Source organism: Schistocerca nitens, chromosome 6 (genome assembly GCF_023898315.1).
Source record: "Schistocerca nitens isolate TAMUIC-IGC-003100 chromosome 6, iqSchNite1.1, whole genome shotgun sequence".
In the NCBI taxonomy this organism is placed as follows: Eukaryota; Metazoa; Arthropoda; class Insecta; order Orthoptera; family Acrididae; genus Schistocerca; species Schistocerca nitens.
Window position 1 is genome coordinate 252,962,619 of NC_064619.1, and position 72,089 is coordinate 253,034,707.

A 72,089-nucleotide genomic window follows, 5' to 3' on the forward strand; every position below is an offset into this window, starting at 1 on the left:
ATTGTGCTGTACTCGCCCTATCCATTTGTATCTATAATGGTCAAACAACCTGCTTAACCCCGAATCACGTACAACTAGAGTTTCGCTACCGAAACTACCGTTAAGCTGTTTACAGCACACTGCACAAATGACGTAGTAAATGATAGGATTAGTGGTGAATTGGTAGAAGTGGTAGAGAAAGGAACATAAATGAATGTGTAAGACCCGGCAGGAGTGGCCGAGCGGTTCTATGCGCTACAGTCTGGAACCGCTCGACCGCTACGGTCTTAGGTTCGAATCCTGCCTCGGGCATGAATGTGTGTGATGCCCTTATGTTAGTTAGGTTTACGTAGTTCTAAGTTCTAGGGGACTGATGACCACAGCAGTTAAGTCCCATAGTGCTCAGAGCCATTTCAACCATTTGAATATATAAGAGAGTCGGCGGCTCCTGTTTGATTTTTTCCTTGGTCTGGTTGTTTGTTTTGCACACAATTGGAACCTCGCATCATTCAGTGTTAGTCCACTGTATATTTTGTGTCCTCACAGAATATACATAGCGTTTTATACGTAACACGAATTTTTTGATTGCGTAACTTCTGCTCTTTTATGTAACGAAAGCAATTACTTTTGATGCAATACAGTTTACATGCACAAACATAAAAAATTATGTACAATGATTGTTGTTATTTTGTGCTCAATATTGCGCTTTTCGTCACGATCAAAGGAAAGAATTTTCTGCCTTATTATTGATTAATGCGAAATTTGTTTATGAATGACAGAAACATGTTTTATATAAGTTCGACGAAATATTGATGCGATGTTTGATGAATTTTTCATTTGCGTCTTTCTTTTTTTGCTTTTTTGTTGATGAAATTCCCTTTTCTAGCGCTAAAACGTACAGGTAACCCGGGTACGACCTTAACTGACCAAAGCTACGAGGAAAATTACTGTAGTCTACTCTTAATTATGGTAGCCTATGGTAGTTTTATAGCTCTCACTACAACATTAATCACGTATTCTTCCTGCAATAAGTAAAATTTACTATTTGCTGTCCTTCTCGGAGTTGCAATTTTAATGGTAGTAGTGTACTAGAAGAAAGACGAATAAGTAGATCAATGAAGAGACTGGAGTGAAAGACCTAATAATGTGATGAAGATATACAGAAAGCGGGTAGGACGTGTAATGAGGTGAATGGATGGCAGACTGACCGTGATTTTCTTTGCTGGATCCCGAGACCCGGACGACGCCCTTATGAAAAATGAGTAAACGGCTTTAGAAAACATGCAGGGGCAATAATAACATGCACAACTGAATAGCATAATGTCTGGTAATGTCAATGACTGATGACGATGGTACCGTAAACAGGCAACTGTTTACATACTGTTTCATCTAATATCCTAGATTTGTGTATGCAGTTGCCCTTGAGGATCTGTCAATAGTATCACCATGCGACCACCGCACAAACTCACGAAAGGGTCGTACTGAGGTGAACAATCGATGTCCGTACAACCACTCAGCCAAGAACGAACTAAAGTAGTTGTTACAAGTGATGCAGTCGCGTTAATTTCCTCCACGTCTGTGTACTCACAAAGATTCCGGTGGGACGGTGCAAGCTGCTGGCAGAGTTACGGACCCAAGCGGCACACCGATACTCCACCTGCTCCAGTGCGCGCCACGGCGCGGTCTCCGGTCGGAGGGCGAAGCACGGAGGAGCGAGGCTCGTGACCTGTGTTGTGAAACGTCACGCCGCACCGTGTGTGTGTGTGTGTGTGTGTGTGTGTGTGTGTGTGTGTGTGTGTGTATGTGTCTGCACCCACAGCAAGCTGAAGAAATACAGTACAGAACTACGTACACCATTCGCAGTTATGATGTCAGCGTCACCCAGACAGCATAGTTTCTGATGACTGATGGTCACGGAATGTTTCATGCAATGTTTCAGTTCCTATGTACTTCAGAAACTAAAGTCGTTAAGATCGCAGTATTTCATCACCAAATCCTTACAGGCCATGATTATCTTACACCGTATTAGTTTGATATCACACATTACACGTTCTGATGCCCATGAGATCGTTAAAGTTCGAGGCACCAAACTATCACAGCGCACGTGGTAGACTGCCTGGTCTTCTTGTCACGGTAACGCTCTCCCGCGAACAAAGGTAGGTCACCAAATAAGTAACAAGCATCAGGCATCATGAAAGTTAATCTCCATGGTCAGCTAGTCTGATGGGGCTAGTAATAATAAAATTTATCAAACTAAAAAATTTTGGAATAAAATACTGAATTGGAAATTTAAGATAAATTATAGCTTCGAAACGACGAATTCATTTTATGTGGCGTACCAGCATGCTTGCGAAGCACGTTTATGGTATGAATACTCTAGGCACTGCAACTCCAAAATGACGGTCGCAGCTCAGCGCAGGCCCTTACATTTTCTGTGTTTTTCTATAAAAGAAAAACTCCACAAATTCCAATCGATGTGTTTGGATCTGACTGCCTCTTTCCGTATCTCCACTTAATATTTCAACAGCTCTTCAAGAAATGATATTTGTAGAAACTATAATTTCTCACTCTCGATTATGGTATTCGTTGCAGTTTACGGATGTGCTATATGTAGTTCACTAAATTTTGTTGTTTCTTTTGATAAGTTCTGCGTAGAGTCAAAACACTGTGGAATGAATAGCGATGGCGAGACGTATCGCCAACAACAGATCAGTAAATTGTGGCTATGATATCATTACAGTCGCTTGCAATTTCCCTTTCTTATTGATTATTGGTGTCATAACGTAGATTAGGTTCCTATAGTCACAAATTTATCCATTTCATTACAGTTTATCGTATTCCGTACTGGTTTACATATTTTCCAAGGTAATTCATTCTTACTCAAGTATAGTGAGGAAGGATCTAACGAGTCCTTAGCAGATGCCTATGATACACACGAGTATTGAACGCTGAGATATACTGCATTTTGGTATAGGGTATTTCTAACATTAGATTGAATCTAGGCTCAGTGGATTGACCGAGTGCTATTATTAGATTCCGCAAACGTGATTCTTGATTTAAGGAGTTGAAAGTTAAAAATGAATCTTTCAATAAAAAATTGTTAATAGATCTACATAAACAAAAGAAATAACCAGACAATAACAAATATGGCATTACTGATAAGTTTCTGCAGTGAGACACATTGTTTAAATACTTCGTGATAATGCTACGAGTGTTGGAACTTAAATAGTGGCAACTATTTATTGACAACAGATACAAAAGAGTTACCTGTTTGCACCTGTTGCTGTCCTTCAAAATAGTCACCAGAGTTGTGTGGGACCCGTAGCCAGCGATGTGGAAGGCGTAGTATAGCGTTAGCAGAGCCTGTTCTGTTGATGGTGCGAATGTAGCTGTCTACTGCCTCTCGAATCTCTGGAACAGTTCTGAAGCGAATGTCACGAAGTGGTTCCTTCATCTTCGGAATCAAATCAAAGTGACAATGACTTAAGTGCGGGGAGGGGAGTATAGTGGATGCTACAGTACTTTCCAGTCCCATCGACCGAACAGAGCAGCCACAGCTTGCGCTGTATGCACCCGCGCATTGTCGTGTAAAAGATGGGTGGGTCGCGCAGAAAGCGTTGCCGCTTCTTTTGCAAAGCTGATCGTTTTTGGAGCATCACCTGCGACCAGCTTTCCGAAAGAAGTGTAAAATGGCATCCAACCCGCCAATATTACCCAAGGTGGAAATGTCGAACAGAGTATATACCTTAACCTCCAAGATCACCTGATCTCAGTTGTCTAGAACTAACTATCTGGGGTCATCTCAAAACTGATATGCACAACACCCACGTTAATACAGAAGAAGAACAGGAGCAGTGAACCGTGCACTCTCGTGAAGTTCACGAGATTATACTGGAGCGTTTGAAAGAATTTATAACTCGCTGTAGAGACGACACATAAACACGCCCATTAACAGATGGGAGCGTGCAGTATGTTGTAATATATAACGTGCATTTCTTGTTAAGGTTGGTCATGCACGAAATTCGAACCCAGTTACATGGAGGCTTAATAGAAAGATTTACATTTAAAATGCATTTGTACAAACTAGGATAATATCTGATACTGATGTTAGTGGCTGATCGTAACCACACATTCGCGATCAGTTTACTGGAAAGTTTCAGCTTCTATAACTGCAGGTTTTCAACCCCAGATTTTGCGCTATTAATAGTGGAAGTAAGATAACAGTGATTAAGGCACGTGCAGACAGTCGTAGTTCTGTTGTTCCATACATGGGTAAATGAAACAGGAAGCACCTAACGATGGTATGAAGCCCCTGCACCGCTAAATGTGAATTATTTTGAGGAGAATGAGTGCACAGGTACAATAAGTCACATTTTAGGCTATACAAGTCTTCTCGATACCATTGATTGGTTATCTGTACGACATTACTATTTTCGTTGGATTCTTCATGTCTTGAACTGCATACTCTCTCCAAAGATTTTGACTAAATTTATTTTCGTTTAATTTATTACTTTGTTGCGCCGTTCGCTGCGAAACAAAGGATCACGTAAAATGTCGACAGACAGGCGCGTCTGGAAGAGTGGATTCGTGTCGCACACGTGTCCCGAGGAAGGGCCAAGGTGAGTCCGAGGCTCCATTCCGGACATTCCAGTAGGAAGGGGTGCAGGAGGGGGTGCGTAAGCTGAGCCGCGGGCAGTGTCGCAACGCGCCTGCCGCCCCCGCCGTCGCCCTCTTCGTGACCTATCGCCCCCACCTTTCCGCCGGCGTGTGAGCAGATCACATCGCCGCCGCAGTCGTGAAGGGCCGGCACAAAAAATGCGTAACCTACAGGGCGACGTAATCCACTTGCGGCGGGCGCATCCTCGCCCACATCTCTCCACACTCCGGTCCCCCCTCCCCATCCCCCCGGCCAGCGGTGAAGACGCTCAGACACAGGAAGCGATTCGGTATAAAAGGGGTCCCCATCGAAGAGTCGGTCACCAGTTCACTCGGCCTCAGCACACAGGGTAGCAGGTGCAGTGGACTTGGAGCAGAACACCTCAAAGGAAAGGAAACGACATGGCTTCTATCAAGGTAAGCTCCAGCATATAATATCCTTCAGTCATGCTGTATAAGTACTGATCCATCTGAGATCAACTACGCCCATGATTTTAGCCGCATACCAACACTTACATTTCCGATGGAATGCCTGTGATTCTTATTTCAACCTTTGTTGAGGAACAATGCACCTTTAAGTTCTCCATCGAATCTTACTGATTCGTCAGTTTTCTGCAGCAAACACTTTTTTAGTAGTTTCATTCCTTTTTTTCTCCAGCTTTTACATTTCTGGTTGAAGATGTGCTAGAATTTTTATACTTCATGCCCTGCCTTTCTCCAACAATATCACAGTTGTAAACGGTTGATAATACAACATTACTTCGAATTATCGTCATCTTCATTATGGAAATGTAAATGTCGTGTGGCTAGGGCCTCCCGTCGGGTAGACCGTTCGCCTGGTGCAGGTCTTTCGATTTGACGCCACTTCGTCGACCGGCGTGTCGATGGGGATGAAATGATGATGATGAATAGGACAACACAACACCCAGTCCCTGAGCGGAGAAAATTTCCAACCCAGCCGGGAATCGAACCCGGGCCCTTAGGATTGACAGTCTGTCACGCTGACCACTCAGCTACCGGGGCGGACATCTTCATTATAATTATCATTATCACTTTTTTCGAGCATTGCACACTTTCACCTGCTGGGATCGTCATTACTGCTAGTCCTTTTATAGAGTCTTTTGTCTGCCGCCTCTGCAAATGTTCCTCACCTGATAAATACATCCCACTGTGTATCTGTTTTGATGCAGATAACATATATATATATATATATATATATATATATATATATATATATATATATATATAATTTAAAGGCGAAAGTAGAGATGTTAGTTTTTGCTAGGTCTTCCGAGGTAAACGAGGTAGACACTGCAAGAAGTACGCTCAGTCCCACCTTCGAAAAGCACAGACTCAACAATGAGACCTTATCTGTAGTGATTAGTGTTACTCCTTCCGTGGAAAATAATCAGAAATTCAGCTCTAGTGACACTTTAAAATCAGACCGACCGCAACTTCTCTTCCATGTTACTGGTTGCTGCAATGCTTATCATTTCCATTTCTACTGGGGAAGCTGTGAGCACCACAGGTTTCCGACTGAACACTCGTATACTCTGGCTGTACACGACACACAGGCTCGTGCATTGCATTTGGGAGACCTCATATATTTGATAATAATTTGCCTGGTTGTAAATCATTTCTTCCCTCAGACACATGAACACCTTACCCCTTTATTTAGTTTTAATGTGTTTCATTCTCCAGTCCGATGGGCAGAGAACGCAGATTGAAGTTCGGACATTGCTTCGATCAGCAAATCCCAGCGAAGTAGGAGATGGAGGAAGGGTTCCCTATACGGTATTTAGGAGGCAGTTTCAAGGTCAGGCATTTGGCTCGAAGATGCGAGAAACTCCTGAAAACTTTGGTGGAAGCCGGGAGATTAGAGCTATTCCTAATCTACATTTGGGATAGTTTATCCCAGACAAAAATATGGCGCATTGTTCTGTGCATTCTTTTCCTGTATAGAAGAAGGTAACGCCGGTGACTTGCTCGTCATTTTATGCAGTTTATCTCTCTTTATTTTATTTATTTTCATAACATCTTTCGGGAGGCTGGGAGTGGTCCAAAGATGTTCTAAACTGGGAAAATATGGCGTTGTATTTTAAGGGCACATTTGTAGTATAAATGAGAGGCGTAGATTAAGACAAAGGAACAAACCACCATTGAAAGATAGTGCTCCATGTTACCCAGAGAAGTTGTATGTACAGATCGTCTATGTTTCATTAGTTGAAATAAATCTAACGGATTACAGAGGTATGATCTTCCAAGATTCGCAGTCGCAAGATTAATTAGACTGACTGATTACAGCTAACCATGAATTTAATTTCATAACGAGACATGTGTCGTCTGTTAGAAACAGTGAACGGGAAGAAATGAGCTCGAATTGCGTGTGATTCTAACAAGGGAACCTCCCCATCACACGCCCCTCACATTTAGTTATAAGTTGGCACAGTGGATAGGCCTTGAAAAACTGAACACAGATCAATCGAGAAAACAGGAAGAAGTTGTGTGGAACTATGAAAAAAAAAGCAAAATATACGAACTGAGTAGTCCATGTGGAAAATAGGCAACATCAAGGATTTCTTGAGCACAGCAGTGCCGTGGTCCCGTGGTTAGCGTGAGCAGCTGCGGAACGAGAGGTCCTTGGTTCAAGTCTTCCCTCAAGCGAAAAGTTTAATTTTTTATTTTCGGACAATTATCAAAGTTCAGGCACTCACACATAATCAACTTCGCTCTCCAAAATTCCAGGACATGTTCAGATTTGCTTGGACATATGCAGGATTTGACGATCTACACACGGAAAAATTTGAAAACGTTAAAAACATATGTTTTGACAGAGCACAGGGAAAACTGTGCGACTGTGAAACTATTGCATTCATTTGTTGCAGTTTATGTGACAAACTCTTATGCTTTCATCACTTTTTTGGGAGCGATTATTTCATCCACAAGAAAACCTAAATCGGGCAAGGTAGAAGAATCTTTTCACCCATTCGCCAAGTGTACAAGATAGGTGGGTCTATAATATATTCCTGTCATGTGACGCACATGCCGTCACCAGTGTCGTATAGAATATATCAGACGTGTTTTCCTGTGGACGAATCGGTTGACCTACGACCATGCGACCAAATGTTTTCGGTTCCCATTGGAGAGGCACGTCCTTTCGTCTACTAATCGCACGGTTTTGCGGTGCGGTTGCAAAACACAGACACTAAACTTATTACAGTGAACAGAGACGTCAATGAAGAACGGACAGATCATAACTTTGCGAAAATAAAGACAATAAATTTATCACTCGCGGGAAGATTTGAACGAAGGACCTCTCGCTCCGCACTTGCTCACGCTAACCACGTGACCACGGCGCTCTTCAGCTTGCACTCTCCTTGTTGTTGCCTATGTTGCGCATGGACTACTCAGTTTGTATATTTTGGTTATTTTTTTCATAGTTCCACACAACTTCTTCCTGTTTTCTCGATTGATCTGTGTTCAGTTTTTCAAGGCCTATTCACTGTGCTAAATTATAACTAAATCTGAGAGGGGTGCGATGGGGAGGTTCCCTTGTAAGTGATCCGTGTTCGGCCATTCAGCCACAGGTACTTCTCAGCAGTCTTGCCTGCTGTCAGTGACGAAAGAATAAAATGTCAGGGAGGCACCGAACCCAACCGCAAGAAGATGTAAGGTAGATGTAAGGAATCAATTGTTCAGTTATGGATGTTGACTCAAAATGAAACTATCTCTGTTACTTACTCAGAAAGATATGTATTACAACTCAGTTACGAAAGTTAGAACGATCCTTTACCGGGCAACGAAACTTACATTCGTGATTACGTCCATGCCCCTAATTCAGCCCAGAGAGACGAATGCGTGACATTGAAAGTGCCGCAAACGACTCATTAGTTGGGCTATGGAGCTATAGATTGAGTGAGGAATCGCAGCGGTTAATATGGCACTCAGACGGGTGAAAGTGAAAATTAAAGATGAATGTCTAGTGACCAGTATTTACCCAATTGTGTTGTGAAAATTCAGTGGAAGTTACGTCGAGGTTGATTTGTTTTTTATGTTTTGGACGACGGCTGAACCAAATGTTTACGAACACATTTTACTACCACAATGTTTGGAGACATCCATCCGCTTTCTCTGTTGTCATTATACACTGCTGGCCACCGTAAATGCAACAACAAGAAAGACAAGAGGTAGCACAACAAGATTTATTTTGTAGATAACATGTTGACCAAGTATCAAATGATTACGTTTACAGACGTCTGTTACATGTGGTTCCTGCCAGAATCAGTAGCCAGAGTAGCCCCCATTGTTGGAGATCACCGCTGCCACACGTCTCGGCATTGAGTCAAAGAGACGTTGGATGTGTTCCTGGGGTACAGCAGCCCAAGCAGCTTCCACACGTTGCCAAAGATCATCTGGTGTGGCAGCTGGGGATGTAATCTGGGTCACTCGTTGAGCAACCATGGACCACATGTTTTCTATCGGCGAAAGATCCGGAGAGCGAGCCGGCCAGGGAAGCAATTCAAACTGGTTTTTGACGAAGAACCTTTGGACAATGCGTGCCACGTATGGTCACGCATTATCCTGTTGAAATATGGCTGTGGCCGAGCCCTGAAGGTAAGGAAGGACAACTGGCTCCAGCACCTCGGATATGTAGCGCCGGCTATTTAAAGTACCGGCAATGCGTACTAGAGGCGTGAGAGAATAATATCCAATACCGCCCCATACCATAATACCCGGTGTAAGACCAGTGTGGCGGTGCATAATGCAGCTGTCCAGCATCCTCTCTCCACGGTGTCTCCACACTCGAATCCGACCATCGTGGTGCTGCAGACAGAAGCGTGCCTCGTCAGTAAAGACAACGTCATTCCATTCTGCCGTCCACATCCGTCTGTCATCATACCATTGGCGACGGAGACGTCTGTGGTTCTGCGTCAATGGTAGACGAAGCAATGGACGTCTTGCGGACAGACCACTCTGCTGTAAACGGCGTCGAATGGCACGCGCAGACACTGGATGATGCGTTACAGACGCAATGTGCTGTGCTATGGTTCGGGATGTCACTGAGCGATCCGTCACTGCCATGCACACAATTTGCCTATCAGCACGTGCAGTGGTGCACCGAGGTGAATGCGATCGACCACGTCGATCCGTCGTACCCTCCTGCATCCAACGGTCACATATCCGCATTACAGTTGTTTTGTTTCGTCCAACACGACTAGTGATTTCTCTGTATGATAATCCACAATCTCGGTAAGCCACTATCCTTCCTCTGTCGAACTCGGATACTTGATCAAACGATGTTCGCTGTTGTCTACGAGGCATAACTGATCGTCTTGTGAAACAACGACAAGGTAAACACACGTGCCGAACGTACACTCGTCGAAATCGCCAAGCCTTAAATGGCGCTATGAGGTGGCGCCACAGGCGCGCGTGATGTGCGTCTGCGCTGAAATTCTAATCAGTTGCATATCTCATCGCTGCAAACCCATGGTGTAAATTTCACTTGATTCGGATGCTTCCTTCAGGGTGTTGCATTTACGGTGGCCAGCAGTGTATGTCTGCTCTTTCTAGAATGGCCATTGTATAGCGGTTGGATGTAAGTTAACTGTGCTTGCGAGAGTGATCTGCTGAAAGTGTTGACCTGAATAGTAAGCAACCAAATTTTGAACTGGAACGTCAGTTAAGTGGCCAATTAATTCGTTCATAGACTTGTCAAATACTGCACATGATGGTAGAGGGTAAAGAGGTGAAATCGTGCTTCCAGTTAATGATAATAAACGATGTAACTATTGCACGATGAGGTCTTACAAGCTGTCAGTTCGTGACACATCTTTACATAGAGCTGCAAACGTTGTTAGAGATTTCCGACCACGTATTTCATATGTTAATGTCCCATACAAGCCCGGTTTATCTGTCAGGTATGGCTGTATAGGCTTACACTGCAAACCCACACGCTGTGTTAAACCGTAGAGGTTCGCATTTTCAGTTGTGACAAAGAATTAGATTGACAGGTTGTTGCTTACTTTAAAAATCCGGAGAAAACTAGTAGAAGAAACATGAGTAGTGGTGTGGGGAATGGCACCAGAAAGGAGGTAGAAAGGCGACAGCCATCCGTTAAATAAGCTGAGAATTGAACCAAATATTTGTAATAATTTTTTCCTTTCATGTGATACTGTGTCTGAAGCTACTCCCAGTTACCGCACCAATTATTGAAAGAAAAAAGATATCCTTTCTTTCAGGAGTGCTAGTTCTGCAAGATTCGCAAGAGAGCTATTGTAAAGTTTGAAAGGTATGAGACGAGCTACTGGCAGAAGTGAAGCTGTGAAGACGGGTCTTGAGTCGTGCTTGGGTGTCTCAGATGGTAGAACACTTGCCCACGAAAGGCAAAGGTCCCAAGTTCGAGTCTCTACCCGGCGCACGGTTTTAATCTGCCAAGAAGTTTCAAATATATGAAGATGAAAACAATCATATCCGCTCAGGAGAAAATGAGAGCAAACCTCAGGCTCTTCCCAACTGACTACTTGCTACGGGTGTATATAGTTCCTCGCCCGGGAGAAGTGCTTTGATCCTGCAGAAAATCAGATCAACAGTACTGTAGTACCAGATCGACGGCTCGCGAACGTAGTCTGGAGATATTTCAGTTTTCAGTGAGCCTTCCTAAATCGTTTATATTGTAACGACAGCATCCTCTTCGCCGTCTGCCTCGACTTTTAGTTTTTCCACCGATTTTGTATGGGCAGCTCCTTGCTTTCCTCCACTGTGATACAACTTTTTACATTCACAAAGCAGGTTCCGATTTACACAGTTCAAAGAATTCGTCAGCAGCGTTCCTTTTGCGACTCTACAAGTTGGTGAACGAACACACTGTTTCAGAAATAAACTCCATTACAACTAGCAACATTAGTCCTCTGTCCGCCCTGGTAACTGAGTGGTCAATTTACGGCTCGGGTTCGATTCCCGGCTGGGTCGGAGATTTTCTCCGCTCAGGGACTAGATGTTGTGTTGTCCTTATCATCATTTCATCCCAGTCTCCGACGTGGCGTCAATTCGAAAGACTTGCAGCAGGCGAACGGCCTACCGACGGGAGGCCCTAGCCACACGGCATTTCCATTAGTACGCTGTTTTGAATTTGTAACATATTGCTGCAACAAAATAGGGCGATCTGCGAGCTCTAGACCTCAAACCTGTGCAGGTGGCACGCCCACACTCTTCGATTCCCACAACTGAACACGCAAAAGGATGTCAATTGGATTATTTTGTCTGTTTGTTTCTTTTGTTTTATTTTAGGGCGCAAAAAATTCGATTATTATACGGTCTTCTAAACAGGGCAAATACCGCAACTGTTGACAAAGTACCACAGTGGGGTATGTGAAGTCGTGACGAACGAAATTATACTTGACTTTTCTGTTATTTTTACCTCAAAAAAACTGCAAATTGTTACAGTATAAGGTTAAAAAAACCTTTCTGTTTTCCTGTTTTTCTTACTACGAGCTGCTATGCTTGTAAGGGTTAAGCTTCGATGTAATTGTAAACTTAATTGGTTTTTTCATAACGCTTACAAAATTATTTACCCTAACGGGAAAATTTCATTTAATAATGTTAACGAAATAGTCAACTAAGTCGGTAGCGTAAGATAGAGAACAGTGAAAATCTCTCAGGGCGCACATGCGCCGCAGCTTAGACCGTTTTGTAGGCGAATTTGAGATTGTTTCCCGACTTGATTGCCGCAAATGTTCCAAATCGCCAGTGTGATATGATCCACATAGTTACCGTTTACTCTCTATAGAGGCGTGTTCGCCCTTGAAAATTCTGTTGACACTCACATTCCGCTTCAAACACTAAGGGTACAGCTGAGAAATTTCGAAACGTAAACTTTACTTTCAGAAGTGAAGATCGTCACGCACTATACGGTGACTTCTTTACCAAATAAATGTAAGTGTAGGTGTAGATCACGATCGATCGTGGGGTTATAGATGAAGGTCGCTCTAGCATTCACTGTCAACTGTTACCTTTTCACACAGTAAGCTGCCTGCCAGACCCTGAGAAGCACCTGCAGCGATTAGCTTCTTCAGCGGCGCGAGTGCTCCCTAGTCATGAGGAAGCTGTCGTGAGTACAAACACGTGCTGTAAAGTGCCTGCTTGCCGAGCGCTGAGCCACGAGAGGTCTCCCTCCTCTGCGGCGACAGTGACGAATAATTCGACACGGGCGACGACTCTACTGGGCCGGCGTGTAATGCAATGCGCTGATAGGCGCGAGGCGTGGGGCGCGGATACCGGCTTTCTCTGGCACAAGAGCGGAAGGCGCGCCCAAGGTCGCCTCCCGTCTCGTGTTCATGGGAGCTGCTCACGACGCAGGCCGCTAAGAGCAGCGACACATCTCTCTCTTAATGCTCCCAGCAGATAGAGCCAGCCGCGGGAGAAGTAAACAAAGGCAAGGGGCCATTTCGAAATAAACCGGCCTCAGAAAACAGCGCGTGTTTACTTTGAGTGTGCGACTTAAAACGTGTGGCGGGTGGAATCCATAGGGGAACAAACAGAGCTGTTGCTTATCGGAGTCATTTAGCTTGGAGCTAAAATTGTGACGAGCAAACAGAAAAACTGCATGCGCTCCTTAACTGATAGAACAGTCAGGCAAGCAGCTTCAAGGTACGCCAAGACACTTATACGACGGCTGTTCGGAAAGTAAGTTCCGATCTATCGCGGAGTGGAAACCGCAGAGAAAATCCAATGAAGCTTTCCATAGACGTGTTGGACGGTGTTACTAGTATGCCCCTGCATTGCGTCACGTCGCTCTTTTCAGTTCTGAGCGCACAGTGAGCACGTAAAGATGCCTAGAAAGAATACCCTCTCCCGCCATGTATGGGTGTCTGTGAGAGATTTCGCCTCATTTCATGTGCAGCCCACACAACGTAGCTCACGTGCTTCTCCTTCTTCATGACAATTCTCGGCCGTACACTGCAGGGGCAACGAAGACGCTCCTGCAGCGTTTTCAATGGGAAGTGTTTGATCACCGACCGTAAAGCCGAACTTGGTTCGAAAATGGTTCAAATGGTTCTAAGCACTATGGGACCTAACATCTGAGGTCATCAGTCCCCTAGACTAAGAACTACTTAAATCTAGTTAACCTAAGGACATCACACACATCCATGCCCGAGGAAGAATTCGAACCTGCGACCGTAGAAGCAGCGCGGTTTCGGACTTAAGCTCCTAGAACCACTCGACCACAGCGGCCGTCCCGAACGTGGCTCCCTGTGATTTTCATCTCTGCTCACATGAACCACTGGCTATGAAGACAATATTTTGACGCAGACAACGAGCTGCCGATCGGCGCAGAGAATTTGCGGAAAGCACAGGAGGATGTATTCTGTGACGGGGGTATTGAAAAGGTGATACAATCCTACGACAAATGTCTTTGATAATCTGAAGCTAGCAGGAATAAAATACAGGAGCGAATGATTATTTACAACTTTTACAGAAACGAGACAGCAGTTAAAAGAGTCGAATGACACGATAGGGAAGGCGTTGTTGCCAACAAATTAGACAGGGTTGTGGCGTATACACGATGTTAATCAATCTGTACATTGAGCAAAACGAAAAGGAAAACGAGGAGTAAATTGTAAAGGAAAGTAAAGTTCAAGGAGAAGAAATAAAAATTTAAAGATTTGCCCGTGGCTTTTTAATTCTGTGAGAGACGGCAGAGAAGTTGGAAGAACAGTTGAACAGAAAGGGGTAGAGTCTTGAAAAGCGATTATAAAGTGAATATTAACAAAATTAAACAAGGGTAACTGAGTGTAAACAAATTACCACAAGCGACGCAGTGGGAATTAGATTAGGATTTGAGAAACTAGAAGTTTTATGAGTTTTGGTATTTGGGGCAAATAATAACTAATGAACAATAATAAGGAAATTATTTCTGGAAAAGAGGAATTTATAATGTTTCAAATAAATTTATGCCTCAGGAAATATTTTCTGAAAGTATTTGTCTGTAGTATAGCCTTGTACGGAAGTGAATCGTGGACCATAAGCAATTCAGAAAAGAAAAGAACAGAGGTTGTGGAATGTGGCTCGACAGAAGAATGCTGAAGATTGGATGGGTAGATCGAATAACAAATGAGGAAGTACCGAGCAGACACGGAAAAAAAGTAATTTATAGCACAACTTGACTAAATGATGGCCGGCCGCTGTGGGCAAGCGGTTCTAGGTGCTTCAGTCTGGAACGGCGCTGTTGCTGCGGTCGCAGGTTCGAATCCTGCCTCGGACATGGCTGTGTATGATGTCCTTAGGTTAGTTAGGTTTGAGTAGTTCAAGTCTAGGGGACGTCCCATGGTGCTTCTAGCCATTTGAAGTAAATGAAGGAATCGGTTGATAAAACACATCCTGAGGTATCAACGAATTGGGAATGTGAAAAGGGAAGGAAGTGTGCGGAGCAAAAACTGTAGAGGGAGACCAAGAGATGAACTCAGTAGGCGGTCTCAGATGAACGTAGATTACGGTAGTTATCCAGAGATGAAGAGGCTCACAGAAGACAGGTTATCAAGGACAATTTTCAAACCAGTCTTCGCACTAAGGACCACAGCAATGCTGAGTGTAACTATAAGCTGATGACGCTTTTATCTGTATCGAAGCCGTAGAGCAAAAAAAACTGTAGCGAAATGCACAAAGACTCGCAAAGGGTTCGTGCATGCTGTAGGTATTTGCATTGACCTCCCAACAGAAACAAATGTAACGTACTGCACATACATACATTATGAACAACAGCGGAAGATTTACCTTACGTACACAAAGGGCTCACGATAAATGGTACAGGAGAATAATTTCCTTTAGCAACTATTTCCTTTTCGGATTACATGTTTGATATCGGTAGCTAAAACCGAGGCAGTAAAAACAATTTACTTCTCACTTTCCGTTTGGTGATTTAAAGGTATCTAAAACATTTTTGGCTTCTTTTAAATGTTATTTCATTCCGATAAGAATTTCACTCCTCTGACGTAAATACGCTTAGGTGACGAAAGTCGTGGGATACTTCCTAATAGAGTATCGGACCTCCATTTGCCCGGCGTAGTGCGTCAACTCGACGTGGCAGGGACTCAATAAGTCGTTTGAAGTCCCCTGCAGAAATATTTAGCCATGCTGCCTCTATTGCTGTCCATAACTGCGAAAGTGTCGCCGGTGCACGATTTTGTGGGATTCATGTCGGGCGATGTGGGTGGCCGTATCGTTCGTTCGCATTGCCCACATTGTCAACAATTGTCCAACAATTGCGAAGAAATGTGGCCCGATGATATGGCACATTGTCATCCATAATAATTCCTTCTATGAATGACTGCAGATGGTCTCCAAGTACCCGAACATAAGAATTTGCAGTCAATTATCGCTTCCACAGCCCACACCATTATGGAGCCACAACCAGCTTGCGCAGTGTCTTATTGACAACTTTCACGATTTCGCTGGGTCTGCGCTACACTCGAATCCTACCATCAGCTTTTACCAACTGAAAGCGGGACTCACCTGACCATGGTCTAGGTTCTAACCTACATGATCACGATGCCAGGAGTGGCGCTGCAGGTGATGTCATGCTGTTAACAGGGACACTCGAGCCGCTCGTCGGTTCCATGCCCCATTAACGTCAAATGCGGATATGTTCATCGCAGGACAAACATTTACCTCTGCGGTTATTTCAAGCCGTGTTGCTTGTCTGTTAGCACTGACAACGCTAAAAACGTTACTCTCGGTCGTTAAGTGAAGGCCGTCGGTCACTGCGTTGTCCATTGTGAGAGGTAATGCCTGAAATTTGGTATTCTCTGGACGCTCTTGACACTGTGGCTCTCGGACGATTTCCGAAATGGAATGTCCCATGCATCTAGCGGCAACTGACATTCAAAGTCTGTTAACACACGTCGTGCGGCTATAATCACGCCGGAAACCGTTTCGCATTCGTCATCTGACAAGGGAACCTCCCAATCGCACCCCCCTCAGACTTAGTTATAAGTTGGCACAGTGGATAGGCCTTGATAAACTGAACACAGATCAATTGAGAAAACAGGAAGAAGTTGTGTGGAACTGTGAAAAAATAAGCAAAATATACAAACTGAGTAGTCCATGGGGCACATAGGCAACATCATGGACAAAGTGAGCTAAGGAGCGCCGTGGTCCCGTGGTAGGGTGAGCAGCTACGGAACGAGAGGTCCTTGGTTCAACTATTCCCTCGAGTGAAAATTTTACTTTCTTTATTTTTGGATAGTTATTATCTGTCCGTTCGTTCATTGACGTCTCTGTTCACTGTAATAAGTTTAGTGTCTGTGTTTTGCGACCGCATCGCAAAACCGTGCGATTAGTAGACGAAAGGACGTGCCTCTCCAATGGGAACCGAAAACATTTGATCGCAAGGTCATAGGTCAACCGATTCCTCCACAGGAAAACACATCTGATATATTCTATACGACACTGGTGACGGCATGTGCGTCACATGACAGGAATATGTTGTCGACCCACCTAACTTGTACACTTGGCGAATGGGTAAAAAGATTCTCTACCTTGCCCGATTTAGGTTTTCTTGTGGATGTGATAATCACTCCCAAAAAAGTGATGAAAACATAAGAGTTTGTCACATAAACTGAAAATAAAAAATTAAACTTTTCACTCAATAAACCAAGGACCTTTCGCTCCGCAGTTGCTCACGTTACCACGAGACCACGGCGCTCCTGCGTTCCCAGTCTCCTTGATGCTGCATTTTTCACAGTTCCACACAACTTCTTCCTGTTTTCTCAATTGATCTGTGTTCAGTTTTTCAAGGCCTATCCACTGTGCCAACTTATAACTAAATCTGAGGGGGCTGCGATGGGGAGGTTCCCTTGTGAGTACAAATGACACCTCCTCCAAAGCACTGCCCTTTTATACCTTGTGTACGCAATACTGCCGCCATCTTCGTAAGCACATATTGCCATCCCACGACCTTCTCACCTTAGTGAAATAACCACTTTGATGCGAAGTTTAATACTCGAAGTGGTCGTACTGTTCATAAGATTTTAATTTCCGACTCTGCTGTTAGAAAATTATAATTTATATAGTCATTGTTCTCTATTGTTGAGTTCTCGGTCTCTGACTCTCACCCAGCTACTTTGTGTCCTTCTTTCGTTATGCGGTTTTAGGCAGGGGAACAACGATACATACACGTAGTTCTGGTCTCCAAAGCATTGGTGCTTCACATAGATGTAAGTCGTTCGATTCCCGATATAGGTAGATGTATTTTCTATGGAATTTTATCGATGATTGGGGTGTAGTACTGAAGAACCATTCCTGGATACTACGCTATGGGCATATTTTACGAGATAGGTGCAATACCTCCGTGCAGTGCGCTACAGAGAGAGGATGGAACATTGTTGCATATAGCCTCAACATACATTTGCTTCGATACATATCTCCGTTATCAACCCAATCACACCTATCCAAAAATAAAAACAAAGGATTCATTCTCCGCTTACATATCTTTGTCTCTCTCTCTCTGTCTCTTAAACACATGCAGATACAGAAACACACACACACAAACACACACATATGTGAAATACTTAATAAAAAATGGTTCAAATGGCTCTGAGCACTATGGGACTTAACATCTATGGTCATAACTCCCCTAGAACTTAGAACTACTTAAACCTAACTAACCTAAGGACAACACACAACACCCAGTCATCACGAAATAATTAATAGTTAAGTACCAGTTTCATTTGTACATTGGTTTCTATTACAGTGTAATAGTTCTCTAGATGTTGTTTCGGTCACCTGCCCTAAGGATGCAGTACTCCATTCCTGTCTCTTGCCTGATATTCACATTATCTCAAAGTACCTGATCGGAAACGATCTTGTTACTGAATCCTAATAGACAGTGTTTCAGTTTTATATATTTCTACAGTTGCAGAACAGTGAATCATCAATTGGTACTGAAGGACAAGGCATTGAATCAAACGTCTAGGGGTGACAGATCGTGTCATGGGGAACAACTTTTGTTAGGGACAAAACGTTTGTTGATGCTTTGCAGCGATCCAAAGAGTCTTTTAGAATTGGTTATACCCCTGAGAGGTGGCAGGATGTAGGCAGCCTGCAGTGTTCATGTGCAGTTTGTGTTGCCTATAACGCTCCCATTAGAGACACTCATTCATAAGGTTTTCTTGTTCGAGATTACCAATTTGCTGGGTAGGTAGTATGCAGATTCAGCACATTTCTTTAGTATACTCTGCTAGTTTGGTGGTATACCATCGACAAAGGGCCGTTGAGCCGGCCGAAGTGGCCGTGCGGTTAAAGGCGCTGCAGTCTGGAACCGCAAGGCCGCTACGGTCGCAGGTTCGAATCCTGCCTCGGGCATGGATGTTTGTGATGTCCTTAGGTTAGTTAGGTTTAACTAGTTCTAAGTTCTAGGGGACTAATGACCTCAGCAGTTGAGTCCCATAGTGCTCAGAGCCATTTGAACCATTTTGAGCCGTTGAATGCTACGACAAGGCTTCTAGCGTCGCCGGGTAACACAAGCGAATATTCTCTCTGTAACGGAAGTTGTTCCTAATGCAATTTGATACAAATACTTTGAAACACCCTGTATGTTTCTGAGCGAGTGTCTGTCTATGTGTGTGTGTTTTCCACATAGGGAAATTAGGCAGTACAATTATGAAGTATTCACTGCAAGTCGTCGCCTACCGTACTGTAAACACGGGGCACAATGGCGTCTGAGTCAGCAGCTGTTTGTTTGGGCGGCAGGTGGTGCTGGCTGTGTGCTGTCTGTTGGCGGCTACTTCTGTCCGCGCGGCGCTGCTGCCCTCTGGCAACACGGGCTTCAGCCGAGGCAGCACCACCGGAGGCGGCAACGGCTACGGCGGCGCTGCGCCCCCAGCCGGCGGCTTCGGCGGACCCAGCGGCGGTGACAATGGCGCTGTGAGTATTCGCTACCACGTACCTCGCCAGAAACGCTACTTGTCCACTAACCGAACCCTAATAAGACGACCGAGCTCGGGAAGAGAAAGGAAAGGAACGAAGAGCGCTATGGCATTGTCAGCTGGGAGGTTTCGAGAGGTTGTTCAACCCCCTTATTGGGATGATTTGCCTCCCTCCAATGGATTCTCTTCACGAGAATTGTCTCTCAAGTGCACCTCTTGAGTACATGTAGCTAATGGGTGTGCTTATAGTGTGAGGTCGCGTTTGGGTTGTATGACGACGAGAGAAGGGAGGGGGTTAGACCTGGCGCCGACGCAGAGCAGACTCCTCTGAAATGGCAACAGTGTGGGCACCAGGCTCAGTGTCCCAGTCCGGCAGAGGTATCAGCACTTGTCGTGTACCCTCACTTCATGAGACACTGTGGAGAGGTTTTGAATTTCAGCCAGGAAATTGGGAGTGATGTCTGTAGATCAAGAAGTTTACATTGTCACCTCTGCCCCTTTTCTCGAACAAATATTGATGATGGGCATTCCTTTCAGAACCACCACCACGTTCAGTATTCGAACTGTCTACGCGCGAGTTAACCACCACGGTCATCGACCTCAGATACGGGACGCGCAAAGAGGCTTCATTTGAAATGCTGGGGAAAATGAGAAGGTTTGTGTAAGTGCTATTTGCTGTAGGGCCTACTACCTTAAGAAATATTGTAGGATGGGTAGCACGACTGTTGTGTAAGCCATCGCCTTTGTAGAATGATTTAATTGCCCACATCGTAAGTCACCCCAAATACCTACAACGGAGCCTATGTGAACATTCCATTCCACATCCGCACAAATTGGTACAGGCAGTTATTTCGATGTGTTGACATATAATAAGGGGATGGCTCTGAGCACTATGGGACTCAACTGCTGAGGTCATTAGTCCCCTAGAACTTAGAACTAGTTAAACCTAACTAACCTAAGGACATCACACACATCCATGCCCGAGGCAGGATTCGAACCTGCGACCGTAGCGGTCTCGCGGCTCCAGACTGCAGCGCCAGAACCGCGCGGCCACTTCGGCCGGCATATAATAAGGGGAAAAACAGTCAATGATAATATATTACTCGTGGTTGTGACTCATGAAGACTGTTGTAGATTGTGAATTAGAAGTACAGTAAAGCTGTCCCCAACCCGGAAGCTAGACTGAACTCCACAGCACTTTATTAGGAATGGTGCTGTTGGAGATCATACAATTCTGCCTGCGTCCGGTCAATGACCTGATTTACTCATCGAGTGACAGAAATGTTGCAAGATTGACTACGATGCAGATAGTCATTTCCCACGTAAGCAAATCATTGCCAGAGATGCAAGTGATGCTGAAAGTATGAGCACTATCAGAGATTGGACCCCCAGCTTGTTGGAAGGCTTCTTGACACTTGATCAATTTTTCACCGAGGCACACAAATCAGAAGTCGGGAAACTAATGATGGCTAGCTGATGAAATCTGTTCCTTCGTTTGCTATTTCTTAAAGGAGTGGTTACAAGCTACTCAGTCATCCTTTTTGCCATTATTGTAACAGGTAAAAAAAGTGTGGACACAAGTTAAAAGCCAGACTTTCCAAAAATGTACAGCGTTCAACAGTGATGTACTCGTAGCGAGGAAAAACAGAAACGTGGGACAGATTTACTCTCGTTGCTTTAGTGACAAAGCTACAAAGAGGTAAAGCTTTCAATCCAGATTTTCGAGACTGGATTTAGTAGAGCAAGCAGGGGCGCCTACACCGCGTCTGTTCATTTATTCCCGATGTTTTTTTCCAATAAGATAGGTGACAGGTTCAAATACCGGTGGTAGCAAGAACTAACTCGAACGAGAGACGAGGTGGAGCCACCCTCCAGTATAAATTAGAGCGTACGGAAAGTGATCGAGGAAAATGCCTTCATGGGTAGCCGCGATAGCTCACTGTTACTATCATTCAATTTATTGACGATGAGAAGGAAGGATTGGGGGGGGGGGGGAGCAGCGCTCATGGAAAAGGTAACGGGATGTGCGAGCAACATGTTTTAGGTGAGTAAGTCGACAGTATGCAAATCACAGAAAGAAGCACAAGATTCTGAGTGGAATGGAGCTCAAGCTACTATCACGAAAGAAGAAAAAGCAAAGTCGACACAAGTATTCCACTTTTCGCTTGCATCTACCTCCAGTATCCCCTGTTCTTCTCAGTTGTGCAGGTTCGAGCCAAATTTGTGCCGCTCAGCTACTACATCAGTGTTGATAACCAGGCTGTATTCCCAGTATAGCTAACTGTTTTACTGTTGAGCATGATGGAAAAATGACGTTTATCTTAAACTTCAACGTAGTTAAATTTGTGCATTATACGGTACCAAAAGACGATATACACTTTATCCAAAACATGAGAATAAAACCGCTATGCTGCACGTAGATAACAAACACATCCTGAAGCTTCGTATGTGGACGAGTATGTGATCACGGCGTCTCTCTCCTGGCCCTTAATTTTGACTTTCCCAATCCGGAGCCGCTACTTTTCTTCAAGCTATTCCCCGGTTGTCTTCACAATGCACAGTGGGCTGCATCCAAGGCCTCCAACCAAACTTAACCGCTTGGTAGAACCGGGATCGAATCCGCCCTCTCTGCGAGGCAGTCACCCTCCGACCTCCAGATGACGATGTCGAACAGAATTTTGCAAATGATGTTTACTTATTCAAATATGACAGTGTCGTGCAGCTACTAGTCCTGACGTGAGACTTGACATTTTCATTAGCTGATAGACAAATTTCCCTGCTAGTAATGAGACATACGTTCCTACACCAATTTTTTTAAGCGTTGTTGGGCATCTTCGACGAACAATAAAGCCTGAAAATATGCTAAAGATAACAAATCAGTCTTTTGGCAGCGATGCTGATACCATTTTGCTATGAATGAAATCGCTTACAGCATGGCACTGATTTAAGTCAGATAGAATATCTTTAACTGGTGTCTACCAGATATACGACGACTCTAAGCTCCATTTTGCGATGTGCAGTGTGCTTCAGAACCCGCCTGAGTGAAGTTTGTCTTTATTTTTGTGGGCCTATTCCAGATATGGATAATGTGTAACTCGTATTTAGAGCAAACACTATAATAAAGATAATCAACTTCACTGATATAAGAAAGATTCTCAGTTGCTTTAACTGCATTCAAGGTACGTGAATTTGATCCATTTTTGGATAATTCTCCCAAAATACATTTCCTTGGAGAGCCAGAATGAGGAGAAGGTAGCGTAAGTTCTGTCGGTATGTATGTAGCCATGATGGTTCATTCGAAGCGTTTGATTTTTCGTGTCTTACTTGTTTCATTTCAGGGTCTCATAAACAACTTACTATTCAGCTTCCCGTCGAATTTCGAGACTGATTCTGCTGTCCTGGACGCAATGATTTTACAATAAACATTAGATTTGCTTTCTACAATCCCAAACAAGATTATTCAAGGAACTTAATGTAATTCGTCACGTTTGTAGGTAGTAAATAAATCCTGCATGGCAGCTGTAGGACTATATTCGTCCTGTAGAATTTGTTCACTGTCTTCAAGACTAACTTCGCAACACTCACTACGATGAGACAGACTAATTACTACGGTACGATCGCCTCCAGCGGGGCGAAGTGTCAAGCTTGATCGAAGTGCGGTAGTAAGTACGATTTCGTCAACTTTTCTACCCACTCTCTGCCTCTTGTCTAGACAGTAGCGGCTGACCAAGTTCCGTGAGACTCTAAAGGGCGGATTACTCTTACACTATTGTCAGGCGTAACGAATAGCTAGCAAAAGGCGTACGCAACGAGGTCTGCAGAGGCCATTCAGCACCTTTCACCTGGCCGGCTGATCAAACACCAGAAATATCATGGAGGCCGCCGCGTTGGGCCAGCGCAGACCCTCTGGGAAGCGGGCCTCATCAGATAACATTGTTCCTGAGGATCCGACAGGCGGGGTTGCGCTGAGCAGCCGATCACTCGCGCGGGATGTTCCGCCACCGGGAGGATGCGACGCGAGCCAAAGGTCGGATCGCTTTCACCCTGAGTCACCAGGCGTCCACAGTCACATTCACCGCGGCGGGTCGCGTCCCTCCGTGAGCAATGCGCCGTCGACCCAGCTCTGAGGTGGCCTACTTCCCTTGGAACACCGGAAAATCCCCCTCTTTGCTCACTGTCTCGATAGCCGTGCGGTCAGCGCGACGGATTGCAAACCAAAGGGACCTGAGTTCGATTCCCAGCGGAATCGGAGATTTGCTCCCCCCACGGACTGTGTGTTGTCCTTACGTTCGTATCGTCGTAACTGACATAACACTATCCAGATGACTGTACGGGTACGTCACGAAAGCCAATAAATCAAAAAAGAATTTCAGATACTCAAATTGGTGGACTGTCAAATGTTTTTATACTGCCAGCTAATTAAATCGCAACATCAGTAACGATAACAAGTAACGAAAATTTACATATTGCGTCTGTACAGCAGAGAAGGAAGAATATAGGATTTAACTAGTAGGTGACCGGACAGTATGCAAGGGACGAAATTTAATAGACGGCGTTGTCTCCTCTGGTAGTAACAACAGCTACAACCGGAATGGGCATCGAGTCGAACTGAGCTTCGATGACAGAAACGGGCACGTTATTCCACGCTGCGTCATCTAAATTCCAGAGTTCATCAGTCATAGTGGATGGCGACTTCAATTGCTTTCAGGAAATGAGAGATCCGAGAACGTGCTACTGACAGGGGCAACAGCTGAACATACTCAGTATCGAGGTAGTTGACGACGGCAAGATAGGGCACAGCTACCGACCTTAAAATGTAGCGCCTGCTGTCCGTATTAGTAGCTATGAGTACCAGAGATGAACCTATCATATACCGTATAATACCCCACGCCATCACATTAGAGGCTGAGCCCGTATGACGGCGAGGAATTCAATGTGGAAAGCTTCACTATCCCTGGAGCCAGCAAACACGAAAATGTCCGTCGTGATGGTGTACGCGGAACTAGGTCTCGTCTGAAAAGACGACGTTGTGCCGCTCCTGTGTGCAGTGTTGTTGGGCTCACTATTATCGACACACCTCTCTCTGCTGTTGCTCCAAGGGAAGCTGTTTCAATGGTCTCTGTACTGGCAAAGCGCTGTAAATATCTTCTTACTGTCCGTGTGGATATCTGTCTTTCTGCAATCAAGCTCATTCCCTGGCTGAAGGTATGTGACCTGGCTGAACGGTCCTGCATATCTGACCGAACATTAGTCCTCTTGGGTGATATTCCCCTATTCGCGCAGGACAGTTGAAATCCTGTATCTCGATCAAAAAATCAGCCTCCTGAAACCATTGATTCCATATTCGAGAAACTGTCTTGGGGTACCGACTAAGGTGAGCAGCAATACCGCTATAAACCACAGTCTCTCCATCACGATCTCGCCGCTGTATAATTCCAGCATGTGGTGGTGACAACGTTTTGTTATTTTAAAGACGAGATTCAAATGCGATTTCTGAATCGCTTGTGTTTCCTTAAATAAAGAATATAGATTGTGCCACTCACACTTACCACTGATTGCTGAAGTGCTAATCTTTTGCATAGGCATATTGAAGCATGAAGTAAGCTTCATGCCACTTTGGCGTTGTTCTATTCTGCCTTCATGATACTGGAGTATTAATGGCTAGCACCGTAACTGGAAACGTGCTGTCACTTAAAGTTTTACACTAATAAGCTTTTATTGTCAGACCAAAGGAAAATGCGAACTACTTGTGCAGCAACGTTTCTTTTCGATGTAACGAAAGAGAATTCTCCTTAAATTTGGATATACGCAAGGTAAAGTCTGTAATAAAGAGGAAGAACCCTGTACTACTCGATTACAAGTATGGTTATGAAGACGTGGAGCTCAACACATACTGTAAGTATTTAGAGGTAACGCTGAGAAGGGATATCATATGGGTGGAAAAAGTAAATCAGAATGAAACACTCAGACTTGTTGGAAAGGTTTTTGGGAAAGCACACAGCATCTGTAAAAGATACCCCATACAAAAGGTAGTGCGACCAATCCCAGACAAGCATCCCAGGGTTTGGAGAAGGTACGCACCACATAGACATGAGCGTGGAAATTGAACGAATGCAGTGTCGCGCAGCTAGCACCATAACGGGTCTGTCTAGGTTATACGGAGAATGAAAATGCTGCACTCACATAGGCATATACTGAGTTATTTTCACAAGTTGTGACGAAAAAGTTTTCAGCGATCCAGTGAAATAAAAATTTCATTATAATTCTCGTCTTGGATCACAATGTTTATCTGTAATCAGGTTATTAATTTCGGTCAGAATATGGTTAGTACCGACCGAAATAATAAAACAAAAGTGATTTTTATGACTCGCTCAGTACGAGGAGTACGATAGAAATTCGTTGACATTGGTACAAGGTACCTATTGCCAACCACTATACAGGGCGTTGCTGAATATACAGAAGTTCCTCGTTCTGGCCCAGACGGGCCAGTTGGGACCGACCGATCGCCGTGTCTTCCTCTGCGGTATGAAAAGGCACTGGATCAGCGCTCTGCCTCCTGGCTGTTCTCGACTTTCTTGACCATGGAGCAGCTACTTCTCAATCAAGTAGATGCTCGGTTGGCCTCACGAAACTGAGTGTAGTAAAGAGAGTGGAACCCGGATCTCCAGTACAGCAGCCAATCACGTTGAGCACCGACCTACGGTAGCGGCCTTGGTGAATGTACGGGTTGTATTATAAATAGCAGCGAATACTGACATTGGTGAAGGTATTCGATTTTAACAGCTAAAACATTGCAGTTAACATGGACTCACAAACGGAAACGCGTTGTTATGAGCTACCACTGGTTTTAGTATGATACACTTCCCACGTTAATCCAAATATACGTATCTGAAAAGCGAACTTTTAGATTAAGTCCTCACCTGTCCCTGAGATCTGGCGTTGTGTGAGTTGAGGAGTCAACAAAATATTATCGCATTCGGAGGAGAAAGTTGGTGACTGAAATTTCGTAAGAAGATCCCGCGGCAAAGAGGAACGCCTTTGATTTAATTATGTCCACCCCAAATCCTGTATCATGTACCTGACGGGTTGTCCCCTATTTCTCGATAATACAAAATGTGCTGCTGTTCTTTGAACTTTCTCGATGTACTCCGTTAATCCCATCTGGTAAGGATCCCACTCCGCGTATCAGTAATCCAAGAGGACGGAAAAGCATATGTAGGCATGTAGGCAGCCTCTTTAGTAGGTCTGTTCCAGTCTTCGGTTCGCCTCAAACCCCCCCCCCCCCACACACACACACAACATTTTCTCTGTTCTTTCCAATTAAAGTTGTTCGTAATTGTAATTCCTAGTTATTTAGTTGAATTTACAGTCTTCGGATTTGATTGATTTATCGTGTAACTGAAGTTTAACGGATTGATGTGGATGACCTTACTTTTCATTATTTAGGGTTACTTGCGTATTTTCGCACCGTACAGATATCTTACCTAAGTCGCTTTGCAATTGATTTTGATTTTCTGGTACTTTACTAGACGATGAACAACAGTATCTCCTGCAAACAACCAAAGACGGCTGGTCAGATTGTTGGCTAAATCGTTTGTATAGATGAGAAACAGCAGAGGGCCTATAACACTATTTTGGGGAACACTAGAAATCACTTCTGTTTTACTCAATCACTTTCCGTCAGTTACTACGCACTGTGACCTCTCTTACAGGAAATCACGAATCCATTCGCATAACTGAGACAGTGTTCCCCCTAAGCAGGCAATTTGATTACAAACTACTTGTGACGTACGGTGTCAAAAGCCTTCTGGAAATACAGAAATACGTAATCAATTTGAAATTCTTTGTCTATAGCACGGAACACTTCGTGTAAGTAAAGAGGTAGTTGTGTTTCGTAAATATGTGTTGACTATGTGTCAATAGACCGTTCTCTTCGAGGTAATTCAAATGTTTTAACACAATATATGTCGAGAATGAGATTTTTCACTCTGCAGCGGAGTGTGCGCTGATATGAAAGTTCCTGGCAGATCAAAACTGTGCGCCGGACCGAGACTCGAACTCGGGACCTTTGCCTTTCGCGGGCATGAGCTCTACCAACTGAGCTACCCAAGTGCGACTCACGCCTCGTCCTCTCAGCTCTACTTCTGCCAGTACCTCGTCTCCTACCTTCCATACTTTACAGTGGTCCAACTAAAACATTCATGTTTCTTTACGTACTACACGTATATTTAATGAAAATGGGGGTTCCTATTAAAAAAAACGCAGTTGATATCTGTTTGATCTATGACAGCGCCATCTAGCTGGCCAACCATACGTAGCATGTGCTTTCCCCCTTCAAGCTAGACGAATTTCGTTCTTTGTAGTTTTTTCGTTTGATGCTTATTTCGTGAGATATTTGGCCCGGTCACTCTCAATGGACCACCCTGTATGGTTGTTGAGCAGCATAGCATACTCTGAAAGGAACCTAATTGGTGTATAATGTGTACTGGAAGACACGCTTTTACTAGTGATTTAAGTTTCTTCACTACTCCGAGGATATCTACTTCATACTGGTTGCTGCTCTTGAGGTTCAGTAGTCGTTAGCAACCGCTGTGCTTGGTGTGTCGCAGCCGCAGCCGTACAACTTCCAGTACGAGGTTCGCGACCCGGAGAGCGGCAACGACTACAGCCAGCAGGAGAGCAGCGACGGGCAGACGGTGACGGGCCAGTTCCAGGTGCTGCTGCCCGACGGCCGCAACCAGATCGTGCGCTATTCGGCCAGCGACGCCACCGGCTTCGTGGCCGACGTGCAGTACGACGGCGGCAGCCCCGGCGGCGCCTCCCTCGGGGGCGGCCAGCGGCCCGGGGGCGGCGCCGGCCCCCAGGCCCCCGGAGGCGTCTACCTGCCCCCCGGTCGCAAGTAGGCTGACCCGCCACGCTGCCCACCGCCTAGCGCTGTGACACGCGCCGTCGCAGCCTCTCCCGCCACGGCCAGTCTCGATACGCCTATGTGCCAGGCAACACAGTGTAGTCCCGTCCAGTTTGTGCTTAATGTCTACGGCAATACTTCGCTATAGCTCGCATTTGTATGTATTACTTAGTACAAACACCTCTTCGCACTAAATCCCTGCCCTTCTCTAATGTCTGTCTGCGAGTGATTGGGGCAGATAAGGTATCTGTGGAGAGATTGAGTTTGTGTTTCTATTTAAAGGCAGGGTGCTGGAGGTAATATATGTTTTCTAGTAAATAAATGAGCAGAAAGTGCTGCAAACAATTTGTTGAATTTGTTTCTATTTATATATTCCCACTTCACCGTTTCCACATTTCCATCAACAACCGCATGCCAGTTATAATGATACCTCGCTCAGAAGTCGTTGGAAGCCGCTGCAGAAAGACTGATCCATGCTGTCTATATAGGAGTCCACAGTTGCGAACACGTGATGCAATACTGACCATACGACTTATCTTAGAAAATAGATTAAGAAAAGGCAAACCAATTTTTCTAGCGTTTGTAGACTTAGAGAAAGCTTTTTCTTTTGGACAATGTTGACTGGAATACTCTCAAACTCTGAAGGTGGCAGGGGTAAAATACAGGGAGCGAAAGACTATTTACAATTTGTACAGGAACCAGATGGCAGTTATAAGAGTCGAGGGTCATGAAAGGGAAGCAGTGGTTGGGAAGGGAGTGAGACAGGGTTGTAGCCTATCCCCGATGTTTTTCAATCTGTATATTGAGCAAGCAGTAGAGGAAACAAAAGAAAAATTCGGAGTTGAATTTAAAATCATGGAGAAGAAATAAAAACTTTGAGGTCCGCCGATGATATTGTAATTCTGTCAGAGACAGCAAAGGACCTGAATAAGCAACTAAACGGTATGGACAGTGTCTTGAAAGGAGGATATAAGAGGAACATCAACAAAAGCAAAACGAGGACAATGGAATGTAGTCGAACTATATCGGGTGATGCTGTGGGAATTAGATTAGGAAATGAGACGCTTACAGTAGTAAATGGCTTTTGCTATTTGGGGAACAAAATAACTGATGATGGTCGAAGTAGAGAGGATACAAAATGTAGACTGGCAATGACAAGGAAAGCATTTCTGAAGAAGAGAAATTTGTTAACATCGAGGATAGATTCAATTGTCAGGAAGTCGTTTCTGAAAGTATTTGTATGGAGTGTAGCCATGTATCGAAGTGAAACATGGACGATAAATAGTTTAGACAGGAAGAGAATAGAAGCTTTCGAAATGTGGCGCTACAGAAGAATGCTGAAGATTAGATGGGTGGATCACATAACTAATGACGAGGTATTGAGTACAATTGGGGAGAAGAGGAGTTTGTCGCACAACTTGACAAGAAGAAGGGACCGGTGGGTAGGACATGTTCTGAGGCATCAAGGAATCGCAAATTTAGCATTGGAGGGCAGAGTGGAGGGTAAAAATCGCAGAGGGAGACCAAGAGATGAATAAACTAAACAGATTCAGAAGGATGTAGGTTGCAGTAGGTACTGGGAGATGAAGAACCTTGCACAGGACAGAGTAGCATGGAGAGCTGCATCAAACCAGTCTCTGGACTGAAGACCACAACAACTGCGAAAGTGTTGCCGGTGGCGGATTTTGTGCACGAATTGATCTCTCGATTATGTCCCATAAATGTTCTGTGAGATACGTGTCGGGCGAATGGTCCAGATGGTTCTTCAAGCCAATACTGAAGAATTGTGGCCTGGTGACATGGCGCATTGTCATCCATAAAAATTCCATAGCTGCAAATCCAAGAAGCAGATAATGCAGAGGACCCAGTCCATTCCACGTAAACACAGTCCACACCACTATGTAGCAACCACCAGCTTGCACAGTGCCTTGTTGACAATTTAAGTTCATGGCTTCGTGGGGTCTGCGCCACACTCGAAGCCGACCATCACCTCTTACCAACTTAAACTGGGACTCATCTGACCAGGTTACGGTTATCCAGTCGTCTAGGGTCCAAACGATGTTATCACGAGCCCAGGAGAGACAGTGCAGGCGATGTCGTGCTGTTATCAAGGGCTCTTGCGTCGCTCGTCTGCTGCCATAGCCCATTAACGCCAAATTTCGTCGTACTGTCCTAAAGTCTACGTTCGTCATACGTCCCACATTGATTTCTGTGGAGTGTTGCTTGTATGTTAGCACTGACAGCTCTACGAAAAAGCCGCTGATCTCGGTCGTTAAGTGAAGGCCGTCGGCCTCTGCGTTGTCCGTGGTGAGAGATAATGCGTGAAACGTGGTATTCTCAGCACACACTTCACACTGCGGATCGCGGAATATTGAATTTTCTAACGAATTCCGAAATGAAATATCCCATGCGTGTGGCTCCAAATACAATTCGGCGTTCGAAGTCTGTTAATTCCCGTCGTGGGGCGATAATGAGGTCGCAAACCTTGCATGGGGGCTTAATTATATAAATGAAAATAATAATTATTTTTCGTAGCTGTAAGTCCGATTACGAAGTCTCGTAAACGGTTGGCCCTGACTAGTTTTAGTACGCAATCTGACTGCATAGAACAACAACAAAGAATGAAAGAAATTTCCGTTAACACAATTAATTAATTAAGTCCCCAGCAACTATAAAACCTACGAAACCAAAGCACTGTTCTGTGTGTGGAAGTGTGATTCAACGTACGCATCTGTATCATTTATACTGAAGTAATTAAAGAAAATAGAAATACCATAATTACGCAAGAAAACCAGAATTACACTCTAATCCAAGAACACAAGCCAGATGCTTTGTTGACTGAACCTGTAATGACGCATTATTCAAGACATTGAAATAATGAAAAAAAAGCGAGTTTTGTTACCTTCATATATATTGACGAAAAGCATTCTAATCATTACAATATCTCCATTGGAACAACATCTGCTGTATAGCCCATCAAACAACTGCATAAAACATGGAACAAGCACTCACTACTACAACATCTCCACACCGACTCGCTACTACCACATCTCAACAAGCACTCTCCACCACGACCTCTCGACAAGCACTGCCCACCGCTACCTCTCAATAATCACTGCCAGTGGAGTCGGCGGAACAATACTCTCTAGCGCGATCTCTGGCGCTGTGGCTCAGTGTAGCCACCTTTCAACCTTTTCAAATGAATCACCTGAGTCCAAATGACAGCTCTGCAAAGCACTGCCCTTTTATACCTTGTGTATGCAATACTACCGCCATCTGTATTTGTGGGTCTCACCGTCCAATGACTTCTGTTACTCGGTGTAAATGCATCTTAGCTGTTTGCGAAGGGCATAGCACTTGCAGAGTGTTTAAAAATATAAATCTTGGTTTAGCTTGTCCAAACGAAGTGTGTTTCCGGGAACGTGTCACAATGTTTCTGTTTTGTTCTTTCTATTTTGTGCTAATAGAAAATGCAGAACTTTGTATTAATCTCTTTTGTGGAAGTGGAATATAAATTTATAATCACATAATTTAACTGCAAGGTATAAACATTACTAGACTTCCCTACAGGGATCACGTAGGTGTACACGGGAAAAGCTGACCAAGACATTGCAGTATGTTTATAAAATTCTTATGATACCAGGTCTACGTTTTAGTGATGGAGAGACAGAATTTCTGGTTATAAGTAAGAACAAGCTAACGATCCTGTGCGTAGACAGACTGACCTACAAGAGACATGACCAGTTCAAATATGAAGACGTTGTATACCCATTCAAAAGGACGGTAGTTCAATTGCAGCTATAGTTGCTCTAAGACAGAGATAGACGATAGCCGGAGCTCCGAAACTACTGAATTCACCCAGTGCTAAAAGAACAAAATTTCAGAAAAGGTAACACGAGCATGAACAAAAAATAAAACGGCATACTGTGGAAATAAGTATTTTACATAGGCATGCTTTATTTACTTCTGCTAAGGAAGACGGGACATTAGTCCACACCAGACTCTCACTTCAATTGTTCTAAATATGGCTGGTTCTTTAGATTCAGGAATTGACTGATTTTCCTATGGACAAATAACACTACAGTGCGTTAAGTCTATGATGTCGCAGCACTCCTTGTCGCAGGTTGTTTGTTGGTTTTCATCCACTCACAGTACAGAAAAAACACTCGCAAAATCTCAGAGAAAAGGTAACAAACGATCTGCATAAAAATATATACATATGGCATTCTCTCATTTACTACCAAGAGCCTACTTTGATCTTTACTTAGTGGAGTGTATCAGTCTACATTCCAGCTATCCATTTGGTATGACGAGCCTGATTAGGTCACCAAAAGACTTACATTGCTTTTGTGAGAAAATAGAACGCCTACAGCCGTCCTTATGATTTTATTTATATTGTTGCAACTAGTTTTGGCGCTTCAATGCATTTCTTTTTAAGGATTTTTAGCTATAAATTACCACATAAAACAATAATATCCATTTCACGTGCTCGAAGTTACCCACGGTTTTCCTAGTGGAACGCAATTTAAATCGTTGTCAGATAGAAATCTGAAAGCAAAAGGGAGGAAAAAACCAACGATCAGGCCCTGACCGACCGCCACGTCATGCTCAGTCATACATCATCGGACGCTGTATGGAGTTGGCGTCAGCACACCACACTCCCGATCGATGTCGACGTTTCGACCTTGGAGCCGCGTTCTCTTAATCACATAGCTTCTCAACTGGCGTCACGAGCCTGAGTGCACCCTGGTCCAGTCCTCCCGCCATAGAAAAAAAAAGAATGTATTCTTGACAAAATGAACAGGTGGGTTAATACATGCTCATTCCCGGTACAGCCCATTAACAGCAGAGCGCATGGAAGTCAAAGTAATGCGTTACACCTACCAGAGCCACACAGTAATTCCCAATAACCATGTGAGTGACTCCATACATGATCCACGCCGGCTAACGGCCCAAAATCCACTCCCTCAGCCCGACGTGAACAACTATCATTCGCTTGCTGTACTGGTACTCGTGTGGCAACTCACTTCATGGCTCCTAGAAGCGCCATTATTTCGTGGCTACCCACCGGTTGGACGAATACTGCCTGACCACACTTCCCAGAGCTCTCCGCACACGCCCTCTATGACCCCCAGTGTGGTGCTCAGTCAAAGATATCGTCTACTAACGCCAACCAAAATCGATAGGAGCCTGCACGACTCATCATACCCCTCTGTAAGCTCGAGAAATTTCATCTCCTTGGGGAAGTATTTGCAAACAGCTATTGTTGGATGCCGCCTTTCACCTGGATGACGTACGCTCTTGATGACTTGACCATATCGAAACTGCAGACAAAGACACTGACTGCATTCGGTACATTTCTCACCACTCAAGCTCCAGAAAAACGAGGTGACAACGTTCCCGAAATGGCACCATCACCTGTCCCTCATATATCGAAGTTATGGATGAAGACTTGGTCATCAGCCTTTACCTTAAATGCACGCTGACCCTTTTATAACGCTATGCCCATATCTGGTGTGCAAGATCATTATTGGTCTTGGTTCATCTCCAGTTTTGTTGGATAGTTTCAGAAGTGATTTCGTCTGGAGGGAGATCACTCACAACCACAAATTGATAAAAGAAGACCGATGACCGTAGCAGTCTGGTCCCTTTAACCCCACAAACCAACCAAGTGCAGCTTTCGCATGGAGTGCAGCCTTCGCATGGGATGCAACCTTCGCATGGAGTGCAGCCTTCGCATGGAGTGAAACTTTCGCATGAAGTGCAACCTTAGCATGGTGTGCAGCCTTCCCTTCGATAAAGGAAGAATTGAGTAGTTAGCTGAAAACCAAGGTTGCGGGCGTTGCCCTGATGAGTTCATGATGGACTGAGGGCATGCATGGAATAATATCATCGCAGATTTGAGGCTACATTTGATCCTCTCCACAAATGGGGGTTTGGGATGGTATAGACTCGTCACGAAATGTCTCAACGCGGATTCACAACAGTACCTCATGAAGTCTTTGAATAAAAATGACAGAACATTTTCACTAACGAAAATCCTGGGATGGTCAAAGGTGTAAAAGTTTTTAGACAAATGGCAGGTTGTTAAAGCGGCAATGACTCTGCAACTCAGAATGAGTCACAAACACCTGGAAAAGGCCTCAACAGCATCGAAAATATGGCGGCTCCCATTTCGGGTCAGTGGCGACGACCCAATGTATCCAATAAATAACTTCCCCATGGGACAACTATAAAGCATAGGCTGAAGAGACTCTTTCCAAGAGTTAAGATCTGACTCATTATTCTTGCAGTTCTCGTACTCTCACAATAATCTGTGGATATCCGTACGTAAGGTCGACAATGTCAGGTGCTCTTTGATCTTCACAGTTATTTTATGGACACCGAGATATCCCCAACTAACAACTGATGAAAACATCGGAAGATCACAGTAACAAATTCCCCAGGTAAACAAATCTCAAACTTCTTGTTACTCCTGGTCATACAGGCGTTTATTTAAACTATACCCTGGCACCTGCTCTATGGCAAGGAGTTCTGTTTGATCTACTGAATTAAAGGAGCCTGGCTCTGTTTCTCTTTCATATTATCAGAAAGTTTGGAGTCCTCTGTTAACATGACCGAAACCAAACCTGTATCTTCAATCCCATCATCCCCAAGAATTCATTATCACCCTCGTCAAACATTCAGCAAAGCGCATCAGCTATTTTTTTCTGTATACTTAATGTGCTTCGATGAGAAAAGAAATGAAAGGGTACATACGGTTCACTGTGCAATTCTTCTTGTTTTTCAAGGATGAGCGAGGAAATAGCTTAGGGCCTAATCGTTGGCCTCAAGTGTGAATTGGCGCCATTCCAAATAGAACTTAAACTTTCCCAGCACCAGGGCCACCCATTCATAGACTGAGTACTTCACCTCAGCAGGGAGAAAGGGTCCTAGAGGCGTAAGCCACCGGCTGACGATCACAAACTTGCTCTTGCAAGAGCAGCAACAGCAGTAACCCCAGAATTCAAAACTTACGTTTGTGTACCGAAAGGGTACTCGAAATCTGGGATGGCCAAGAGGGTGTATTACTGACGGCTATCTTAATGGCGTCAAAGGAGCACTGCTGACTTACTCTCCACTGAAAAGCGAAAAATTTCACCCTCTTTAGGCAAATTATTCAATGGGGTGGCCAGCTGGGCAAAATTATGGACGATCATCCAGAAAAAGTTCGCCATACCCACAAAACAGGCGACTCTGTTCTTATTCTTGGGAGGGAGGAATCTATGGATGTTTTGCAGCCTTCGTGATCTATTCTAGTAGCGTCGGCAAATGCCAACTATCTCCAAAAAGGAAATTTCTTTGCGGGAAAGATTAATTTTGGATGGGTTAACAGTTAAATCAGTGGCATGAAGGCAGATCAGGATCTGATCCAGATGTTGTATGTGGTCTTGGAAGGTCCCGCTGTAGAGAGTCATATCGTCTAAGTAGCTGTGTGCACCTTTAAGCATTACAAGGCCCACTAGTGTGCCTGAAAGACGTGACAAAACAGCTGTCCTTGTGTATAACCCGAAAACAACCCTATAAGCTCGAGGAGATTTCAGCCGGGGCATAATGCGGTTATGTGTTTGGAATTTTTGGTGAGCAGGATTTGATGAAATGCCCTATTTAGATCTAAGACAGTGAACCAGCTTGCATCAGCAAACAAAGTAAAAAAAATTGCTTAGGTCCGCTGGTGGCACTGACTCTAAAATCACTTTCTGATTAAGGGCTCTATAGTCGTCTACCGGATGATAACGCGTCCCCTACCGTTTAGGGACTAAAGACATTGCTAGGCACAAGGGGTAGTAGATGGTCCTGTAACATCAACACGAAGCATGTTATCCACAAGTTGCCGCAAGGATTTTGTCTTAGGGTATGACAGCCTCTACAGTGATTGTCAGACAGAAATATCGTGGTCAACCCTATTTTATATTTAATCTATTCATAACTCCCAATATCTCGGTTATGACAACTGGGATTGACCGAGCACCTCTTGTAAGTGACTTACTTCAAACTCCATATCTAGCGCCACAGGACTGTTGACCCTTACTGATAGGAACTCAAATGAAACTCCCTATCAGGACGAAATTTAAAGGAAACACACCTAGTAGCATAATTCAGAACTAGTTCCATTCGTTGGAGACAGTCACATCCAAAAACCAGATTAAAATATATATCCTTCACTACAATCGCCTCTGTTGTCTGTGCAAAACCTTGAACTCCAATACCCCTTCACGAACAGCCCACTGGAGACAGCACCTGCCCATTGGCAGTATGAATCTGTGGGCTGTAGCTCGTAATGAAGGTAGCTTACAGACATCACAGTAGCTCCAATACCAATCGTGATCAACAAATGAGAGGCTATTTCCAGAATGAAGCAGGGAACATAAAGGTCTGCCATTTAACTCTGCACAAAGGAAAGAAAAGGACTTATTCATTAGTGTCGTAATGCGTTTACATTGCTTTCGTGGTAACGGAGTCTTGCGCATTTCGCGTTACTCTGGTGTCAGCTGTTTGGATGCTCCTCGCACCTTATTGGATATTTACATACAAAACGTCCTGGCTTGCCACACTGGAAACAACTCCTCTCACTGAATGGTACCGAACCCATTTCCTTATTATCTTGCTGTTTACAATCTCCTGTAGCAAAAATGTTTTTTGCTAAGTTACGCTTCTCATTTACATACTTATACCTTAAATATTGGAGAGCTAATGGGACTCATAATGTTTGCATTTGTACAGCTCTTCAAAATACGAAGGTAATAACAGCTGGAGTATGTAACACAATGAGTACAATGAAAAAAAAATCTCAAAATCTAAGGTGTCAAGAACTTTACTATTGGTTGATTTCGCATGGACAGATCCATTATTCAGTACTCTTTTTAAGTAATAGCTTTATTGTTCATAATAGTTACAAGGAAAACAGGTTGAAAATGAATTACAATACTGTTATAGCTTATACATATAGTGTGATTGGAACCATATTCCACCACACAAATTTTTCACAGTGTATAAAATTAAAGGTTAATTCAGGCTTCACTCACTTTTGCTAAATATGTTTTTCTTTCTAGGGGCAGCATCCTTCAAAACGCTTTGATTCTTCTTGCTAGTGAAATTGTTAAGAGAAATCATTTGTTTTGCAAATATCTTGAGCACTTCAACAGACACAGTCTCTTTCACAAAGGAGTTCATTCATTAAAACTGAATTTCAGGCCAAGTTTGAAACCAGTTCTCATTCGTGAAAACCACACTGGTAACTTGAGAGCAAGGAACGAGTAGTTTTTGTCTACTCACATTCTGCCTTAGGGAATATATTTCTTGACCATCTAAAATGTCATGTGACACCAGATATCTTTGCAAAACTCACATTTTGCATGTTTCAAAACAGAGTAGCAACAATGACCTGCTACACATGTCAAAACAGACAAATCCTTATTGCAATTTGCAGTCATTTCTGATGGATTAACTACTATTTTATCATACAGGGAAGGAATGTCAATGTCAGTATTTGGTACCTCTGAGAAAATATCCTGTATGGATTGTATGATGACCTCTACAAATAGTTGATTTTAAATTTAGCCTAGTTACAGGTGGCAAGTGAGGGTTCTTTTCTACTGATACACCTGTCTGATGCTGATGTTGTACTGACCTCCAAATAACTGCCTATACTTTCCAAATCTCTCTTCAAGCAAATCAGTCTTATTTTACACCACTGCCTAACAAACAAATATAATTTGCTGTTTCTGCACACTAGGGAGTGTTCCATATGCAGAATTTGGAGGGCATCAGTTGTGACATCACTGAAAACTTGCAGAGATGGTTTAGCGTTTTGTTTTTCTAAGTTATTCTTTCTCATTGTTTTCAAAGTCAGACCATAAAAACATTTTGCCAGATTTTCACATGCAATGTCATTCAGCTTCAGTAAGGTGTCAAAATAGGTGTAATGCCAGCAAGAATCATCGGTGTGAAATGTGGGATAAATCATAAAAAAATATTGTTTGTTATGTCAGATGCACTTCATAATGTGTACAGAGTCAATAAAAGAAAACAAAGGTCTCATGTATGGTTACATACATAAGAGACTGCAGTCGGATTTGAAAATGATGACATTGCCTTTTTATTTACAGAATTATTGTCTGAAACGACAGACAATTCTTTGAATCCAGTATCTTCAAGACCAAATATAATTCTTTTAATCCTCTGATGCAAATTATCATCTGTTAATTTCTTGACAGGTAAAATATGAACACCTTTAAAATTACTCTGTATACTGTGGATCATGAAAAAATATGCTGAATTTGCTGACTAACATTCCCCATTTACCATACCAACAACACTTCCTCCTTTATAGCCAAAATATTCTTTTAGATGTGTTTCATATATTAGAAGGTTGACATGATATCATGTGGTTTACGATATTTACATTTAAGTCTTGTATATGACAAAAATTATTTTCACATAGTTCTTTTTCGATACCTAAGTTAATACTATAACACACACTTTGAATTGTTGATGGATGAGGGCCTACAAAAAGAATAATTCCTACTAAATCCATAAGCAAGTGGATAAATACTGTAAGATAAACAAGAAAATATCACATTTGAAAGATATACAATAGTTTCTTTGACGATAGTAACTTCATATGTTCAATGATAGAGTGTATATTTTTGCTCCTTTCATACTCAGGTAAATGAAGTGTCAGCAGAATGTCACACTCAAAACTCAAAATTTTCTCAGTATTATTTGCTATATTAATCGACATATCTGCTTTTTCCACCCTGTCTAACTGATTTTGCAATGCTTGAAAAACTTCTTAAAGACTTATTCCCATTTAGGCCTAACTTGTTTGTTCACTTGTTCAAAACAAATACTAATACATCATTGGTTTCACTAACAAGAACAGAACATTTTATCACAGGAGCAGGAATTGTTTGACTGTTAGTAAATAATACAGATGTAGTTTTTCTAATAATACTTAACAAATCAGACAGTTTTAACATTGCAGTTTGACCTTTGGCTCTTACAGTGATGCAATGGACTGAATTTTTAAACATATTTCCCTTTGCTTCAGACTCTCTTCAATGGGTGCCTGAATATTTTGCTATCAAGTTACTGCCTCTTTACCTCAGGAACAACTCTGCAGCCTCCAGGTTTACTCAAATAGTGAGGGACATTAGGTGGAACTGCTGTTGAAAGCAGATTTGGTCTGGTGAGTGTGTGAGGAACTTTCTATTTCTTCTGGTCTATTCAGATTTTCTCATAATTTCATGAGGACAAAAATGTTCACACACTCATAACCAATAACCCATAAGACAACCATGAAGGACCATTTACCATGATCTCAATAAATAAGAACTAATGTTTCTAAAGGACTACTTTAAAATAATTTTCTAGAAACTATCATATTTGTAAATGCTTAATATTACATTTTATAATTATTTCTGGTAGATATTTATGAACTACTAGCTGATTTATCATAATGCCCTCAGTGTCAGGCAATTCCTATTAGATTACTTGTTTTTCCCCAAGTTACATCATTCAAAAAGCGGGTTCATATCCTTATTACTTTTTGGCAAATATCACAAGCACTGTGATTACCACATTCTCTTTCACAGAGAAATTCATTAATTAGAAAAACTGACTCAAAAACACTTAACATGGAAAATAATAAATTAACCTGCTCCAGAAAGTAAGACCATATGTCTCAACACACAGTAACTGATCAGGAAATGAATAATCCTGATCAACCGAGAAATAGATTGGTCTTGTTCATAACAACGAGCATCTGAACGCAACACAAAACAGACACTAAAAACAAATGAATAAACTAGGACCATTGTAAACATTATACTTCCCTGCAACAAAAACTAGCTAATTTTGTTACATATGAATGTGTAGTCCTTAAGTAGTAAAGTTACTGAACTTCAATACTGGCGGGATGAAATTATGTGCAGCAGACTATGCGTGAATGAACACTGGAATAAAAGTAGAGAAATAAGCTTGTTTGCACCAGTTGATTATTCACTGGCTGCAAGTTACAATTCTGGAGCCTCTGCTATGGCATTATACACTCAGAAACTTTGTACTGTATCTGTTTACTAAGTGCCAGCTTTCGATGAGGAAACAGTTGCAAAAAAGTTCTCTATCTTAATTTTAATGACTGCCAAATATAAGCACTACAAATTTTTAGCACAGGAAATGGGAGTAATGAGAAAAAAATTGATTTGTTTCCTAAGTATTTTAAAATCAACGAATTACTCCTGCTTAAATGAAAAACCAACTAGGATGGAAGCATGCCTTGACGAATAGCAAAGTGTGGAGAAATTAAGTAGAATCAAATTATGAATATCTGACTATGATGACATATGACTCAAAATTGAAAACATGCCTACTGATAATACATACATAATTCTCTATGAAGAGAACACTGAAAGAATAAGAAATGAATTTAAACTGAGTTGTCCAGCATACAAACCAGTGAGAAGGATATTAATGAATGCATCTTCACATTCCTTTCCATTATCAGACACATACTACGTAGTAACTGCCCTCTTGTTTTTAAAAGGTGGAGCACTAGCAGTGGTCACAATCCTCAACATACAAAGAATTGGTACACATTGAAGCACGGTAAAATTAATGTATTTTACTCATGATGATGGACATAAGTGCTCACAATTGTGAGACCATGAAAAACTCTGTAAGCATCAGAAAAACTACGTATCTACAATTATAGCAGCAAGGTTCATTGCTAAAGAAGAGCACGTTTTAAATTCTAAAAACAAATGTAAACCAGTGTAGAATGTGGCAAAAAGTGAAATAAACATGGGAAAGGAGGAAATTACTATTCCAATTAACATACTCCCAACGAATATTGTGTGAAATACGAAATTTCCCTCGTATCATAAATTGGTGATTCATCTGATGTAGGGGCCTTCCATTTGCAACACAGAGTAAAACAAGTAAAAGGTTCACCTGGAGAATAATTACTGCTACAGATCTTATCTACTCAGTATACAAGCTGAACAACTCCAGGGCAGAGGGCCTCAACAACTGTGTTCAAAAATGTACAATTATAGAAATCAGAACGCCTATGCTGTATCCCGTAAGTAAAATTATTAATGATAGTACTTTCCCTGAATACCTTAATATTACAGTTACCCTTCCAATATACAAAATGGTGACAGAGACATACAAGATAACCATATACCAATATCAGTTGTGCCCATAACATCTAAAATCACAGATAGCTGCACACACACACACACACACACACACACATATATATATATATATATATATATATATATATATATATATATATATATATATATATATATATATAAAGTTCTGTTGGAATTCTAAGAGCAGCTCAGTTCACATAGTAATAAAACCCACATATGCAGTATTCTAAATCAGCAGTGTGCTCCCAAAACATTGAAATGCAAAATTGCTTTTGGCGTCATTGGCCTGGAGGCCCCTTACGGTGCACGTCTGGCTGCCTTGGGCAGGTCTTATCACATCGACGCCACATTGGGCGACCTGTACGCCGGATGGGGACGAAATGATGATGAAGACAACACAACACCCAGTCCCTGAGCGGAGAAAATCCCTTAACCAGCCGGGAATCGAACCTGGGGCCCTTAGGAAGGTAGTCTGTCACGCTAACCATTCAGCTATCAGGACGGACTCCCAAAACATTGACACAGTAAGTTCTAGGGGATGTATAAATTTAAGGTTATGCTTCACATTAACAACTTCATTCTACAGGATAATCATAACTGAACTTTTTGACTTACTTCTGTTGTTTTTTCTGATTGTTAAATTCTGTCTGGAGACAGCCCGTTTTCATTTTTCTAACAATTTTTCTTCATTCGGAAACTGAAAAACTTGCACCGTGCACTTTTTGGCCTATAGGGTAATTGCCTCTACTCCTGGTCACACAACATCTGTACGACACAAACTAGCACTGTGTACCACATAAATAAAGTTAAAAACGTTATAAAAGAGTTATACCATGTAGCATTCATGCACCCCCGTGCTCAGCTCAACACGAGTCATTTCCTTTTGTTATGACCACTCTTGGTATACCTATCATGCTGTTTGCAGGCAGTGTACAGGCCTTCCAAACGAGGGGCCTTAGCTATACCCAGGCAACCTCTTGGCTCTATTACTTCTTCAACATTATCCTGGATCATTGGACGAACAGTAGCATCTCCACACCATAAAAGCACAAGGCAAGAGAAGAAAAAAAAAACATTTTTTTAAAACTGTGGATCATGTTTTTAAAAATATTTAACTAGTCACACCCAATAACTAACCACCGGTTTGTTACACCACCTTGTTAGCATAGTGATCTGTGTCGGGAGGGTTACGCCACAACTAGTAAAAGGAAGTAATTTTTTAAACACTATTCACAGTTTCAACAAACATTTATTTTAATAATTTATTCAGTATTTGTCATAATCAAATTATTGGAACCGTTTTCAAAAAAATAAAACATCAAATTCAGAATAACAGTCTTTGAATATGCACCATTGCGGACAGTCATACTCTGGCGGACCCAGTTGCTGTAACAGGATCACCCAACACAGTCCATAGCCGTGGGTAGCAGGGCAGTTACAATCAAGTCATTACAACAGACTGGAATCTAATTGTATTTCTCAAACATAAAATATTTCATTACTTTTGAATGCATTACGGGAACAGCAGTGAGCAATGTCTTATAAATATTGCTAATTCACATCGTTTTATTTTTGACACTGGCTCATAATTTTATAATTTTAAATTCTTTCATTTTTATTTGCTTATACGACTGGCATATAACTTGAGGAATAGCAATGCCTTAAACAAAAAAATGGCACATGTAATCTACATATCAACTTCATAGATAATATTTCATATATACGGACAACTACTTCGTATCGTATTTGTGCAGCATGTAGTATACATGTCAGCTACAGATTATTGTAGCTTACTCTTTAAAAATCGTTTCAATAAAGACATGTTGCTGCTCAATAATACATCGTCTGACGCGACAGTCTTTGCCATTCCACTTCGCAACAACTGCGTTGGAAAAAAGCCTGCTGCCACATCTTTGCACTGGCGTTTGTCCTCACCATGGCAACCACTAGTTCGACTATCGACTTTACAACAACTTCAGTGAAAAAAGCCTGCTGCTTCATCTTTGCAACGGCGTCCAACTTCACCATAGCAACAAGTGGTTCCAAATGGTTCACTAACAGGCCTTGAGAGAGCAACCCATGTACTGCCAAACCGAAGTTCATTTTCCTACATATTTAAATATTTTTAACGCTTCTTAATTGACAATAGCTGTTTAATAATCTAAGTTTAGTGTGTATTTATTTCTAATTCTTGACAATGTTCTTTTAACTAAGAAATTTTAAATTGTAATTCGACTTATAACTCATTGGTTAGTAATGACATCATGCAGTCTGAAGTGGGTGGAGCCTCCATTATATATAGTAAGACGTGCACTGGTTTCTCCAGTAGTGATTCTCCAACAGAAAGAGGTTCCTACTCAATGGTAATTCAACGTTTTATAGCTTTATAACTCTATGTATTTTCTTTAATGTATGTAGCCCTCTAATTAGAGCTTTGTATACAACTTGTAGGTCTGAAGATGACCACAGTAGTGGTCGAAACCGGTCACCTTGTTAAATAAATCGTGATCAAGACTGTTTTTAATAGTAATTATATAAAATATTTCGTTTTCTTCGAACCAGAAAACTGAAATTCTTTGAGGCTTTAATCTTCAGCATGGTAGAAAAGTCATGCAAACATTAAAATATTTGAATTTACTGAGTTCGCCCTGACATAAACGGCTGTGACAATTTTAACACTGAAATTTTCGAAGCTTAATATCTTTAAGAAAATTTCAGTACAATTCCAATTAGAGGAAGGTTCTAGTTTGATTGGTTGGTTGATTTGGGGGAGAGGACCAATCAGCTAGGTCATCAGTTCCATCAGATTAGGGAAGGATGAGGAAGGAAGTCGGCTGTGCCCTTCCAAAAGAATCATCCCGGGATTTGCCTGAAGTAATTTAGGGAAATCACAGAAAGTCTACATCAGGATGGCTGGATGTGAGTTTGAACTGTCTAGTTTGAGGAATACTAGTAATAATGAATGTATTGCAAATAATTAAAAATGATCTAACATAAGGGTAAATACCTCTTTGAGGTTTAATAACAGTAAGGAATTCAGAATGGCAATGGCCATCTATGCAGTAAAAAATATACTGAATTAGTTAGCCACAAATCAGTAACAAATGCCATATCAGTCTTTTATTGGCAAGTTACCATTTTTAGGTTAAATTATCTAATACAACAGGTATTAAACCCTCAGAACAATGCACCATAACGACTCAAAATCTAATTCAGACTTGCAGCAACTGTACAACTTCAGAAGCACAAACTTTTCTAGGCTAACAAAGCCCTGTAATCAATTTGCCCAATACGTGGAAGGCACATAATTCTTAAAATTATGTGCCTTCCCCTTAACGATAAACAAACCAAAATGGTATAGGCCAATGAAGTATAAAACAAACACTAACAAAGTTCACTCAACCTCTTGGCTTCGGTTCATATTCTAGTGTTGGCATCGAGATACAAAACAAGTGAAGGCTACCATACATATGACATGCTTTGCATTTATACAAGCTGAAAATTTCTGATAGAGTGCAAAGACGAATGGGTTCAATTACTATTTAAATTTATAGCCTTTTCTATAAGGACAGTTGAACAATACACTTCTACAGAATTTAAAATCAGTCTAAAAACTGAGTCACATCGTAGCACATCACTTAGTACTGGAGGAGCACGGCACACAAGCAACAGAAATGATCAAAAACAAATAAAAATAAAAATCGCCAAGTGCGTTAATACATGCACATTCCCGGCACAAGCAATTAACATCAATGTGCATGGAACTCATAGCAAGGCATTACACCTAACAGAATCACACGGTGCATCCCAATAACCATGTAGGTGTGTCGTTATACGATCCACGATGGCTACCCGTCCAAAATCCACTCGCCCAGCCCAGCGTGAACAATTGTCCCTGGCTCGCTGCACTTGCACTCACGTGGTGACTTACTTCCTCGCGCCTAGAGGAGCCATCATTTCTTGACTACCCACAGGCTGGACGAAGACTACCCGAACACACACCCCAGAGCTCTCCGCAAATGTCCTCTATGAGCAGCAGTGTGGCACTCAGTCAAAGATAACGACTACTGACGGCAACCAATATCGATAGGAGCCTGCACGACTCATCCTCCCCCACTGTAAGCTCGAGAAACTTCACTTCCTTGGGGAAGGAGTTGGAAACAGATATAGCTGGATGACACATTTCACCTGGGTGACGTGCACGCTTGATGTCATGGCCATAACGAGATTGCAGACAAAGACACTGACTGGCTTCAATACTTTTCTCACCTTGCAAGGTACCACAAAACGAGGTGATAACTTGCGCAACATGTCACCATTACCCTGCTCTCATACATCGAAGTTACGGATGAAGACTTGGTCACCAACTTTTATCTTAAATGCACGCTGACCGTTGTTATACTCTTCACCAGTCTCCAGTGTGTGAGGTCAGTATTGGTCCTGCCTTATCTCCAATTTTATTGGATAAATTTGAGGAGTGATTGTGTCCGGAAGGAGACAGTTCACGGACAACACATTGGTCAAGAGAGAATTGAGCAGGTAGCTAAAAACCATGGACATGAGCAATGATGACTTCATGATGTGCTGAATTAAATGCTAGGTTTAGTCATGGGATGGATAAATCCCTTTTGTTCTGAGGGCATGCATGCAATATTGTCTGCTCAAATTTGAAGTTAGAGTTGACCCTTTCCACAAATGAGGGCTGGGAATAGTATGGAATCGTCGTGAAATGTTGAAACATTTCTGCTAAAACTTTAACTCGTGTTTGTAAGCGTGAAGTTGGTACCTAAGAAATGTGTAAAACTTATTTTGATGTCAACATACGTAAATCTTGGTCCAGGGAAACATAATCATGTAAAAATTTAATTTTGAAGGAAAATTTATATAGCTGACGCTACACGATGCAAAATGCAGACTAGTCGGTACATCAAAAACTTCGTCTACTACGGTATTATTTTCTCAAGTACTCTCAGTTTAAGAATATTAGGCTGCAATAACAACCACTCAGATTACCTTACAAAAAACTAGTGTGAAATTAAAAAGTAGCAGTAACAGCACAGCACATTTGTGCGACCTCCCCTGAATGGTTCACATTTTCGTATTTTACGTATTTTCAGTTTCATGGAATTCGAGCCCATTCTTAAAGATTAAAATAAACGTATACTGGAATCATTACGTATGTTATGATAGAAATAAAACAGGATTAAAACTGACATATATATATATATATATATATATATATATATATATATATATATATATATAAAATAACATTTCTCGAACATTTCTTAGTCCTATGACTACAAATTGTTTTTTTGTATTCTAAACGCAATACTACTTGTCATGATTAAAATTTAATGTTCTGAAAGTATTTACAGTAAACATAATAGCAATGTTCACAGGAGCTTTCAGCTTACGGCATACAACATCAATTGCTGAAGAGTAGCTAATAAACTTTTATAGGTCAGTGAGGAAGACGGGTGTACGCCCCGATACATAAAGCGAAATAATTAAGCTATATTTATCCCTCGTAAAATCCGAATCACAGGGGAAAGCCACACGAAGATGCACATCATTTACGGTAAAATGTATAATGGTATAAAGTTAATACTGTATGATACTGAAATGTAGTGAGTCACTATATACCGAGACCTGGGCTGGCGGGAGAACTGTATTCACAAGTGCTCAGTGAATAAACTGAGAAAGCAATTTTTGAAAAAAAATCTGTTTCTTCATTTAATACTTCTGAATAAAATGTTGTTTTGATCTCAAAAACTCTCAATTCCTCGAGCATATTCAAAATTACCCCCTTATGTGCGTTGTAGTATTTTAAAACTGTGTTGAATTTCACCTACTGTGTGGTTATTTTGTACAAGATACCTTGTAACGACTGCGTTTAAAATTGAAAAAAGGAAAAAAGAAGACGAAGCCAACAAACACAGACTACGACATCAAGACAGGGTCGGTTTTTCGATGGATTGTGGGAATCAATATCGTACCGTACCACTACACCGTGCGTAACATCATTGGCACAAGAGAGGTTCAACCCCAAAATATAAGTCCGCAAATAGACCTTTATTGGCATCCCTAGTAGTTCTTTTGATACTTTTTGTGTGCTTGCTGCCCGTTTCATAACTCTCCCTACATAACTTGTAAAGCTGTAATGTAGAGAAAAAGGACGAGGTTGATGTTTGACGACCCGTCGACAGCGACATTATGAGAGACGGAGCGCAAGCTCGGATTAGGGAAGGATGGAGAAGGAACGCGGCCGTGTCCTTTGGAAGGAACCATCCAGAAATTTGCTTTTAGCGATTTAGGGAAACCACGGGAAACCTACGGCCGGACATAGGTTTAAAACATCGTCCTCCCGAATTCGAGTCCACTGTGCCAACCACTGGACTACCCCGCTCTTTAATGGAGAGACAAGGGTACGTGTCACTATTGCATACGCGCTAACAAAGCGGGTCATAATATAATCTGGCAAAAAGCTTCCACGGAGTCCATTAATAATGCGATTGTGTGTCTTATGTTACATAATTCCATTGTTCCGATCATCCTGAATGAATTTACAGTGCTATTCCGTTTCCTAAAAGCAAAATCATACTGAATAAATGAGTGGAGTTTCGTGTGCCACAGTAATCTGTTGTATGTGAGTCTTTCCAGAACTTTTGCAATTTTATTTAACAGAGTCAACCAGATTGGGTTCTAACTTTTTTGAATTATCCGGATACTTATTACTGACCTTCTTCATTATTACAGATTTTGCTAATTTACAGCTGGCAGGTTAGTGATTTATGTTAGAGATTTGTTGATCAGTTAGGTTGCGGATGGAAATATTTGCACTTGGCGTCTTTGAGAACCTCGGGATGTATATCACCTACTTTATGTAATAGACTTTACATTTTTCGCTACCCTTTATCAATATCTGAAGATGGTACTTAATTTTATCGAAACCGGTTACCTACAATAAAATTTTTTATAGTGATATGTTCTCCTAAGTAATCACCACAGATAGCCCCTTCCAGTTCAACATAAGTAGACTTAGAGCTCAGGGCCATTTCAACCAACCCTGTGCTCATAGATTTATAATGATCGTCCAGAACATATAATAACCCACCTAACAGCCTGAATGTCTACCTCTGGCACGGATGACAGGGGCAGCGATCGTGGCATGGAGGTCACGAGGCCTTGGTAGGTCACTGGAGGGAGTTGACACCACATTTGCAAACACAAGTTACATGATTCTCGCAAATTCAGGGGAGGGGGTCCATGAGCTCTAACGCCATGTTTAATCACATCCCAGATGTGTTCGATCAGTTTCAGATCTGGCGAGTTGGGGAGGAGGGGTGACAGCACATCGATTGGAACTCGCTACTGTGTTCCTCAAACCACTCCATCACACTCCTGGCCTAGTGACACGGCGCATTATCTTGCTGAAAAATGCCACTGCCTCTGGGAAACATGATCGTCATGAAGGAGTTTACGTGGTCTGCCACCAGTGTGTGAAACTCCTTGGCTGTCATAGTTCCTTGCAGGAGCTCCACTGGAGCCATGGATGTACGTGTGAATGTTCCTCAGAGCATAATGCAATCGACGCCAAACTTGTCTCCGTCACGCAGTACAGATGTCAAGGAGTTGTTCCCATGGAAGAAGGCGGAATCGCGCTCTCGCATCGACATGATGAAAAAGGTATCGAGATTCATCAGACCATGCAACTCTCTGTCACTTCACCAACGCCCAGTGCCGATTGTTACGTGTCCATTTCAGTCGTAGTTGCCGATGTCGTGGTGTTAACATTGGCAGATGCAAGGATCGTCGGTTGCGGAGGCCCATCGTTAGGAGTATTCGGTGTACTTTGTGTTCAGTCACACTTGTACTCTGCCCAGAATTAAAGTCCTATGTTAGGTCCGCCACAGTTGGTCGTCTGTCCTGTTTTAATAGTCCGACCAGCCTACGACGCCCGGCATCTCTAGCAAGGGGTGGCCGCTCAACAACACGACTTATGGGCGTTGTTTCATGTTGGTTTCGTCACGTGTTGAAGACAATCACCACAGCACTCCTAGAACACCAGAAACATCGTGCAGTTTCCGAAATGCTCGTACCGAGCCTCTGGGCCATCATAATCTACCCTCGGTTTAACTGAGACAGATAGCCCACCTCCCCCATTCTACAGACTGATAGCCCGCTCACTGACACTACATGCACCGTGTGTGTGTCTGAAAGCAGTCGTTCCTCGCCACGTGATGCTGCCTTCGCCTAGACGGGTTCACATCGATAGAAGGTCGGTGGTCGTAATGTTCTGCCTGATCAATGTGTACGAAGAAGATTTTCTTGACATGTGGTACTTGTTTATTGCAGTTTGACCGGTCAAGGTTAAATTTTTGTGCCGTGTTGTGGAAATAATAATGAATAATGAATAATGAATTAAAAAATAGGAGTGCGGGTTAGCTACTACAAACAGCATAGTGAACGCATTATTGTGGCCAAGATAGACACAAAGCCCATGCCTACTACAGTAGTACAAGTTTATATGCCAACTAGCTCTTCAGATGATGAAGAAATAGATGAAATGTATGACAAGATAAAATAAATTATTCAGGTAGTGAAGGGAGACGAAAATTTAATAGTCATGGGTGACTGGAATTCGTCAGTAGGAAAAGGGAGAGAAGGAAACATAGTAGGTGAATATGGATTAGGGGGAAGGAATGAGAGAGGAAGCCGCCTTGTAGAATTTTGCACAGAGCATAACATAATCATAGCTAACACTTGGTTCAAGAATCATAAAAGAAGGTTGTATACCTGGAAGAATCCTGGAGATACTAAAAGGAATCAGATAGATTATATAATGGTAAGACAGAGATTTAGGAACCAGGTTTTAAATTGTAAGACATTTCCTGGGGCAGATGTGGATTCTGACCACAATCTATTGGTTATGAACTGCAGATTGAAACTGAAGAAACTGCAAAAAGGTGGGAATTTAAGGAGATGGGACCTGGATAAACAGAAAGAACCAGAGGTTGTAGAGAGTTTCAGGGAGAGCATAAGGGAACAATTGACAGGAATGGGGGAAAGAAATACAGTAGAAGAAGAATGGGTAGCTCTGAGGGATGAAGTAGTGAAGGCAGCAGACGATCAAGTAGGTAAAAAGACGAGGGCTAATAGAAATCCTTGGGTAACAGAAGAAATATTGAATTTAATTGATGCAGTAAATGAAGCAGGCAAAAAGGAATACAAACGTCTCAAAAATGATATCGACAGGAAGTGCAAAATGGCTAAGCAGGGATGGCTAGAAGACAAATGTAAGGATGTAGGGGCTTGTCTCACTAGGGGTAAGATAGATACTGCCTACAGGAAAATTAAAGAGACCTTTGGAGAGAAGAGAACCACTTGTATGAATATCAAGAGCTCAGATGGCAACCCAGTTCTAAGCAAAGAAGGGAAGGCAGAAAGGTGGATGGAGTATATAGAGGGTTTATACAAGGGCGATGTACTTGAGGACAATATTATGGAAATGGAAGAGGATGTAGATGAAGACGAAATGGGAGATAAGATACTGCGTGTTGTGGAAAGCCTTGGGTTGCCACGGACGATTCGCCGCTAACAGTCTAGTCATTAAACCATGCCTGAGACCTTCCGGTACCTATCATCTCCATGCACCTCCTTTATTTACGCTGAACACCAAAAGAAACTGGTACCCCGCTTAATATCGTATAGGGCCCCCGCGAGCACGCAGAAGTGCTACAACACAAAATGGCATGGACTCGACTAACGTCTGAAATAGTGTTGGAGGGAACTGACTCCAATAATCCCGTAGGGCTGTTCATAAATCCGTAAGAGTATGGCGGGGTGGAGCTCTCTTCTGAACAGCATGTTACAAGACATCCCAGATATGCTCAATAATGTTCACGTATTGGGAGTTTGGTGGCCAGCGGAAGTGATTAAACTCCGATGAGTGTTCCTGAAGCCACTCTGTAGCAATTCTGGACGTGTTGGGTGTCACATTGTTCTGCTAGAGTTGTCCAAGTCCGTCGGAACCCACAATGGACATGAATGGATGCAGGTGATCAGACAGGATGTTTACGTACGTGTCACCTGTTAGAGTCGTATCTAGAACTATCAGGGGCCCCATATCACTTCAACAGCACACTACCCAAAGCATATCAGAGCCTCCACCAGCTTGAACGGTCCTCTACTGACACGCAGGGTCCATGGATTCATGAGGCTGTCTCCATACCCATGCACGACCATCCGCTCGATACAATTCTAAATGAGACTCGTCCGACCAGGCAACATGTTTCCAATCATCAACAGTCCGATGTCGGTTGTTGACGGGTCCAGACGAGACGTATAGCTGAGTACTATGGGACTCAACTGCTCAGGTCATTAGTCCCCTAGAACTTAGAGCTACTTAAACCTAACTAACCTAAGGACATCACACACATCCATGCCCGAGGCAGGGTTCGAACCTGCCACCGTAGCGGTCGCGCGGTTCCAGACTGAAGCGCCTAGAACAGCTCGGCCACACTGGCCGGCTGTTAGTAAGGAGTGTACCTCGATACTTACTTGTAGAAGTTTTTTTATAGCAGACTGTCACAGTTTATTATTTCACGAACATAACGCATTGCGATCAACAGATTAGAAAAAAGGATCCTCTTCATGTAAAGATGTTTGTGACACTACCTACCACTGCCAGTCGCCCAACTTCCAAACCGCCCTAAAGGCTGTCATGAGTGGAGAAATATTTCCTGTGAATCTCGTTTTCATCGTCCAGGACGAGCCGGCGCTATAACTCCCACGAGAACGCACGCGACCATAATACAACATGAGGCGTCGCGCGATGGTAATCTCCGCTTTCTCCGCGGCGCGCCGCCGTGCTTTCCCGTCTGCAAACACCGGCCGCCGGGTCCGCCCCCGCAGCTGTCGGCGCCTTGTGCAAGACGCGGGCATCCGGAAGCTGCGGGCACGGGCCGCTTCGTTAACAGAGCTCTGCAGATTGCCGCGGGCCCGCCGACACCATTAGACCGGCTTAGCAGGTGCTAACTGCGCAGCGAGCGGGGCGATGCGCGCCTGTGCGGTTTCGGGAGCCGCTTCTCTACCGGCGTAGGCTGCCGACACAGTGGCTCCGACATCGTGGGTTGCGTTGACGACCGACGTAGGCCGCAGACGAGCGATCTTTCCTAATCAGTACGCCAGTATGACCGCGGTCACACTATAGCCAATCATATCTCCCAAACGCACAGACTTCGGACGACAGTCGGTGAAACTTAAACCAGTCTGTTTTCTTCGGTCAAATCGACCGACGTTCTCGCGCACGAAATATGAAGCGTGAGAAATTTATAAGTTTAGCCCAAGAAACAGTGAGTTAGGTTTCCTTTAATTTACGTCTAAGGTCAGGAAGTACCGGTTTCGGTCTATAACGACCATCATCAGATCTGTTTTATGAAAACAAAGTCCTAATGTACTGCAGCCATAGTGGCATCGTCAAAAGTTAAATTCAGAATCAGCACCAGCATCGTCAAATATATATGAATAACATCATATGCACGAGTCATGTTGTACATTAGGACTTTGTTTTCATAAAACGGATCTGATGATGGTCATTATAGACCGAAACCGGTAATCTGTTAACAAAACGTTTGTGACCATAGACGTAAATTAAAGGAAACTTATTGCATATACGGGTCACTGTTTTATTCGCGACAGTGGCACAGCTTGTGAGAAGAGTGAGTTTGTGGCATGCTGAGGACGAAAATATCGTAATTGGGATATAGTTCGGAATCTATGGACTGGACTCTCAGGTTTATTCGAAACTTCAATCAAGCAAAATCTTTATTGGAAATTTTACGCATACATTATAGCCTCAAAAAATATTCAGTTCAAGTGAAACGGTGGTGTATCTTATATGCTTATAGCTACTGTGGTGGATCTTTTTTCTGGTAGATTATCACTAGTTGTCTACAAATTTACTTCTTACAGGCGTTTTATGCCAGTAGGATAGTGATTTCGTTAATTTGAAGTAGTTTGCAAATGTCGTGGTCACCATGTATTTCCACATTTAAGTGCTTTAGGTTTTCGGAGTATCTTACGCTACACTTTATGCTCGTCTTTCACTCATGTGCTAAATGACAGTCATTGAAAGTTAATCGACGTGCGTCTGCAAAATACAGCGAAACAGAGTGACTATAGCTAGCGTTTCAAGATCACCACGAATTATTACGAGTATGTGATAGAACGTTTCTCCTGTCATTTCATATATTGTTAAACTTGTCTGGTTATTCCGATAACTGAGAACAGAGCGTATAGTACTCGCCACATTCTTTACGAGACACGAAAGATCATTCACATGCGTTCGGCGTCTCTTTAGTAGTAGAAGCCGCTATGCAGCACTCGTATGCAAGCACAGAGGAGTCTTGGTATCCAACCCTCCCTCAGAGGTTAAAAATCTAACCTACCTCATACATACAAAAGATTCTAAACTGCCGGCCAATGTGGCCGAGCGGTTCTAGGCGCTTCAGTCCGGAACCGTGCTGTTGCTACGGTCGCAGGTTCGAATCCTGCCTCGGGCATGGACGTGTGTGATTTCCTAGGTTAGTGAGGTTTAAGTAGTTCTACGTCTAGGGGACGGATGACCTCAGATGTTAAGTCCCATTGTGCTCAGAGCCATTTGAACCATTTGATTCTAAACTAACCTAACTTCCTAGACCCTACCAAAAGCTGACGAAGGAGATCGGGCGCACTATGACCACACTGTCGGCCAATGTTATCGGGAGACCTTTGACAACGATGTCTGACGACCGTTGTGAACGCAGCCTTACTGGTACCGCCTTGTGTGAAGCAACATTGGACGAAAGGTCCCCATGCAGTTTCAAACACAAAATATCGTCAAAAACATATGGCTTAAGTTTGTCCATTGCTGGCACTGTTGTTGTCGTGACTGTATTACTTTCGTAAAAAATGAAACAAACCATGTTCACGCGATTTTTATTTCAACTCACGACGCATTTCGAGTGCTGAAGGTTTATCTTCAGGTGGTTAATCATTAGTTTATATCATTTAATGAAGACATATTACCACGGGTTCCGCTAAGCTTATATATGCACAGGGTGACAGTTACTGAACTATATTAAATAAAATCGTCATAATTTCTGAACGGTTTGCGTTACGACGTTTAAACTGCGCTGTTGGCCGCGGGGCTTGTTGGGAATTAGTATGCAAATGAGCAAGCGCCTTGTTGTAGTCAGTCATTTCACATGAACTGAGCAAAATTGGCGCATTTTGAGGACTGAGAATCCGCATTTTGCGATCGAGTCTCTTCACCCTCAGCAGGTAACTGTGTAGTGTGCAATGTCCAGTCACGATATTCCTTGATGGCACGGTGACTACCGAGCGGTACGTGAAGGTGTTGGAAAATGGTTTCACTCCCATTATCCAAAGTGACCCTGATTTCGGAAAGATGTTCATGCAAGACGGAGCTCGTCGCCATCCAAGTAGGAGAGTGTTTGATGTCCTGGAGGAGCACTTTAGGGACCGCATTCTGGTTCTGGGATACCCAGAGGCTACTAGCATGGGTCTCGATTGCTCGCCATATTCTCCGGATCTGAATACATGCGACTCCTTTTTGTGGGGCCATATTAATGAGAAGGAGGACAGCAATAATCCAAAAACCATTGCAGAGCTGAAAACAGCCATTAGGAGGTCATCGACAGCATCGATGTTCCGACACTTCAGCAGGTCATGCAGAATTTCGCTATTCGTCTGTGCCGCGTCATCACCAATGATGGCAGGCATATCGAACATGTCATAACCTAAATCCGAATATCTGTAGTGACGTTTACATGTGGAATAATGTGTGTGCATGCCGTAGTTTGTAACTATTTTACCTTTTTTTTCATGTAGTTCAATAATTGTCACCCTCTATATGACAAGGTGATTTGCTCTGTTGTAACGCACGAACAGTTTATACAAAATGAAGACAAAAAAGATAACTACGTAGAGGAATGTTAGTTTGCAGGAGTAGTTGCTATGTAATCACTACTTGAGAAAGTAAGAAATTCTTTTTTTGCCTTCGTTTTGTCAAAAATTATAGCTCCATTACGACACACCACCTTTTAATATACGTAAGGCGCTTCGCAGGACCAGTTGTAACCAGTTTTTAAAAAAATTGTCAAGTGCCAATAGGAGTCCACTGTGGGGGTTCCGTACAAACTTAATTATGTCTGCAAGACCCGTACACACGAGGTGGCAGAATTCCAGGCCTTCCCGGGCACTACATGCAAGTCACAGGCCCAAACAAGGCCAAGACTGCAATCGCAGTAGTAAACACTAACATTACAGTAACACAAATAAACCATCTGTGCACACAACATGCTGTTACAGTCGAAATAACTTCAGGCAGGGGAACATGGATAATATCGTCGACTTACGCCCGGTACTCGTTTGATATAGAGCCTTTTGCTGAACTAATAAAGGAAACTGCACAATTCGCAGATGGCGGACGACTACTTATCTCCACAGACATAAATGCTAGGTCAACCCTCTGGCAGTCTGGCGGAACGGACGCCAGAGGACAAATAATAATTAATCGGTGCTACAAACGAATGTAAATCTTATCGTTTAAAGAAAAAAAAAACACAGGCCTACCGTTAACCTACAGCGGAAGTAGTGGAGAGGCAGCAACATAGACATTTCTCTGGCAAATGGTGCATCATTTATACAATTAGCGAACTGGCAGGTGCTCGATAGGAGAATACTCAGTGACCATAACGCAATAATTATATACACCAAAAAAAGAAAAAAACGCAGACGCAGACACATCACACATCCCAAGGCTGCTGTTTCGCAAAGCAACCTGGCAAAAACTAAGGCACGTAATTGAAGAGTTTTCTCTGTGTGTCACTCAAGGAAGTGTAGATTACAGAGATCACGTTCTTACAGAAGTCTTACAGAGAGCACAAAGTACAGCAATATCTAGAGTACGCGACGCACCTAAATAAAGGCCACCGTGGTCAGCACTATTAACAAGACTAAGATAAACCACTCGTGATAAATGACGGTATTCCCAAAAATCAAAGGCAGCACAGGAAAGAGAAATTAGACTTCGTCATTATTGCGACGCTAAAACACGTGTCAAAGACGAACTGGGCGGCCGGTGTGGCCGAGCGGTTCTTGGCTCTTCAGATTGGAACCGCGCGACCGCTACGGTCGCAGGTTCGAATCCTGCCTCGGGCACGGATGTGTGTGATGTCCTTAGGTTAGTTAGGTTTAAGTAGTTCAGGGGACTGATGACCTCAGAAGTTAAGTCCCATAGTGCTCAGTGCCATTTGAACCATTTTTTGAAAGACGAACTACATCAGTGGTTCCCAACTTGCGGGTGATTACCCCCTGCGGGGTAAAATGAAATAAATTTTCCGAGGGATGAAAACTAAACGATTCGATTCTGTTTCAGTCGTGAAAATAAATTGTTATTACCGCACTTTTGTAAGACTCTTAATACTGATAATACAAGTTATCAGTAATGTCTTATTCTCAATTAGTAACATTAATGTGGTGGAGATTAGAGGTTCCTTACACAGTCCACTCACTACACACGTATGTTGTGCTTTGTTCTGTGCGTCGATGATGATAAAAATAAGACATATACGTTATATAACTGCTAAATATCTGAAGAAAATGTATTTTACAGCTTGAAAATAGTACCGATAGCAGTCCAGAAATTGCTTCATTACTCGCTTCGAAACAGATAAACGAGTTAATTGACAGCACAACAGTGCAGTAACTGCATAAGGGCTACTATACTGTTGTACAGAGTATTATTATTAGTGGTTGTGGTCAGACATAAAGCATTAACAACCTGCCAGTTCAGAAGTGAGGTCTGCAGCAATCGAGTGATTTGCAAACAGTAACTATAGAGCACACATTTTAAATTGGTTGGTTTTAAATGGGGTTGCAGTGTGTAGCTCAAGCAAGTGCCAGAAAGGAGAGGAGTAATGCAGAGTAAGTATGTTTTGTAACAAGTGTCTACTCACATTGTGGATAGATAGCTTTCTTATCTGAGAAGGAGTTGTGGGTAGCACTTGCAAAGACCACTAATTCCTGTGTCATTCATTATAACATCTCACTCCCACATATACAAAATAAACATTATCCAATCTTTCATCACTTCAAAAATAAAAGTATTTCATGATACAGTTTAGTCAATTTAGTTAGGTGCTAAAGTTGGTTATAATGTGGGGGAGGGGCGGTGAGGAGACAGTCGACGGGGTGGGGGGTGGGGGGAGTAGGCTGGGGTACAAGCACTCAGGAGCAAAGATCCAGGAAAAGGTGGGAACCACGTAACTACAGGGACACACATGTTAGAACAAACCTAGAGAACAATATCTACGGGAGTGGGGAATGTGAACCGTTTCAAACTACAGACTGAACGTATCAAGACGCCGACAGTATTATCAACACAGAAGAAACCAGATGGTACTATCATAAGAGGCTGGAAATGCACAGCACTGTATTCCTTAACAAACTACTTCCTGACGATGAACACACAAAGGACAACCGAATTCACATCACCCTTCGCAGACTACTTCATGATAAACGCAAAAAGGAAGTTATCACCACCCCCTTTGCTCGCGAGGACGTGGCACTGGCAATACGACAAAATAAAAAGACTCACACTTGTGCCTGTGGTGACATGGCACACCTGAACACGTAGTGCTCATCTGCGACGCCCTATGAAGGCCAAGTTTAGGCAACTAAGACATCGTACAGTTAATACGCAGACAAGATGACTGGAACTTTATAAACAACATCGCAGACGAAGTATTACGAACACTACCTGCGGCAAGCAAACAAGGTAGAACATACACTACAGTAAGGCAGGCTCCACATCTCACTGATCAGCGGGGCATAGTAGACGACACAGATATAAACACAGACACTGACTTGGATGCTACATCACAGGCAGGAAGTGAAGACGAGATACACAAACAAACATAGGAAATATAAGCTAAAGTTCTCCAACGCTAAATCTAAACAATCTGAAAATGTAACTTTCTAAGTAGTTGGTTGTGTTTTAGTTGTCTGTTATACCATTTCACAGTGTGTAAAACTATCTGAGGATGTGACATTTCTTCTTCTTTCGCTGCAACAGGTGTGACTGGCTCAAAGTTTTACTGAGCCCTCACACCCGATACTGCTGACTATGATATATTAGATCAACTCCCAACCTGCACTGTCTTCTTAAGTTCGGAAACACATTGTAACCTAATCAGTCAATACATCATTAAATAAGTATTACCAAAGTCAAGACAACACATGTAATAGATGTAACCATACACATAGAAGGAAGACCTGTCACATAATATCCAAGTCAAACTGCCGTTTCTTATTTCTGCCATTAAATACACTTCTAATTTTAATTTAAAATAGGTGCACAACCTATTAGACATCTTATTTATTATCATTATCTAAGTTAGCAACAAGTTTACACAAAATTGTATGTATACATTTGTACTTTTTATAACTTTTCTTTTTATTGTTATTTTCTATGTTATCTTTTTGTAAAATTCTCAAGAAAAGTGCTAGTAATAAAACTGAATTTGTATGATACAACATTTAAAATCAGAAAATCTACGACCTATTATATAAAAACAGCCAGCAGGTCTTTACTTGGCAAAAACAAAATATAGATAGTTCATCCATCCCGGGAATCGAGAATCTCGATGATTTTTAACGGTTATCGATATCGATATTGGCAAGTTCTTGGTCCTGGGGATTTCACGACATCTGATCAACCAGCTATATAGTTACATGTCACCGAACAAAGCTGTAACCTGGCGTTTTCCACAAAGAAGTGGTAAATGACAGAAAAAGTCCCACTGGAAATAGAACGTCGGATCTGTGAATTTATCGAAACGATCTTTGTTACGTCGTCTTTGATCTAAAGGATATTGGTGTTGGTAACACAATGTCCAGTATGCAAAACAAATACTCAAGGAAAACAAAGCAAAATAATAAAACGTCGAATCACGGAATAATGAAAGTAACACTGAAAGCACAAAAGTGAAAAAGCTGTCTTATGGTCTACGTAAGTCTGCATTAAAATGGAGGCTTTCAGATCACTGTGTTACCCTTATATAGCGATGTTAGAATGTATGTCGAACCAGGAATAATACTCAGAGGAAGGATACGAAAGGCAACTCCTGGAAGCCCAATTGTAACAAGATACAATTAAAATGAGATAAAAGTAGGAAGGTGCTCATTACCCCTTCGTTTTGGTAGTGCCTTTTGGTCGCTGAGTGATCAGTCCAATAGCATTCTTTGATAAAATGAGAGATCTGAAACATTGCATCATATGAAGGATCGTTGTCTTGTACTACTGTATGAATTTTAGTAGCGTGACTTATACTTCTTGACAATATATAGTAGGTTTCGTTCACATAAATTTCACAGAATAACAATGACGCTACGCAAGTTGTATCGATACAGAATTCATGTTTTAATTGATAGCCATTCAGAATATTTAACTAGTGATGTGCTGCAGTAACTCTCCTTAAGTACAGTTCGCTGGTACTCACGGTTAAGGTATTTGAACGCTAGCTGTTGACACGCGTGCCTTAAGATCCGTGTGAGAAAACAAATACAGAACTAGAAAAGAATCTACGGAATTTTCCCATCAAGAGGAAAAGATGATACAAATGTGTGAATTTGAGTCTGTAGATAAGTGTCGTTCGCCAGCTGTTCATTAAGTTAGGAATATTCATTCACATTCTTTTTCCTATATATTTTTTATTATCAACAATTCAATCAATTCCAATTAATACATTTTTTATAAAATCTGCAATACAAATGATTAATAGTTCGACTAAAGTCATGTGTTAGATTTGCTAACTATTCATCCATGATCACTCGGCAGCCTATGCTTCTAGTATCTTCCTCTGTTACTGGTTATTCTCGCCTATTCTCTGAATTTCGATTACTAATTTCTCTCTTTATAAATATTCAGTCTTCGTCTACAGTCTGTATTACTAATGATGATTTCCACACGTACTGTCCTGCTGTCTACCCCATACACTATGGAATATAATGACTACCCCAATTATTCCTTAGAGGATCATTTTACTCTCCGTTACAGTTAATTTTTGGTTTAACAGAGAGTAAATTGCGCTTGATGATGGAAGCAAGACTGAAGAAAAATCAACACACGTTCATAGTACCTGTCAGACTGGAGAAAGCGTTCGACAACAATATAAAACGGTGCAAGATGTTCGGAATTCTGAGAAAAATGCGGGTAAGTCAGAGGGGAAGACTTTTGACACTCAATATGTACACGAATCAAGAGGGAACAGTAAAGTTTGAAAACCAAGAACGAAGTACCCGGATTAAAAGAGTGTAAGGTTGGGATGTAGTCTTTCACCTCTACTGTTCGATCTGTACCTAGAAGATGCAACGACTAAAATTAATAGAAAGATACCAGCCTGGAATTAAAATGTAAGTTTAAAGGATATCAATGATAAGATTCGCTGATGACATTGCTATCCTCAGTGAAAGTGAAGAAGAGTTACTAATGAGTACAGTATTTGGACTGAGAGCAAATGGAAGAAAGACGAAAGCAATGAGATGTAGTAGAAATGAGAACAGCGAGAAACTTAACATCATAATTATTGGTGATCACAAAGTAGATGAAGTTAAGGGATTCTGCTACTTAGGCAGCAAAATAACCCATGACGAACGAAGCAAGTAGGACGTAAAAGCAGATTAGCTCAAGCAAAGAGGACATTCCTGGTCAAGAAAAGTCTATTGGTATTAAGCATAGGCCTCCATTTGAGAAAGCAGTTTTGCGAATGTACGGCTGGAGCATAGCACTCCATGTTAGTGATTCGTATACATTGGAAAAAAATTATGAATATCGTGAGTGAGGACGTTTCCCACAGGCTCGGCGAAGAAAACGCTGTTGTCTTTTTTTTAAATTTGATTTGTAACTTTGAGTTGTTTCGTGGAATATGCGAACAGTTTCACCCTGGTTAAAGGATAAAAATCTGGTTACTAGTGTATATTATAAACCAAGAAAGCCAACAACATAACTAATATTTCATAACTACTGCGACCATGACAGCATTGTTATTTATCGCGGTACGAAACTGAAAACAAAAGTATTTGTGTGTTGGTTTACCCTCCTGCTTTACATTATAAGAAGACGACAAAAGTCTTAATCGCAACTCAGCAGTCCTATTCTGTGCGTAGGACCTCAATCAGGCGACTGGACTGATAATTCTCTTGTTATGAACGCGCAGTCAGAAGACGTTTCTGTAAAATTTGTTTACAAACTGCCTATTGGCTTCTGTCTCGGGTTCTTCGGCCGACGTTCATCTAATGATTTTCCTGACGTTTCGCCAGCACGAGTGGCTGGCATTGTCAAAGCTTCACCCTCCATTGCCGGTGGTGAACTGGAGCCGAGCTCGCGGGCGCAGGCTATATGTACCTGGCGCGCCAACGTCCGAGGGCTTCTCCGCGGTCATTTCCGGTGCGGTTCTCCTCTTGCTACCTGCAACGGTGGTTCGCTGCAGTACGGGAAGCCAGGATCCGTTGACCTTAAGGCTTTCCTCTTTCTTGTTCAAACTGTTCGCGTGTTTTTGTATTTCTACAGCTTCTCTGAACAAGCGCGTGTGATAGTGCTTCTCTACAGCCAGAACTTCCGTGTCGGCGAATTTTATTACATGGTCGGTCTCATTCAGTGCGTGCTCTGCCACGGCCGATTTCTCCACCTGCCCCAACCTGCAATGTCGCTTATGCTCTTTGATCCTGGTGTTAATGGATCGTCCAGTCATTCCGACATAAACTTTTCCGCATGTGCATGGAATGCGGTATATTCCCGACATTGCAAGTGGGTCTCTTTTCTCCTTCGCCGATCTAAGACACTCTTTGATCTTCCTTGTCGGTTTGAAAATCGTCTTTACGCCATGTTTGCGCAATATACGGCCGATTCTGTCCGTCACTCTGGGAATGTATGGCAGAAAGGCCGTACCTGACAATTCTTTTTCCGGTTCCTTACTTCGCCGAGGTTTGGGCTCTGTTACACTTCTAATATTATTTGTGGAGTAACCATTGCTCCTCAGGACAGTTTCCAGGTGTTGCATTTCTCGTTTGAGGTGTTGCGGCTCACATATTCGTCCTGCTCTCGTTACGAGCGTACTAATCATGCCTCTTTTCTGGCTCGGGTGGTGGTTTGACAGTTTGTGCAGGTATCGGTCCGTGTGAGTCGGTTTTCGATACACGCTGTGTCCCAGATCTTCGCCGTCCCTTGTGACCAGAACATCTAGAAATGGCAGTTTCTTGTCCTTTTCTACTTCCATGGTAAATGTTATGTTGGCATGGAGGCTGTTCAAGTGTCTTAGGAAGTCACTGAGCTGTTCTTCACCATGGCTCCACACCACGAAAGTATCATCGACGTACCTGTACCACACCTTAGGTTTGCAAGTTGGCGCGCCAGGTACATATAGCCTGCGCCCGCGAGCTCGGCTCCAGTTCACCACCGGCAATGGAGGGTGAAGCTTTGACAATGCCAGCCACTCGTGCTGGCGAAACGTCAGGAAAATCATTAGATGAACGTCGGCCGAAGAACCCGAGACAGAAGCCAATAGGCAGTTTGTCAACAAGTGGCCACGAAAGCCTCAACAATTTTGTAAAATTTGTTTGTCGAATCAGCTGCTAGTGTTACAAGTGGAAAATGGAGAAATGAAATGGCGAAATTTTGTGGAGCAAGCAGTTAGAAAAGCATACCATCTCTCTACGAAACGATGCTGATGCTCATAATATCCTTCGATTTGCTAGTCTACTTTACCGTATATGGGCAGGATATGAAAAATATTTATAAACTATCAACAGGAATTTTTTCCTTCGATAGCTATGGAAATGGAGCGTCGTGTGCTTTCTGTTATCTAGCCGTATCATTTGATTAATATACATGGTGAATTACTAACTATATCAAGAATAACTCCGAAAGTATGATCGAAGCTGAATAATTCGTGGGACAAAAGTTGCATTGACTGGGGAACCATAAAATGACGTTGGTTTTTTTGTTGCTAGGTGGTGTCGCTGCAGAGATATAGTCAACTTTTTTTTTTTTTTTTTAATGGGATGCGACAGTTTGCTACTTATTTTCTGATATCGGCTATCGAGACGAGTTCAGTGCTGTGTAACAGTAAGGTCTCTGAAGGTCAATGAAAGTCACAAACGTGGCATGAACGTCCATTTACGAGAGGTGTTCGAAGTGATGCCCATTGGTATCAATGCAGTGCTGCAATCTTCTTTACATGGATTGAGTGGTATTCCTTATCAAATCGGCACTTATCGAAGCACATGCTCTGAAAATTGTCTCTCGCGTATCTTCAGGGTGTGTTTGGAATGTCTTTCTAAACAACGTCTTTTATGACTCCCCACAAGAAAAAATCCACAGGCGTCAAGTCTGGCGAACGAGCCTGCCACGACACGTCTCCTCCGCGTCCAATCCAACGATTTGGGAGTTGTCTGTGCAACTCATTTCTAGCCATCAACGAAAAATGTGACGGACACACATCGTGCTGATAACCACATTCTGTACTCTGTTCCTAAAGGTATTTCTTCCAATAACAGCCCTAATATTTCTTGAAGGAATGTGGTGTACTTCCTACCACTAAGACTTCCTTCGATAAAATAGCGGCTTATAATTCTGTCCTCCAGAATACCACACTATACATTCACCTACCACGCTTCTGATGTGCAACTTGCCTGAGTAACATGGATTTTCAGTCGCCCAATAATGCGTGCTATGAAAATTAACATTTCCATAGTTCGTGATTGTAGCCTAGTCAATAAATAAAATAAAATTAACAAGCGCGAGATCAGTCTGAATCTGAAGTTGAGTCCATCGACAGAATTCAATGCGACGCATACAATTCGTACCAGTTAATTCTTGGTGTACACCAATATGTTGTTGATGTTGTGGTCTTCAGTCCTGAGACTGGTTTGATGCAGCTCTCCATGCTACTCTAACCTGTGCAAGCTTCTTCATCTCCCAGTACCTACTGCAACCTACGTCCTTCTGAATCTGCTTAGTGTATTCATCTCTTGGTCTCCCTCTATGATTTTTAGCCTCCACTCTGCCCTCCAATGCTAAATTTGCGATTCCTTGATGCCTCAGAACATGTCCTACCCACCGGTCCCTTCTTCTTGTCAAGTTGTGCCACAAACTCCTCTTCTCCCCAATTTTACTCAATACCTCGTCATTAGTTATGTGATCTACCCATCTAATCTTCAGCATTCTTCTGTAGCAACACATTTCGAAAGCTTCTATTCTCTTCTTGTCCAAACTATTTATCGTCCATGTTTCACTTCCATACTTGGCTACACTCCATACAAATACTTTCAGAAACGACTTCCTGACACTTAAATCTATACTCGATGTTAACAAATTTTCTTCTTCAGAAATGATTTTCTTGCCATTGCCTGTCTACATTTTATATCCTCTCTACTGCGACCATCATCAGTTATTTTGCTTCCCAAATAGCAAAACTCCTTTACTACTTTAAGTGTCTCATTTCCTAATCTAATTCCCTCAGCATCACCCGACTTAATTCGGCTACATTCCATTATCCTCGTTTTGCTTTTGTTGATGTTCATCTTATATCCTCCTTTCAAGACACTGTCCATTCCATTCAACTGCTCTTCCAAGTCCTTTGCTGTCTCTGACAGAATTACAATGTCATCGGCGAACCTCAACGTTTTTATTTCTTCTCCATGGGTTTTAATACCTACTCCGAATTTTTCTTTTGTTTCCTTTACTGCTTGCTCAATATACAGATTGAATAACATCGGGGAGAGGCTACAACCCTGTCTCACTCCCTTCCCAACCGCTGCTTCCCTTTCATGTCCCTCGACTCTTATAACTGCCATCTGTTTTCTGACTAATATGGTAAGGATGATATTTATGGCGATGCAGAACACGAACAACACTACACTGGCTCATGCCAGATTCCCTTGCGATATGGCGCGAACTAATACAAGGATCTCGAACCACAGTGGAAAGAGTACCAATTTCCGTTTCCACGTTGGCAACCTTCGTTTGCCGGCTATGTTTCCGATGCTTTAAAGATCCAGTTGTTCTCGATTTATCATACACATATTTAAATGTACGACGTGTAGGGCGAGTACGTTGAGGATATCATATAAGCGTATAAGTCTCTAGCTCTCACTGAATTTCGTTGGAGTACATCATTCACATTCGCTTGATTCGACGATATGTCTTACCGTTCCTATCAGTGTTGTACTGCAATACCGTCGAACGGTATTTGTCTGTCAGTGGCACGTTAGATGGATACGCCGTATTCGGCGAAGATTTATTATTTGCGCGATATACGAGAGAGAATTGTCAGAGCATGTGCTTCGATAAGTGCCGAAGTGATAAGGAATACCATTCAATGCATGATAAGAAGATTGCTTCACTGCGTTGATACCAGTGGTCATCACTTCGAACACCTTCTGTAAATGGACGTCCATCCCACCCTTTTGACGTTCGTTGTCCTTGAAAGACCTTACTGTTACACATCATTGGATTCGTCTCGATAGCCGCCGTCAGAAAATAAGTACCAAACTACAGCATCCCATTTAGAAAAACAAAGTTGACCTTTATATCTCTGACGCGACCCTACCTAGCAACAAAAAACCAACGTCATATTATGGCCCCAGTTGTCCCACGCAACATCTGTCCCATATACTTTTCAGCTACTATCATACTTTTTGAGTTACTCTAGGTGGCGATAGTTAGTGACTCACACTGTATATTATGTAGCCACTCTTGTCTACATGATTAATGTTTCATTTTATCAATAAACGAATAAGCTGGTGTTCACAACATTTTTAAAATAAACTACAAATCATTTTAAAGTGAAATCAGTTTCTTGTGGAGCAGTCGTGAGGAACTGTGACTACCGTGTAGGTTCTGATACAAAGAGGAAGGTTTGCTGGACGAATGCTTATCTAAGGTAAGTTATTGCGAAAACACTGCTCTGCAGAGAAATAAGATGAATATTGTCGGACATCATGAGAATATAGGTGGTACATATAATTGTTGTAAGGTACGAGAGCATCGCAGTAGATGCAACTACTGGCACAAAATTATTTTAGGTATCTTTCTTAAGGCAAAATACGTTTCGTGTGTCAACGCCCAAAATACAGGTGATATTTGACACATTTCTGCTTTTATCAACGAGAATGCTTTGATAGATTGCTTCCATAGCAATTAATTGTTATTGACGGCTAGTCCAGTTTTCTTGTTATCTTACCCACGCCATATAATCTGGCAGTCTAAAGAAAATGCGACTGCTATTCTGCTATAAAGAAGATGTCGATGTTCCGAGTATATGGGTGGTGTTTTGTATTACCACAGATGTTCTGACGCGAAGGTATCGCTTTATCCTCTATAACAATTTTGGAACGGCATCTGCTGCAGTAGTCATGAATGTTAACGAAATAAAAACAGCATTTAATAATAATAATACTTTAGAATGAGAAGTGAAAGAAACTTTAAGCTACGACCTGATAATGATGTTCCCTTTCTGACATGGTTGAGGAACAAATAGCACACAAAGTACGATTATGAGGGTCATAAAACGAAATCTGCGTTTGGGTCGACCAGTTCTAGGTGGGCTGAATGCAGCACGTTCTCTTAGGCGGAAAATCACCGACAGAAATAGAAACAACATAGCAACATTAGACACGCTCTGGGGAAATTTGTCGTTCATATTGTACACTAATGAGCTTGCAGACAACATTAATAGTAACCTCAACCGTTTCGCAGATGATGTAGTCATCTATAATGAAGTGGGCTACTGAGGAGAAAAAAAATCTGAAGAAATATTCAGTACGATTTTGACAAGATTGCAAAGACATAACTTGCTTTATATTCTCGGAAATCTAAAATTATGGATTTCACAAAAGGAACATACGTACTTTCTCATTACGATAGTACAACATCAATGAATCAGAGTGGGAATCAGTTAACGGATACAAATACCTGTGTATCGCCGTTTGTAGAGATGTAAAAAGGTATGCCCACAGAGGCTCAGTAGTAGGTAAGACAGGTGGTGGTGGTGGTTAGTGTTTAACGTCCCGTCGACAACGAGGTCATTAGGGACGGAGCGCAAGCTCGGGTGAGGGAAGGATTGGGAAGGATATCGGCCGTGCCCTTTCAAAGGAACCATCCCGGCATTTGCCTGAAACGATTTAGGGAAATCACGGAAAACCTAAATCAGGATGGCCGGAGACGGGATTGAACCGTCGTCCTCCCGAATGCGAGTCCAGTGTGCTAACCACTGCGCCACCTCGCTCGGTGTAAGACAGGTGAAAGAATACAGAGGAAATGCAGTTAATCTGCAAAGGCGACTACCTACAAGCCAATTGTGTTCAGATGTTTCGGACCTGAGGATATAGGATGGACAGAGGATACTGAACAAAGAAGAGTGGCAGAAACCGTCAGAGATTTTAATCACTGCAGAGCAGAATGGAAATGGTGAAAGAAACTTAATTAGCGCATTCCCGAAACGGAAGCAGTTTATCACGCGAAAGCCTACTTACAAAACTGCGAGATCTATCATTAGGTGAAGAATCCAGAAATATCCACCATCTACTTATTATCGCTCCTGTAGTGACTATGAGGACAAAATTAGAGTGATTACAGCAAGTATGGAGATATTCTTCCCGAGATTGGAACAGGAAGAAGCCCCTCATGCTAAGTAGCTTCGGCCATGCACTTCACAGTGGTATGTAGATGTAGATATTTGGATACAGTGATGAATACTGTTTTGAAGACATCAGTATATTAATTCGAATCTGCTCTCCACATAGGATGAAGAGTCGTTTTGGAGTGACCTATAAAATGAATAGCGCTAGCGGGCATCATCGATAATCCCGACTGCTTCAAAATTCAGATGCTGGGAAAAAAAGTAATGACACTGTCTGAGAAGACGGAAATCACTAAGTGACTCTTCCTGAAGCAAACTTCTTGGTAAATATTCTAATTGGTAATGTGTGATAATGTTTTGCCAAGCACCATATGTAATACATACAATCCATTTTGTCACATAAACTGTCACAGTGTGGAGTCCCTGCAACTCAACAGTCCTTTAATTTACTATACAGTATTACTAGTTATTTATTTATTTCTTATCGTTTGGCATACATTAATAGCTTTTGAAACACAAGAATAGTTATACATATACAAAGATTTCTGAACTATCGCATACCAACATCTTAACCCAGATTCCATATAACACATATGACAACAGTTATAGATGAATATGAAGATTTTTAAATAGTTTATTACAACACTCGCCATGCTGAGGAAATCTTCGAAAGGACCCTTGAAGGCACGTGCGCGGCATGTTGACAGAGTTTGAGCAATTAGTTGTCGTTTTGCACCAGTCACAAGATGATGGTGAACGTTTTCCCCATTTGTGGAGAGTGTCTGCACGTGTTTCATCGCCCAGTCAGATGCGATTCTGAATACTCCGAATTGCTCCTGACCGGTCAAATCCAGGGGGTTTCTCCTGGATGCAGTTCTGTTTCAGGCATTGTGAAGGACCCTCTTCGTGCCAAGAGCGTTTCCATTCGTGGATGGTACTGAGTTCATTTTCAGTAATAATTGTGGGTGTGGTGAGAGTAAGATGTATAGGAATTAATCTGTTTCGCTCCCCATGGAATACGTAATTTCGTACTGGAAAGTCGGAGTTAATCAGCAGCTTTCTGGTATTCACGTAGAACCGCACTCTTCCTTATCAACAGTTTCCTGGTATTCACGTAGTAGCGCACTCTTCCGTGTATCGGGAGGTGCACTGTTATGCCAGATAGATAACCAGTATGAGGGAGTACATCTATCGACCCACTAACAATCCACATGGATTTGTTAAGCTGTATATCTATCTTTTTGACATATTTACTATTAAACCAGACAGTCACACAGTGCTGTGCTGTTGGATGCACCATTCTGAGTGCTTATACTCGAGGAGTGTCTGCTGACGATCCCCAACTATTGCTACAGAGCTTAGGAGAATGTTGTTTCTGCTTTTGAGCTTAGCAAATGTTCGTGTCGTTTCATAAGTCACACGCGTCCTCTGGGGAGCGCTAAAGAACAGTCACTCAGAGACAAATATCTAAAGCCTAGATAAAGCCAGATAATCTCAAAGATCTCCTGGCTAAAATGAATCTGCCGCAAGACATAAATTCACATGGTTCTTTTCGGAAACCTCCATCTATAAACTTTGGATCTATTATCAAGATTTGCTGTTTCGTATTCGACAGGCACTACATACAAAATTTCGGACTATCGCGAACCGTTAACATTAAGCTCGTGTCAGTTTTAAATATCACTTGCAAAGCAGAGAAACAATTACACGTTTAGTATTTTCTGTTTTATGGGCGTTAGGCCATGATCCAAAGCATGTTAATGTGCCTAACGTTTCGCCTCCTAATGCGGGAGGTATCCTCAGAGGCTATATAGACGTAGTTACTTAATTTTCCAACTTAAAGCAATTTAGCTAGTCGGCACTACCGAACTGAACGTAACTACGGGATAGTTCTATTATCCACTGCGAATTACAAAAGAAAGTATGAAATAATGATAAATTTAGTGCTAGAAGTAACCCTCTGTGAGAAGAACATCAAATGCTTTCCCATCAAGTGAATCGTTTCTCAAACGGCTTTTCTTTTGCGAACTCGAAAGAAGAAACCGCAGACCATACAACATATAGGTTCTTGATGCTATGCAGTTAAAATAACTGAAATGAACTCATTCATTCTGTTCCATTCATTTCCGTTCGTATGTTTACAGATCATCTGAAGAGCAATTTCAATAACCTCATTTTTCTGTTCAGTACTGAGCAACAATAAAGAATGCCATTAAAACTTCTTGTGGTATCGGATATCAGTTTTTTCGTGATATTCGCTATCCAGGCCAAGGATCGAACCCAGATCTATTGATTCCACAAGCAATGCTCTACCAAATGCATTGCACGAAAATGCCTAATAAAACAAAACAAGGCTTCAACTTACCACAGGATCCTCCTCCTTTCCTTTATCATAAAAAAAATTATCAGAATTACGTCAATGAGACCTAAAGATAAATGAACACAAAACCAGGGAACGCAGAGGCCAAGCCGAGATCTAGTGGAATACTCCTAAGAAAATGTAACTCATTGACGAAACAGGTATATGACGAAACATACGTTCTGCCGGTTCCTGAAATTGTCACAGTTCTGGCACCCTCACCAGGTAGAAGTAGTAAAGCAAGTAGAGGAAATCCACGGAAAGATGGCACGTTTTGTCATAGGCTCGTTTAGTAAGGATGAGATCGTTAAAGTGATGTTCAACAAACTTCCACGGCAGACGAAGCGTTGGGGAAGAATTGGTATCAAAATCCGAGAGCGCACGTTCAAGAAAAATCGGTCAGTATCTTACTTTCTCCCGCTTACCGAATTACCATGACGGGGAAACTGGAAAAATTATAACTTATTCGGAGATTTATAGGCAGTGTTTCGTAGTAGTAGAGGAAAGAAGAAGGGGAGTGGGATTATAGTAGTGGCGGAAAAATCAGCAATGACCAACGGCATGGGGACATAGAAGGCAATGGAAACCACTGCATTAAAGACACCTAAAGGGTATCGACAGGACATATGACCTATAATTGAAAAAGTGTGATAATGATCTCTCCATTGGCAAAAGATTCCCGAATAGTCCCCCATTCCGATCTCCGGGAGGGGACTACCAGGTGGGAGGTTACCATGAGAAAAAGATTCAATAATCAACGAAAGGATAACGTTCTACGAGTCGGGGCGTGGAATGTCAGAAGCTTGAATGTGGTAGGGAAGCAACAAAATCTGAAAAGGGAAATACAAAGGCTCAATCCAGATACAGTAGGGGTCAGTGAAGTGTAATGAAAAGAAGACAAAGATGCCTGGTCAGGTAAGTATAGAGTAATATCGACATCAGCAGACTATAGTATAACGGGAGTAGGATTCGTTGTGAATAGGACGGTAGGGCAGAGAGTGTGATACTGCGAACAGTTCAGTGATAGGGTTGTTCTTATCAGAATCGACAGCAATCCAACACCGGCAACGATAGTTCAGGTATACATGCCGACATCGCAAGCTGAAGATGATGAGATAGAGAATGTACATGAGGCTACTGAAAGGGTAATACAGTACATAAAGGGAGATGAAAATCTAATAGTCATGGGGGGACTAGAGTGCAGTTGTGGGGGAAGGAGTAGAAGAAAAGGGTTACAGGAAAATATGGGCTCGGAACAAGGGATGAGAGAGGAGAAAGACAAATTGAGTTCTGTAATAAATTTCAGCTAGTAATAGGGGATAGTTTGTTCAAGAATCACAAGAGGAGGCAGTATAC

The 72,089-nt window shown here is 42.4% G+C and overlaps 1 protein-coding gene across 1 annotated transcript; it reads left to right on the forward strand.

Moving 5' to 3' along the window:
- Nucleotides 1–4,966: 4,966 nt before the first annotated feature.
- LOC126263314 (pro-resilin-like) lies at nucleotides 4,967–52,706 on the forward strand. Its single transcript, XM_049960403.1, has 4 exons — nucleotides 4,967–5,052; nucleotides 19,381–19,554; nucleotides 28,166–28,367; nucleotides 52,438–52,706. Exons 1-4 carry the CDS (start codon nucleotides 5,038–5,040, stop codon nucleotides 52,704–52,706), a joined length of 660 nt encoding a protein of 219 aa, XP_049816360.1. The 5' UTR covers nucleotides 4,967–5,037.
- Nucleotides 52,707–72,089: the final 19,383 nt, after the last annotated feature.

Excerpts from the sequence above, each read along its gene's own strand:
- LOC126263314 (XM_049960403.1), top strand. Across the intron at positions 19,555-28,165 it reads GCGGCGGTGACAATGGCGCT|CCGCAGCCGTACAACTTCCA; the intron begins GTGAGTATTCGC and ends GGTGTGTCGCAG. Across the intron at positions 28,368-52,437 it reads GTACGACGGCGGCAGCCCCG|GACGAGCCGGCGCTATAACT; the intron begins GCGGCGCCTCCC and ends TTCATCGTCCAG.